A 72,089-nucleotide genomic window follows, 5' to 3' on the forward strand; every position below is an offset into this window, starting at 1 on the left:
CCCCTATTGTGCATTATTTGACTTAGACCGTACCAGTTTGTATCATTTTTTTTCATAGCACAGTTGTTTTTTAATACCATTTTTTATAACATCATCCCTTTTTTTAGTTATATATGTTATTTTGCCTATATTTGTCCTTTTATTCTCGACTGTGGTCATGGAAAATAAGGGAAGGACAAAACATTACAAAAGTGTTTTCAGGTAAGGTAAAATAGTTTATAACTGAAAAAGAGTGCATGTACATCACTGTGAACATTAGATCTTCAAGCATGAATGAAATTACAGGTAACTATGTTACTTTATATTGTATTACCTGAGCGAAGCTCGGTATCTGTAATGACCCTAGTATGTCCAGGGTTGAGTACCCACAATGTCTTCCTCTTAAACGTTGAGTTTGGTAAATAGTTGCTATTGTAATCTTTCAAAAAAAACAGTTTTTGGGGGGGGGGGGGGGGGGGGGGGGGGGGGGGTTGGGGGGGGGGGGGGGGGGGGGGGGGGGGGGGGGGGGCAGTGCACACCCCTAGTGGTCATTTTTATATTAGCCACATTACATGAATTCCACCTTGCTCCTAAGGCTTGTTCGGAGATACTGGTGACTTTACAAAGCACTCAGGAGTGCTGGAACAATAATACAGGATAATTAAGAACACATATAATGGAATAACAAAATGGTTAAAATTGTAATATTTTGCAATAGTTATGTATTCCTTTAACTGCACTTGTAAGCTGAAAACAAGTCACTATTTTAGAAAATGGTTTCTAATAGTGTATTTTTACATTGATCATGCCTTAGTAGTATGAATATATTACTGCATTTATGTATCTACCTTTATCATTACTTGGTTTGATGTAAAACTACCTGAACTCTAAATGGGGTTAGCTGCTTAGCTCCAATACCTTCATAAATTTGTCTAAGTTATTTGAAAACCAAAAGCTGCTTAGCTGTTCAAATCTTTAAGTGTGATAAGCTGCTTTACACTTACAATTCATATTTTATACTTTATTTTTAAATTGTGTGGGCTTTCAGCCTGAATGCTGTCTAAAAGAGTCACACGGGCTGCTGTGCAATATGGTACATCAGTTCCAGAAACTTTCAACAGTTTCCTAGGAATTTTACCATTTCTTAACCCACACAATATATTTAAAGAGCAAAGTGATTCATGTTTAATTTTTAAGCAGTTATACCCAGATCTTGACCCAATCATTTGAAACATCGATATCCTGAAAAACAAATTCTTGTGATAATGAATTTTATTTTGTATTATTTCTTACCGACATCCTCAAAATATAAGTTCTGTGTGACATGCCTGCTAAATGAAAAATCAATGTCAAATATTTGTAAAAATTCCAGTGTGTCATATCCTGTGCAGATGTCATCTGATCCATAGAGCATTCAGTGCATTTCTATGCTTGATAGTAGTTTCTGAATATTATTTTTCTTAAGGAGGAAGTGTTAACATCCAGGACTTATAACCAGAAGGTCATTAGTTCAAATCCTACCTCTGCCCTGAGCAAGTTACTTAATCTTTTTGTGCTCCATCCTGTGGATGGGATTGTTAAATCAATGTCCTGTTATAAGTGACTTTGCATATAATGCACAGTTCCCAGTCTATGCTTTGTGATGGTGGTCCACTATGAAAAGGTGCTATATAAAGATATTATTATTTGCTTGTTAAAATGGGTCAGTTTAAAGGGTAAATCCCTTGGGTTTTTCTTCGTTTTTCAGCTAACAATGAAGGCCTGCCAGTCAAAAAGTATACCATATTGGCCCTATAGGGGTGAGTTGTCACACTAGGCCCTGTAATATTGGCATTAGTTATCGGCCTGGCCAGATGAATTCCCGGCCAGCTGGAAGGGTGCGTTGGACTCACGTTGCTAATTTATTATTTTGGGATTCACTCTTGTGCCAGCACATGTGTGGGAGGGATTAGGACAGAAAGCATTCATTATGGTAGCGAACAACATTACAGTATTAGTAATAATACTGTAATGTTTTGCACTTCCATTAGCCAAATAGGTCACAAATGTGCAGCTTTAAAAGAAACATGCATGTATTTTCACTTTAAAACATGATATCTGGTATTACTTTCTATAGCTCAGTTTCTATGCCTTATTCTGAGGTTATCTGTTTGCACTTGCAATTCTTGGGTATTTTCACCTCAGCAGTGTCTTCTGGGTCAAAGCATGTTACTGGTTAAAAACATGTCAGTCAATAAGAGAAGCACCTGGTTGGTTAATGACAGGAAAGAATACACAAAAGGGATGGGGGTATTTTACCCTCCAGGTGAAATAACCATGCAAGTGCAACACTAACTGAAAGCATTGCTTGCAAACAAAGATTTATTTAATCAAGTGTAGTACTATATATCATGTTCTAAAATAAAAATGATAACGTCTGTTTCTTTGAAAATTGTATATTTGAGGTGTTATGGAATTATTTTGTTAGATGCAATCAGTTTAAGGGGGAGGAGATATGAGAGGATAAATTACTGAGCCAAGCAGGCGTTTGGGAGACATGTAATTCAGCAGTTGTCAAAGCCCAAACATACTAAATGACATTGTAAGGGCTGCAACAGAACAACATACACATAATTATTTTTTTTTGGCAATTCATTTAAAACCCACTGAAGTGTATGTGTTAATGGCACAGTTGGGTTAAAATTGATTTAAAAGAGATGATTAAATGGTGGTTTAATTTTCTAATTACTTTAAGAGGATTTCAGTACATTCGTCTTTTTTTAAAGAGAAACAGTTCAGTGAAATAATGGCAGTAGTTTGATACGTGTTGCAGCTTTTTTGTCAATAACCAATGTCCAGTTAGCTCATCTTAGTTTACACTTTGCTCCCACTGATAATAATTGGATTAATATAGTGCTTCTTTACACTCAGTTATTAATTTATTTTCTTTGGCTGTTGAATGCCAGGTTTTGGTAGGCCATTATCTGGAGCACCTGCATCCACTCGAACTTTAGGGTGAAGTAACCTACCACATTAGCAAGGAAATCCTTAAAAACCACAATCAATTATATATATATATATATATATATATATATATATATATATATATATATATATATATATATATATATATATATATGTTTGCTGTGCATGTTTATTCTTTTCAACAGAAGTATATTTAACCGTTCATCGTGTGTTTAATTTTGAAGTTTGTAAATGGCTTCTTACGCAGTACAGACTGTCAGCACATTGTAGTTTAGATTGACAGTATTCTCTTTACAAGAGAGCTGTGTTCTTCTGCTCAATAATACATTAATTATGAACCCTAGTGTTCGCTGGGTGGATATAACTAGCTGTTTTTAATTACCACGTTCTGAAGGAGTGCATGACGTTGGAACCTAAACCAATCAATCCTTCTCCCTATTCTAGGACTATTGAATCTTTTGAATACATTGCGCTACAAATCAAATGATTGTTCATTTTTCCTGAAAGGGGGCACCCCAAACTCATGAATATCTGTCTTTTTATATATTTAGACCTATTTAAAATGAAATATGACTACATAAATCAGACAAGTTGACATATTATATAGTTGACATGTTATTTGTAGAACTGTTTTCTCCAGTAACTTGAATGAGAGGATGATTCTGTTTCAATGATTATGTTAAAAAGAAAAGGCAGCTCATTATTTTTAATTCAAACTGAACGCAAAAAGTGAGTTCAGTTCAATTGCTTTACCTTAATAACTTGTTCCAAAAATGTTATAACCTGTTTTACAAATAATAGTTTCCTCGGTTTAAATTAATTTAACTTCACTCGCTGTTGCATTCGGCTTGAATTAAAAATAAGGAGTTGCTGGGTTTTTTTTTTTTTTTACCTCATCAGTGAAACAGAATCGCAGTATCAGTCAAGTCACAGGAGAAAAAACTAAAGTAAACTTGTTTCACAATCAATACTTTCACAAGAGTTTAACTGAAATTAAAATCATGTGATAAAAAATTAAAACGAAGAGCCCCAGATATTGGTCAATATATAATCGTCATTTATACATGCATTGTAATATAGGTCACTGCATTTGCCATAGAAGTAAAAAAAATATAACACTTATAGAGTCAGGGATGCACATCTAGAAAGCTGTCATGCATTTTGAATACAAATACACTTGTAAGTGCTTTTAAAGCTGTTATGGCTGGCAAAGTTATTCAGAATCTTCAACTGTGGAGGGCTGCAGTTATTAACATCATGCTTTCATAAATGAAATCCATCAGACATCAAGATATCTGCTCTTACCTTTAGAGGCACAGCAACAGGGCTGTTAAAGAGCTGTACTGTATCATTTTCATCTGCTAGAGTGCTTTTATGGAGGTGTAACAGGGCGAGGAGCACTGTATAGTATTGTTTATTAATTTTTAAAACAGGGTCTCCCAAATTATTTTGTATTTGTTTATTATGATTTATTTATGTATTTATATATGATGACGAAGCATCGCATTGTTTTGTTATTGTTTTTATTTGAGTGTGTTCTGGCAGAGGTGAGGTAGCAGCTTGTCCTCTGCCAGGAATAATTAAAAAAAAAAAAAACCTTGTGCAGAAGGTGGCCATCTTGCAAATTAATTAAGTGATTCATTTGTTGCTAAATCGGGAGATGGTCACCTGCATTTAAACCTGCAGCTCTCTGCACTCCGGGTGGGTGTTCGGAAGTGGAGAACGGGAGAGCGAAAGGATTTCTTTAATTTTTCTTTATAATATTACAGCATTCTACCAGAACTATTTTTATAGCAGTGAAATGGGTTTATTAACAAATAATGAACAACATGCATTAACATTCTAGCAATCCATTTGTTAAAAAAAAGTGCCCAGTAAAATACCCATATGTCAAGTGCAGTGTAAACTGATATAGTTAGTTTTCTAAGCATCCTGTTTCTTATAATTCAAGGCGTCTTAAATAAAAAAAAAATCTATAAAACTGAAATGGGCTCTTCAAATAAACATGTGTGATGTCATCACATCTGCAGGCTAAAAGCACAAAGGGAATATATTGATGTCTAGACTTTGCTTGGCCAGTCTCTAAACTCATCAAAACTGTATCATCAACTAAACACAGTTACATTGCAAACAAAATTAAAAAGACAGAAGGTTCAAGGAAGAAAAAGTTTGTAATTTGATTATTCTTAAAACTTTAAGGTCTCAGTTGGACTGGATTTAAAAAAAAAAAAAAACAGATGCAAGATTCCATGTAGATCTTCCTTCCACATTACTAGATTTTCATATACTGTGTGTACCTGTAAGTCTGATGGTTTTGGATTATACAATATCAAGATAAGAGAATAGTTACTGTGCTGTTAAAAACATCCAGAGCTGTCTTAAAGGTTAACAGCTGCTCAAAGGAAGTTAAAATAATCGCTTCTTTCACTCTGCCACACAAGCCCAAGTGAAATAATGCATTTAGTTGCAGTGTATTGTAGGCTCTTTAACTCTTTAAAGGAGAGTTGACATTAAGCTGTATAGATTTGCCCCAAAACTAATCGTATTCATTCATATTTTAACAAGTTTTCATTCCTCAGTGGGTAATGGATGACAGGCATATACTTTTTCACCAGAGGTAGCGCTGCAACAATAAGACATTGTGTCAGTATTGCCTTTGGCTACCCACTTTAATTGAGTTTAGTTCAGTGAATGAGGTGTCTATTTACACCATGTGATCAAGAGAATTGTAATACATTAAAACCTGTCTAATCCATTCCCTCTAAAAACCGGCATTTCCAACCACTCTGCGAAAGGAACAGATGTCTCGTATAACCTTCCTGCAATAAATATTTAAAACTGCTTGGTTTAACTTTTAGCTCAGAAAAACATTTGATAATTAAATAAATACTGTGTTATTTGGATGAAAACAGCATAACCCTAGTGCATAATGTTCTTATGCTCTTATGTTCAAATTTAGATGTTCTTAGCGTAATTGAAAACTAACACATGTTGAGAGGTATAGTACATACAATAGATATGTATAGACTGTTGTGTGATACGAGTATCAATGGGAATTCTGTAGTTGAGAGTTTCTTAACTGTGGCATACAAAAATACAGGAATTCTAACTTTGATTATGATAGACAGGAGATCCTCACAGGTTAAATCACTAATATTTATCTTATTATATTACTGAGACAAACCCTTGTTTAAAAACCCAGTGTCAAGTAGGTATTATTGACTCTTTCCCTGTAGATTTCAACATTAACTGAGCATTTATTCAGAGCGCACCACTGAGTGAAACCATGAGGACAAGGAAAGCTAAGAATCGTTGTGCAGAACTTCATTTCACGCCACAATGGCTGCAGAGTATCCTGGCATTATTGAAACTGGAATTAGCAGTTTGTTTTTAAATTGTCACCCTGATCTTTTAATGTTGAGAGCAGACAATCAAATAAAGCAAAAACATTTTTTTTTCCTCAGGAAATTTGTACTTTAAGAACAATAAATAAGAAATGAGATAACTAAATTAAATACATTTGAAAGGGTTCTCTAAAATTGCTTCGTGGAAAGGGATTGTGGGGCCATTTGTCTTGCATTTCAGTTAAAATAAAACACATTAACATGTATGCTTATTTCTAACTGTTCTTTTCATGAAACTACATGTACATTTACATTTATTGATTAGATTGCCATCCCACTTGATTCCCATCCAATCCTTATTTCTAGCATCCAATCAGAGTTGCCAGCAACTTTGTGGCTTCCAGTACTAGTACCAGTACCAGTACCAAACACTTTAGCAAATGGTGCAGAATATAGTACCAGTATCAAATACTTTAGCAAATAGGGCAGAATGCCATTATTACATAGTAATCATGACCCTATGTGCACTCTATAAGGAGTTATAAGCCAGTTTTACATTTGACCTTTAAGAAAGGTCAGAGGTTATGGGCTATGACTTTTTTTATAGCGCATACATGGGTTACTATATGTACTCCATTGTAACCATGACCCTATCTGCACTGTCTCAGGAGTTATAAGCCAGGTTTAAATTTGACCTTTAGGAGAGGTCAAAGTGTACGGGCAATCAAATTTTTTTATAGAGCATACATTTGTTACTATATGTGGTCCATAGTAACCATGGCCTTATCTGCACTCTATAAGGAGTTATTAGCCAGTTTTGTATGTTGACGATGTCATCCAACGTGGCCACCATGTTTTTTATTGTAGCAACTTCCCTTGAACAATGTTTAGAGACAATCATACTAGGATCATGTGTGTTCATTTTTGATGCAATCGGACTAGCAGTTTCAGATACAAAGGTTTTTCTAAGCCAGTTTTATATTTCGATGACGTCATCCAACGTGGCTGCTATTGTTTTTTATTATAGCAGTTTCCCTTGGCCAAATCTTAAAGACAACCATACTAGGATCATGTGTGCCAATTTTTGGTTCAATCGGACTAGCTTTCTGGGAGAAGAAGATCTTTGTAGTTTGTAATTATGATATCTGTACTGTGCGATTTTTATGTCATGCAGCATGGCTGCCATACCACACAACCTATCAGCTTCTTACGAACACCAGTTAATCTTGGACTATCCCTCAACAAGTATACTAACTTTCAGCACTGCAATAAGTGGTTTTCATTTAAGCAAAATGTTTTTTTTGTTTTTCAAGCCAATATAGCGGCCAAACCATGTGACCTAAGACATATGTTCAATTAACATTTACCAACTTCCCATAAGAATCTGTCATCCTACCAAATTTCATCAGTTTCGAGCAAGAACAAGAAGAAGAAGAAGAATTCCAGCAATAATAATTCTGGCTTGGAAGCCTAACAAGTGCTTTAGTGCTGGCATATTGTTAACTGTTTTTGTTATTCGGTCATATAACTATATTTATACAGTGCTAAACTTCAAATAACCTTTGAGATACAAAATTAACAAAAATGAATACATTCCAAAACATTTTGTGACAATTATTTGTTATACAGGTTATTATTTATATTATACTTATTTGTTTATTTATTTATTTATTGTATTTATATAGCGTTTTTATACAAAATTATCGCAAGCACTATACGGCAAATAGCCAAAAATAAAGAACAAACCACAATACATTTAGCATGTCACACATACAAATTCCATAATAAGAACATTTAAATAACAGTATACACATAATACAAAAGTAGCAATTTTAAAATTACATTAAAACCCACAGAGATTAGAAAAACATTTTATAAAAGTGCGTTTTCAGTCTTGACTTGAAAACTGTAAGGGTCCCAGCTTCCCTGACAATCGAAGACAGAGCACCCCATAATTTAGGAGCCCTACAAGAAAAGCCCTACCTCCTCCCGTACTGCTTTTACCGACCCTAGGAATAACCAGCAGCCCCGCATCCTGTGATCGCAGAGTGTGGTTTGGAATATATGGGGTCAGTAACTCCAGGTGCTAATCCATTCAGGGCCTTGCAATTTAAAAGCAAAATCAATTTTATACTGCACAGGAAGCCAGTGTAAAGAGGCCAAAACAGGGTTAATATGTTCACATTTTCTGGTTTTAGTCAGCACGTTGAGATAAAGGGCCTTATGGGCCTATTATTTCTGAACTATTATTTCTTAACAGTTACATATAGGTCATTCTCTAACCTTTTCAGGGGGGGAAGAAAGCCAGATACCATGACTCATTTTTTATGGTGTCCCTGGATCTTCACCGATCGATATGGCATCTGTGCTCTGCAAGATCTCAGCCCAGTTAATTCGGAGCCACTCAGGAGCTCACTAAATATTGATACAGCCTCTCCAGGACAAGCAGTGAGACACCCCCAGTGATACTAAATCATCATGTAGAATATAATATTTGTGAATTTTAATTGATACAGTGATTGCAGTGGCCACAGATATCATACTCTGTGGCCTATTATTTTAAATTAGTATGTGGATAAGGACTCATTAATTAAATCGCTTTCCAGAGACTGGCAAGAAATGTTCTCATCAAAAGCTACTGAGTCAGAGTCATCGCCAATGTTTAAGGTAACATGAGGGAATAACAGTCTTATCCATCAAGTTAGATGACATAGATGTACTTTCTAATAGAATTATAAGTAAATGCACTACAAATCAAATGAAAATAGCATTATACTGTATTGCAGACTCTAAGGGTCTACACTGATGCAGTCTAAATTCAGTAATTGCTATGAAGAACAGTATTTTCTGTTAATAAATGTCTCATGGTTACTTAATGTGTCTGACTGATGAATGTATAAGAATAAGTATTGGTGTACATTCCTCTGACGAAGGTTATCAACTAAAAAACAGCATGATTCTTTTTTTTTTTTTTTTACCTGCTGTGTTAAGAATATAATTATATAAATAGCCAAAACAGCATTCTAAATAACTCTATAAATTAATTTATGAACCAGATTGAACGATAACAACATTACACACAGCAATAAATGTTGTACTGTGTTAAATATTTTATAATGTATTGTGCAGTATGTATTGCTCATTTATAAAATTAAGCCTGCTTTATTCACATTAAGTTATTGGTGAATTTACACTGAAAAGCATTAGCAGTAATTCGTTTTGTTGACCAGTCAGTTTGTAACTGTGGTGTTTGTAACTTTGAGGTATACAATATACTGTCTTACCCAAATAAATATTTCCTAAATTAATAATAATTTCATTTAAAAGAAAATGAATTTCCTTTTTAACACTATAATTAGGTAGCATATGTTTTTTATCATGTCTTAATTCTTCAACTGCAGGCATTATGTTTTGTACCCACGTAGGATCTACTATAATATAGCAGTCAATGTTGAAGAAACGTACTGTTATGGTACAGGATTGGTTTCTTTAATTGATATGCCTTTGTTTACTTGATGTTTTTGTTTGCATCTTAACTTAATTGCTTTTATTATATATAGATTGCATTCATAATTGCATCACTACATATTGTAGCGATCTTGGTTAACGTAGGCAGGGACATCACACAGGGAGAGGCAATCCACACCCAGGCGGAGGGCAGGCACGAACCCGGGACCTCTCACACTAAAGCATAGCGCTGATATCGCTGTACAAAGGCGCCTGCTGCTGTCTTCCCCCGTGCCCGCTACACTATTGATTCTACACTTATTTAATATAGTACATGAATTGTATTGATAACTATTGATAAACAAAACTAATCATTTCTTATCACTATGTAAACAGAAATAAGTTTGAAATGCTGGTGCCTCAGGAGCCATCGCAAAAATAAAAGTCAAACAGTATTTTTATATCTATACATGAAGAATAGAGAAGTACATCTGAATTGATATTACATCTCTCGCTTGGTTTCCTCTCTTATAATTACCAGAGAAAATGTGAAACGGTGCATCAATGTGTCTCTCCATTGTGAGCAGTGTTCTATACTTGAACTGTACTTCAGCGAATGCAAACAATCTGCTGAACCATAAGTGAATGGCCCTTACTGGTTGTTAATTTAAAACCTGACATCACATTTAATAAAGCCAAGGAGATTCCTTTAATGATGAATGGGAATAGGGTTATAATAGGTATCACCAGGAACACCCCCTCAATGAGGCCGCAGAGATCTTTTTTTTTTTTCACAGGGAAAGAATTTAACAATTTAAAAGCCACACCTGTTAGTCTCTGTTGTAGTTTTCATAGAGTTGCACAACTCAGGTCCGAACTTGCTCATGCTATTTATTTATTCATTTATTTTGTGTATTTCTTTTTTGAGTTTGGGCAGCACAGCTTTATTTATAAAAATAGAGAGCAAAGCCAATATAGACAATTGCAAATCTGCATTTTCGTTAATATTATCTCATTCTTTCACACTACTAGATTACCAAGATCATGTTTTAATAATTGAAGCAGATTTACCAGGATTCTGTGGTAAATGTATTTAAATGTTTTAAACATTACTTTCATTTCATAGGTCACACTTAAGTTATCACTGACCAAAATTTAGAAATCTGACTTTATAACTGAACCAGCAAAGCTATTAAAAAGCGATTTGTTTTATCTACAGACAAGTAGTGGATGGCAAACCCCAAAATCAATTACCAATTACCCATAACTCAATTCTGCATGTAACCCCCGTCCTGTCTGAAAGTAATTCATCATTCAGAAATTCATTAATAAATAGCAATAGTCTTGGTTTTACAAGTGCAGAAACAATTACTACTGTGTAGCTCTTTTAACTGTTGTATTGTAATATCAATGGAGCAAAGTTAGAAATTCACAGCCCACTTGTTTAGAAGACATTTACACAGGATAGACCATGCTATGGAACATCTCATCTCCAGTTTGATCCATCTTGAACACAGCTGTACAGTTGGGAGGGACAAAGAGGTCAAGTAACTCATGTGTAATCCAGTCAGGAACTGGACTGGAAATCAAACTTCATCTTCTGGCTCTAAGGGCCAAATTCAATTAACTATTTTCTTAGGTAAAACACATTCTTGGAAAGTATATAATTAACAGAGTCCCTCTCTCTCTCTCTCTCTCTCTCCTCTCTCTCTCTCTCTCTCTATATATATATATATATATATATATATATATATATATAGATATATAATATAATAAAAGTTTTTTTTGACTAAGTTTTGATTCTGACATAACTAGTACATAATAAGAATCTTTCTTTTAAAAATAACCATTTATCAACAAATACCTATTCTTTCAAGGTTGTTAAGTATTACCTAATGTTCCATAAATTCATAATGGAACACATTTTATTAGGATAGGACTTCAAAATTCTCCTATCCTGAAGTGGTGTTTTATTGCGAACAGGGGGGGGGGGGGGGGGGGGGGGGGGGGGGGGGGGGGGGGGGATTTTAAAGCTTTGCTTAGCACTCCATTTATGTTTACCTTAGGCTCTTCCAAAAACCAAAGCAATGTGATAATCATAAAAAGCAGATTTACAGTGGCTTGCGAAAGTATTGACCCCCCTTGGCATTTTTGCTATTTTGTTGCCTTACAACCTGGAATTAAAATTGATTTTTTGGGGGGTTTGTATCATTTGATTTACATAACATGCCTACCACTTTGAAGATGCAAAATATTTTTTATTGTGAAACAAACACGAAATAAGACAAAAAAACAGAAAACTTGAGCGTGCATAAGTATTCACCCCCCCAAAGTCAATACTTTGTAGAGCCACCTTTTGCAGCAATTACAGCTGCAAGTCTCTTGGGGTACGTATCTATAAGCTTGGCACATCTAGCCACTGGGATTTTTGCCCATTCTTCAAGGCAAAACTGCTCCAGCTCCTTCAAGTTGGATGGGTTCCACTGGTGTACAACAATCTTTAAGTCATACCACAGATTCTCAATTGGATTGAGGTCTGGGCTTTGACTAGGCCATTCCAAGACATTTAAATGTTTCCCCTTAAACCACTCGAGTGTTGCTTTAGCAGTATGCTTAGGGTCACTGTCCTGCTGGAAGGTGAACCTCCGCCCCAGTCTCAAATCTCTGGAAGACTGAAACAGGTTTCCCTCAAGAATTGCCCTGTATTTAGCGCCATCCATCATTCCTTCAATTCTGACCGGTTTCCCAGTCCCTGCCGATGTTGTTCTCAGGGTGATGAGAAGTGTTGGGTTTGCGCCAGACATATCATTTTCCTTGATGGCCAAAAAGCTCAATTTTAGTCTCATCTGACCAGAGTACCTTTTTCCATATGTTTGGGGAGTCTCCCACATGCCTTTTGGCGAACACCAAACGTGTTTGCTTATTTTTTTCTTTAAGCAATGGCTTTTTTCTGGCCACTCTTCCGTAAAGCCCAGCTCTGTGGAGTGTACAGCTTAAAGTGGTCCTATGGACAGATACTCCAATCTCCGCTGTGGAGCTTTGCAGCTCCTTCAGGAGTATATTTGGTCTCTTTGTTGCCTCTCTGATTAATGCCCTCCTTGCCTGGTTCGTGAGTTTTGGTGGGCGGCCCTCTCTTGCCAGGTTTGTTGTGGTGTCATATTCTTTCCATTTTTTAATAATGGCTTTAATGGTGCTCCGTGGGATGTTCAAAGTTTCGGATATTTTTTTATAACCCAACCCTGATCTGTACTTCTCCACAACTTTGTCCCTGACCTGTTTGGAGAGCTTTTTGGTCTTCATGGTGTCGCTTGCTTGGTGATGCCCCTTGCTTAGTTGTGTTGCAGACTCTAGGGCCTTTCAGAACAGGTGTATATATACTGAGATCATGTGACAGATCATGTGACACTTAGATTGCACACAGGTGGACTTTATTTAACTAATTATGTGACTTCTGAAGGTGATTGGTTGCACCAGATCTTATTTAGAGGTTTAATAGCAAAGGGGGTGAATACATATGCACGCACCACTTTTCCGTTATTTATTTTTTAGAATTTTTTTAAACAAGTTATTTTTTTCATTTCACTGCACCAATTTGGACTATTTTGTGTCTGTCCATTACATGAAATCCAAATAAAAATCAATTTTAATTCCAGGTTGTAAGGCAACAAAATAGGAAAAATGCCAAGGGGGGTCAATACTTTCGCAAGCCACTGTATACATGCTTAAAACAAGCCCTCCCTCTTTGGTCTTTTCTGCCTCATTAGAAAGAGCCAATATATTAATCTTATTGCTTTACTGAAAGTGTCTTTACGAAGTTATTAGGGGGGTGCCAATACCTGACTGGAAAATAAATGTTTCTGACTTCCTGGCGATTGTAAAAGCACTGTGGTAAATGGCAGACTAGATGGATCTCCAGGATGATTGATTCAATAAACTACCCAGGCAGGGATCATGTTTAATCTGACCTACGATATCTTCGTACATCAAGCAAAAAGGAGTCATTATGTGTTCCCGCCTCTGTAACTCCCTCCTCCCTCCTCTGAAAGCACAGTATAACTTTTAATTAAGTTCATGTCAATAATCATTGATTGGTACTATAAAAAAGCATGGATTGAAAATAATCGTAACACAAATGTGGATGCAATGACTCATTGGCTTGAAGCGTATTCAAAAAGACAAACTCACATTTACATCTATATAGTTAGCAAAAAAGAATTATTCCATTTCCCTAAAGATCCAAAACAATTTAGCAAGAGCCATGCAGGTTTGTATGCTATTTTGATCAAAAAAATAATGTATTTAAAAATAACTAGATTTTGTGTTTGTTATGTGGCTATGTGTAAACACAGGATTTTCATATTCGGATATTAACTCATAATTTACATACTCGTTCAGATATTCGTTTGTTTTTCAATAAGTAATAAAAGCCATTATATTGCGCTGAACGCAGGCAGACAGCATAGCAGCGGAGGGGGGGGGGGGGGGGGGGGGGGGTGCATGGTCCCTGTGTGTGCTTTTATTCACAGCAAGACCTTACAACACATAACACGTTAAAAGAGAACAATATCCCAGGAGTAAAGCATAAGTTGGGACTTACTTTACCCCAGTGAATTAACTGCAAAACAAATTATGCCAGAAGTAGTAGTAAATATTCTAATCTTTACTAGAGGGGGGGGTGGGTGTGGGGGGGGGGGGCGGGGGGGTGGGGGGGGGGGGGGGGGGGCAGGAAAAACTAAATCTCTGAAGGGGGCACAGCAAAAAAAGTTTGGGAACCCCTGCTTTAGGGAGCCAGTTGGAATAAGAATGTGATACAGTTAAATGATGATGTAACGGCACAAGTGTTCTTCTTTCTATTAAGTTCAGTGTCGAAATTTGGTCAGTAGGGTTAAGTGTTATTGTTCGTGCTGTTAGATGTCATTCCATGAATGTAAGCTCTTTCCTCAGAGCATGCCATTGGCTTCACAATCAAAGAGCTGGTATTTCACACACCATTTCATGTGTAATGGTATGAAAACCTTGCATCAGGGAATTACCATTCATCTTGGCAAGTTATAGTTATCTGCCTGAACCCGAGCTGAAATTGCTTTTTTTGAAATGGTCTGATTCAACGAGTAATATAAATTAGTTCTTGTGGTGAACGAAGCACACTGTGCAGTACAGTGATTTTTGTTTTTCACTCATTGCCAACATGGATTTATGAACTGTACTGTTCATTTCTTAAATGTCAAACAGCTACAAACTAAGGCTACAAATCTGGAACAGAAAAAAAAAGTTTGCAACATATTATTTTTCAATCCCAATTGTTTGTGCTTCATTATTAATTGTATGTTATTATTGTTTTAATGTAATTCTCAGTGGTTAGCGCCTCACAGCACCAGGATCCTGGGTTTGAATCTGTTAATCACTTAGTCACTCTAAATTGCCATCGGGGTGTGCCCTATGATGGACTGGCATCCCATCCAGGGTGTCGTCCTGCCTTGCACCCGATGTATGCCAGGTTAGGCTTTGGCTCACTGCGACCATGTAAAGGATTAAGCGATTATTGATGATGGATGGATATACTTCTGTTGAAATAAATTGGTGGTGAGCATGTTGAACCCCCAGCATAAAACACTATGGGGCTGTAAGGATAGGTGTAATGCAAACAATTGAGGCTGCAAAATTGCGGACAGGCAATTATGTTGCATGAGGCGATGAAGAGCTGTCAGGACCTGCGGTGGTGAACAAAAAATGCAGGATTGCAACAGGAACAGGAGGAGGACTGTCATCCACATCATGGTCTTCTCCATCTTGCCCTTCTCCTCCAAAGGTTTTCCTGCCTGTCCAAGAGCCAAGCATCGTTGCATCAGTCCAATGACAAGTCTCTGAAGGTGTGTGGTTTTATACTGCTCTTAACTAATCGCTTCTACAATAGTTTGCACCTTGTCGAAGGGGGTGTAAAGTTTTTGGAGTATCAGCAATTGCCCAACTGCAAGGCAAAATCCTTACATCTCATAATGTTTGCACCTGCTTAGTATTCCAGATCCCGCCCCAATTCCATATTCCTTTTTTCATTTGAATACTAATGATGGTAAAGTGCTCATTTGATAGCGGGTGCAGAGCGCCAGGTGAAAAACATTCTTTACATACACTGCATTTTTAGTGACCGCTAGTCCCACTTTACACCAGCTAAACACGTCCTTTTTGGCAGCAATATGGATGTTTTGTAGCCGCAAATCACTTTGCACATATCCTTGCATGTGTGCTTAGATTTGCTGTAGATTGATTCAATAAACCCACAGTCTCACTAGCATATAATTTGTAAGCAATCTTCTGTTCTCATTGTGACCCAATGGGTAGATTTTGTGGACAATGATCAAACTGCCCTCAGACAGCTTTTTGTATAGGCGTGGCTGTGACATACAGGTTAGTCATGACAAAATGCTTCATATAGTGAAAGTTCCATACTAGGATATAAAGTATCAGTGAAATAAAAAGTAACCTCAGCCTTTAACTACAACTGCATTCACATGTTAAAGTAATATAATAGTAATTTATTTCAGATTTGATTGCTTACTCAAATGCTAGTTATATGATGATACATAAGGATATCCTATACTGTAGGGAGAGTTATTCAGTTGGAGGGAATTGTTGTATTACTAGTCTAGGGTTGTAATATAGAAGTATCTCATAAAAATGATTTATTATTAGTGTGCACTTATTACTGGAGATTGATCAACACATAAAGGGTTGTTTAAGTATTAACTGAACCACCTAGAGGGAAAGGTGCACCATTGATTAAACTTATACGTTTTTAGTTTCTTTGCAAAACACTTCCCAACAAAAAAATATCCTCCCTCTTTTCTCTTTCTTTAAAAAAAAAAAAAAAGAAATGTCTCCACGTTGACCTTAATTGTGTTGTGAGCTTTCTGAAAGCCAGAGCATTTCCACCCACACACAGACTGGAGTTCCCTCTTGAATGAGCTAGCCGGGGTTTCCATGGAGATTCATTGGCAGGTCTGCTACCCTGAGGTTAGAGGGATGCTTTAAAACCCTAAAGGCACTGGGGGATTTCACCCAAAAATGACATGTAACCTAATCAAGGTAGGCCCTGTCTTTCTCAGTATTGTTTACACCTTTAATAGAGGGGTTGTGGTACAACAAATGCCATTTTAAATGAATTGTCGATGTCTAATGTAACTGTCTGTTTTGTCTTTTTTTTCTGTATACTAGTCTGGTTTAAATAGCATACAGCTATCACTGCGAGACTGTAAGTGTATTTTGTTTGGCAATAATGATTTACAATACATGGCCAAATCTTGTATGTGACAAGAAACATTTTAATATTTTGTCATAATAGAATGCAATCAAATAAATAAATAAATAAATATGTGAATGAAATTCTCAGATGGAGATGCAGTATATGTCTAAATAAACATTGACGCAGTAGTTTATTTTATGTGTTCAGGTAATCAGAGTCAGCTTTGGGTTGTGTATCAGCTGGCTTCTTCTGATTATATAACAGGCTCTTTCTACCATGCTAATTAATTAATTAAAAGGTCAGAATACTGAGGCATTGGCAGAAACTATCTGACTAATCTTTTATAGAAAAAAAGATAATGTTTCTGTTATCCTTTTTTTTATTAGAACACAGGTGATCAGAAAGAAATGCAGGGAAAACACTGGCAATAAAGTTGTGTGAGTGAATATATTGTGATATGGGAGTCTATGGGATTTTAGTAAAAGGAATGGACTAGGTATACAGTGCCACAAGTATGTCCATAACATTGTCCGCCACAAAAACATTGATGACCACGACCTACATCAACACGTTGCACCAATGGCGGACCCAAAGACCCATAGAATGATGCAGGCCTGACGCAGCAAAGAGTACACAAGAAACACACTCAGCATGACTAGAAGCCACCGAGCATTTATAAACATACATTTAACCCAAGCAAGAACTTGTATTTTTTCTTCTTAATATACATTTTATAACAGATATACAATTTTAAACACAAAAAAAACTGATCCTATAAATCACTAGCCTAGTTAGCAATCGAAAAACTTATTTTTTAAATATATATATTTCATGAATTGTTAATGTAGTAGCCAAGAGGGATGAAATTAAACAAGTATCCAAGTTATTTAATGATTCCTAAATATATATATATACACACACACACACACACATACACACACACACACTCAAATACTACTGAGTATTAATGCACGTATAGTCCAGCATTAAGTCCTTAAAAGCTCAGTCGCACTCTGCTGTAAACAGAAAGTATTGATTTTACAGTTAAAGCAGCACTGCAGGATGCTGTGCAATCCTCGTGCCTAAATACAAATATACATTTTAAACACTTGTGCTCGTAACCCATATTTATATCCTGTGTATTTTATACATAAACACCAATATTAACACACTACATACAACATAAAACACTAATAGACATAAAGGGGCGGGACACACCGCCACACTTAATATAGATTTTTAACTAATACTGTCACTACCACATAATTTGGAGAATATGTTACATTGCATAATACATTTAAAAAATAAAATCCTGTTTTGTGATAAACAATCATAACAATCATAACCAAGTTGAAACACACAAAATATTGTGGTAAATTGGTTATTGTTTTCACTTGCCTGGGTTGGACTGTTATAAATGTATAACAATGGAGTACTATAACAATGGAAAACAATGGAGCTATGATGCTAAATAGCTGGGCAATTTGGTTGCTAGAATTTGTATAAGCTTGAGAGTAGTCCAATCCTGCTCAAATAAATAAGTGGTGGGTCATAGACTTGACTAAGAAAAAAATATGTGACATTTATTATTTCTTTTCACTTCTTTTTATGCTTTTTGACATGGGTGGGTCAAACTAAAGCAAATGCATTATCAATACAGACTTAGGGAACTCCATATTTTGAAATGTTTTAATTAAAAAGACAAGCAATGTTGCACTGATTCAAAGAAAATTAAATTGGTTTCATTTGTCAAAAACAGGTTGTTTTAAATCATTGTGTTCACAGACAGGTGATACTGCACATCTTTAAAGCACCCATATGTAACTATATTGTTTCATTCTCTAGATGAAAAAGATCTTCATTAAGATCTCCATTCAAATGATATTCAATCTCACTCGTTACTTTGTATTATAAACCTAATTGGTCTGACAGGTGATTTGATTGGTTAAAAGCTATTTTACCTGACAGTGAACATCTACTCACAGCTGTGTTTTTAATATACTCACATCATTTGAATGTGACATACTACAAGAATTCCTGTCTAAGTAATTATTTTTAAAAGTGTTCTGATTAAATGGTAATACTATGTTGACTATATATATAATATATATATGGGGAGACCATATCAAGGCTGATCCTCAGAGCCAGCATTGCATGATAATATAAATATAAGTTTATATAAAATAATGTTAATTAGAATTAATATAGATTTAAAGATATAAGTAAAAGTGATGTCACATATAGAACACCATTACATCATGTAAGAATAAATCATGGATTAGAATATAAACAATAACAAGTAGCTGTCATGCCGTCAAACACCTATAAATACCTTGAATGTTTTGATTCAAGCACAGGCTCCCTTGAGAAATATATGTACAACATATCGAAACGTTGGGCAGCTGGCTCTTTGAGCTAATAGATACATATATATATATATATATATATATATATATATATATATATATATATATATATATATATATATACACACACACACACAGTGCCTATAGAAAGTCTACACCCCCTTTCAAAATGTTCACCTTTTGTTGCCTTATAGCCTGGAATTAAAATGCATTAAAATAGTTTTTTTTTTTTTTTTTTTTTTTTCATTTATCTACACATCCTACCCCACAACTTCCAAGTGAAAAAAAACTCTAGAAATTTAATAAAAAAAAAAAAAAAAAAAATGAAATAGCTTGGTTTGATAAGTATCAAAGCAAATACTCAACCATGAACACCAAGGCACTTTCAAAAGAACTCTGTGACAAAGTTGTTGAAAGGCCAAGATCAGGGGATGGGTATAAAAAAAAAATGTCAAAGGCCTTGAATATCCCTTGGAGTACGGTCAAGACAAGTATTAAGAAGTGGAAGGTGTATGGCACCACCAAGCCCCTGCCTAGATCAGGCCGTCCCTCCAAACTGGATGACCGAACAAGAAGGAGACTGATCAGAGAGGCTAGCAAAAGGCCAATGGCAACTTTACAACAGCTACAGGCTATTATGGCCAAGACTGGTCAAAGTGTGCATGTGACAACAATATCTCAAGCACTCCACAAAACTGGCCTGTATGGTAGGGTGGCAAGAAGAAACTCAAGAAAGCCCACCTTGAGTCTCGTTTGAAGTATGCAAAAAAACACTCAACACAGTACATCACCCAAAGAACACCATCCCTACTGTGAAGCATTTTGGTGGCAGCATCATGTTATGGGGATGTTTCTCATCGGCAGGGACTGGCGCACTTGTCAGGATAGAAGGGAAAATGAATGGAGCAAAGTACAGAGAAGTCCTTGACGAAAACCTGCTGCCTTCTGTAAGAAAGCTGAAACTGGAATGGAAGTTCACCTTTCAGCATGACAATGACCCAAAGCACACAGCCAAAGCTACACTGGAGTGGCTAAGGAACAAAAACATAAATGTCATCGAGTGACCCAGTCAGAGCCCCGACCTAAATCCAATAACAAATCTCTGGCATGACTTGAAAATTGCTGTCCATCAACGCTCCTCAAGGAACTTGACAGAGCTTGAACAGTTTTGTAAAGAAGGATGGTCAAATATTGCCAAATCTAGGTGTGCAAAGTTGGTAGAGACCTATCCCAACACAGCTGTAATTGCTGCCAAAGGTACTTCCACCAAGTATTAACTGAGGGGGTTGGAGACTTATCCAATTATGATCTTTCAGTTTTGTATTTTTAATACATTTTTTTTTTGCTCAATAAAACCTTTTTCCCCTGAACAGTGTGGAGTATGGTGTGTAGATAAGTAGAAAAAAAATCCTCATTTAAATGTATGAAACTCTGAGGCACTGACACAACAAAATGTGAAAAAAGTTCAATGGGGTGTAAACTTTCTATAGGCACTGTGTGTGTGTGTGTATATATCTATATACCGTATTACTTCAATTTGGCGCGGCAGCTTTTATTTTAAATTGATCAAAATGACTGTGGCCTTTATACAAGGGCGACCTTTATTAATTACACTACGATTTTCAAATGCTGCAGTATTTTATTACATGATTTATGACATTTAGAAGTATTACTGTCCTTATTTTCTGTAATACGGTAGCCTACCTGTATATAGCAACGTGTGTGGCTAACCTACTTTTAATACTGTACATTTATCGGTGACAGTTACCGAGAGCCTATTAGGTGGGAGTTGGAAGGTCAGGGGAGTACTGTACCAGCGAATCAGGAGTGTGTATTGGTTGTTAAGGGGCGGGACAATGATAGTGTGGCAGTTCAGTCCAAGAGTGTGATGTAGATGTTTTTCTGCAACAAAAATTACCTCAAAATATCAGTTTGATTTCTGTAAAAACTACAATATATCCTTGTGATGAGTCAAAGGGGTTTCGGTCTGCAATTCAGCCTCCCAACAGTAGAAGGCATCAAACCAACTCGGAATTTCCCTTACCAAGGTCTTGTGACCATGACAAAAGTCATCTTTTTGAGGGGCGGCACCTTGGTGAGGGGCGGAAGTACGAGTATGTAAATTCCAGCCACTGGAGTCAAGTGAAATTAAGGATACCTGTCAGTTTGGGATTGGTGATCCACTGACTACCGGGGTGGGGTTTGCATACTAAAGGGAACGTGCTACTGTGTTCGGGGTTGGTCCTAAGGAATAGAGGCGGGGAAAAAAAGGCTGGAGGGAAGTACTTGGGAGGTTGGACTGTGTCACGAACGGAGGCCTTACTAACTTGGTTCTTTTCTGTTTTTATTCCTTTTTGTTTTATTTCTGGATTGAAGCAGAACGCGAAGAGGACTAAGAGGCTTCCGTTCCTTTATTTTTGATTACTCCCGCACTCCCTCCCTCACATCCTTCTTTATTATTTTTCTTTTTTTTCTCGTGTAATATTAAATAAAATTTTAATTGTTACACATAAATCACTGTCTGGAAAATCCATTTGTACTCACACGCCTCACAATCCTACTTGGTTATTTTTTTTTCTCACTGTAACTTGCTTGTTTGTAATTTCTCTGCAAGAGAAACCAAAACTAAATCTTCTCATAGACAGTAAGCATATTGTTTTTACAGGATTAAGTATGGAAATTATAATTGAACTAAAAACAAAACAACAAAACCACCTATAAGAACTTCAGAAGGACTGCTGTTCTGTACGTAGTTTATCTTGCATTTTCTTTCAGAATTGTACTATCATAAAATAAATAAGCAATTATTTTCAATGAAGGTGGTCGTGTGCAGCAGCAGAGGGAAGCGGCACTCAAGCCGCACAGCAGAGCGGCAGGCAGAAGATAAAATAATTTCAGTTTTTGCTGTGCCGCACCGTGACTTAAACTACCAGCAACCAATCACAGGAAAGTAGGTGGCTCCTTTGCGAGGAATTAAAAAAAGAAGTACAATGGAGGAAGCTTGTGGTTCTGATTTCTGATTTTCCAGAGTTGTATAATACAACATTAAGCAGGTTTGAAATCTTCCTTCATCAAACAGGAGCTCCTGTATCAGCCGATGATATTCGCCATACCTTTTTCTTTTCTTGGCGAGAGAAATGGACCGACAGCGATCATGCATTTTTTTTCTTTTTTTGTTTGCTGTTCATTGTTCCAGGTAATGTGTTGTTAGAGGTATAGTACCACTGATTGTTGCTAAACCTTTCTCCCAGAAAAAAACAGTAAGACTTTGCTTGGTTTATCTGTATACATTTTTAAGATATGTTCCTTCAAATGCGATGGTTTCATTGCTTCGTTTGAGAATACTTGCTAGCATAACAAACACAATGGCAGGTGTTGATTTGTTGGTGATGGAATAAAACCATATTTCAAATATTCAATGGAATATTGCCAACACTTCTTTACTTGTGCCATTGCGTGGATAACAATAAGAATTAACTGTGAAATTTATACGTGTACTGTAACATGGCAGCAGGCATAACAGGCTGCTTCATTCTGATTGGACATGGCTGTGTAGCACACATTTCTGACTTGATGTTTATGTGATGTTATAGTGCACGAGTCACTGGCACATTGTATGTAAGTAGTTAATCAACATTTAGAAATAGAAGTTTCCTTAGAATTTGAAATAAGAAGAAAGCACAACTCTCCTTTGTCTAGTTAAAAAGCCCCTCCTCCTGCCCTCTTGGATGTAAATGGCCCTTGATATTGCCCCCATTGGAAAACACTGCTTTAGTCCATGCCTATAACTGCACAAGCAATGAGGCTACCGGATTCTTGCCATAGAAGTTAACGTTTGGAAGACAGCCCGGGTTATCAGTTGACATTGCGTTTGATCTACAGCCAAAGGGAATGGAACCCAAGGGACACAGTATGTCAAAAATCTGAGAGCACACTTAGAAGAAAGCTACCGTATTGGCACAGAGAATGCTTTGAAATCAGCTGAAAAAAAGATTTGATTAACTAGTCAGAGAATCTTCTCAGCAAGTAGGATCTAGGGTCCTGGTCCATAAAGTCTGTCTACATGGAAAACACAAAATTGCAGATTGATGGGGAACTGCCATTCATGTGTTGTGAAACATATCGGTTAATGTGGTTCGACCAGAGAATAGAGATGGTTCCTTCAGAACTCTTCACAGATATCTTTTGCTTCCTTGTGGATTCTTGCATGCACAAGAAGAGAAGGAAACCCCCTCTGAAAAAAACACAGGTCAGACCTCCTATGACACAGCAAAATCGTTTCCAAAAAGATGACAATGATGAACCAATACACTCAGATCCTGAGGATGACTGACAGCTATGTTTGCAAAAAGATCCCTGAATGAAGAGAGCTATAAAGATCACACAAGTTGATCTTCTGTATCTTTCCAGATAAAGAAGATTTACCTTAAATGAATCAAAATGATGATCAACAGCGAGAAGAATCAGATGGAACAAGAAACATAATCATAGAACTTAATACAGAGATTAAGAGAGGAATGATCCACTTAGCTTCGACGCCGATGATGAAAATCTTGTACATCGATCCATGAGATCGCATAGAAGACTAGACCGGTTTGAGTATCGAGAACTATGAAATCCCCTTACTTCAGTTATTCAGTCCTTATTTCATGGAATAAGCACAACGATTGTAAACTCACTTAATGGGCCAGAACATTACACATCTATAAGGAGCCTGACCCCTGATATCTCCCACGTTGTTAAGCTAATTGCCATATGAAAGGGTAAAGGGACACAGATTTAAGAAGGGAGGATGTAACTCAGTTTCAATTTAAATGCATAGAACATCATGTAGTTAGATCAAGTAATGAAGGAGCCTTTAATTGACACTCTGAGTGGAGATGAGAGGAGCCATTTTAAAAAGTGTTAGTATTAGAATGAGACTTGAATTCAGATTGTCCTGACAAATTTTTCAGCTCTGGAAAAGCTGCATACAAAGATTTCCCCCAGAAGAAACATCTTTTCTAATGATCTTTTCAAGAGCTCTGGCCAGGTTTTATTTTGGACTTGGAAATTTCCTGTAAACAAAAGACTTTCTCCATGTTGGTAGAAACATCAATCCACACTGCATTACACAGCGCCCTCACAGGTGGGAGGGAGATGTATCACCAAGAATCATTTTGTCTCTGTCACAGCAACATATTAATGAAACATTTCTATTTGACTGAACAATATCTCAGTTGTAGTATTGTCAAACATATATTTAAACAAACGGTGGATTCAGGTCATGGTGATTTACTTCTAAACACCCACTGAGATTATGGCTATTCAAGGAAATCAATTTAAGAATAAGACATTATCTGGGATTATATTTTATCCACTGGTCAGGGCAATGCCAAACTATGGATTTACCTGGCGTGGATGCTTGGAAACATATTGCAATGTATCATGAAATGAAATGCATTTATTTTTTTGAGCTTGATGCTGTGGCAAAAAGGAATTCCTTAACAACTAAAAGAAAATCTGCTATCAAATGTTCCTTTGCACAATCTTTCAGCAATAAAGTGGCAGTGGGTCCATCCATACTAGGTTTAATCCCTGCAGTTTTATTTATTGTATGCACTCCAAATACACAATCATACTCGTTAAAATGTACTGATGTTAACTGCAGTTATATGCACTTAACACACCTCCATTCATTTACAACATGTACTAATAACATGTTAGCTATTTTCCAGATCATATAACGTTGTTGTAAATACTTGTATTAAATAATGTAACAACAGTTGATCTTCAGAACTGCGTGGTCCTCTGACACTGTAAGTTCAGAGGTGGCTGCCCGGTGGACTTGCAAAACGAAAACAAAGTGGATGGCTGATGGCAATCATTTTGGAGGACCAATGTACTCGTCCTCATCTCTCCCAAGTTAGTTTGGGGGTTGCAGTGGTGAGCCAGTTTCAATAATAATTGGACGTCACAAAAAAATTGGGAGAAAAGTAAAATAAAATGGATCAGGATTTCTACCGAAACTTTGTGAGCTGAGTTTGAGCCAGAAGTGAACAACATTTAAATGCGGCGCTATTAATCTAATCACTCAATCACTCAGCCATGAGCTCTTATAGAACTTTACCATATTATTTTTGTAAGGTATTTATGGACTTTTACCATGCTTTTACTGGGGTTATACTATGCGTTTATAAGTTTATCCTGGTTTGCCATGTTTTTGAAAATGTTTTATTATATAGTACCTTTCTATGCTTTACAATGCTTACCCATGCTTTACATGCTTTCACTGTGCATCATTACACTTTGCGATGCTTTTGCTATGGGGAACTTTGAAAGGGGGGTTTCTTGGCCTTGATCTCATTTCTGCTTTTGCTGTGCCAAGTGAAAAAAGCACCCGGGGTCACACACTTTCTTATTCTCACAATTGTTATATACAGTAATTATATCATTATACTGTATACTGTTTGTTTCTCCCTAATTGCTGGATTTTGGTAGCAAGCTATAGTCATAGCTTTCAAAAACCATTAAGTACCATTTTCCATTGGCAGCTATGCAAATAAAGCTTTTGATTGATCACTTTTTGCAACAGTAAAAAGCTATTCATTTTCATCTGGGTACTTTGTACTGTATGGTGTTCACAGACATTTCCAAAGAAGAAATAGGAAATGCAAAACCCTAATGACAGAACACACACTTATTACCTATGATGTTTACATTGTTCAGGTTGCACAGAAACAGGGGCACTTACTCATTAAACAAGCTTGAGTTTTTCAGTTGTGATGAGTATGCATACATACATTTGATGTTATACAATACATGATCATGCATGTGACTTTTAGAAATCAGTTCCCTGTAAGCCAATGCTAATTTAATAATTGATTTTCCAGTGTGCTTTGTTGAGGAGGTACAGCTCAATAACTGAGAGGAGTGTGACCTGCATTGGTGGCACTGGATTAATGGCTTCATTGTAAACTGTTCAATATTGCTTGAAAGTGAAAAAGTAAACATGAGTTCTACCAAACTGAATAGCATTTTTTTTTTTTTTTTTTTCAAAGGCATCATTCTGATGCACAGACATACATATTTGCACTGACAATTACTTTTTTTAATTGCATATCAAGTTAATTAAATCTCTGCAGTCTTAAAAACTTGCAAACTAAAACTATAACTTTCACAATGCAAAGTATAAAACGAACTTGCAAATTTGAAATGCATATCAATAGTTCCAGTGCATAATGATTATGTACAACACGCACTGCACTAATAAAAAGCAGAACCATTGTCAATTAGTCATGTGGTAATCATTTTCAGCTATTCAGCTATTTATCCCAAAAAGAAAACAGTCAAGAAATAACTATGGACCAATTGTGTTACATTATCCTATTAAAGACATTACTCCTATCTCACAAGTCAGGAAAGGGAACATTAAAACTCTTGCACTTGTGTGGATGTTATTCACAGCTGATGCATTGACATACTATAGCAGTGAGTTTACTTTCTGATAGAAGCCTGCTAGATCCAGAAGCTGGTCATACTAACTTGTTTTCTAATACTGTAGTTGTTTTTTAATGTTATGTAACACCAGCATGCATTATTTCCTCCGTCAGTCCCTTTGCGTCACAGCTTCATGTGTTTTATATGGACTGTGCTAATTGAGCTGTACTGTACTTTAGGTTTTAGTCATAACTTGAGGTTAATATATACATATTTACAGATTTAATTAATTAAACTGCAACAGCATTTGGAGACCTCCACAACCTTTTAGTAAAAAAAAAACGCTTTTCTTCCTCAACAATCTCAATAAAGCCTGAGTTTATTTAATTAACTTGATATGTCATTACAGAGACATTTTCTGTAAAAATACATACATATAAAAAACATTGAGAACAATACTTCCAGAGATATGCTAATATTTATACAGCACATGAACTCAATTTTCAGTCCTCTTTATTTATTATACAGTAGAATTAATTAGTTTATTGTATTGCTTTAAAGGCAAAAGACAACAGACTAGATTTTAAAGCTATTTACTCCAAATTGCAGTTAGTGTATTTTCTGTAAAGAAAAAATCACCTATTACAATTCTAAAATGACTAAAAGACTAGTTTAAAGGCCCAGCGTTATATGTCTGAGCTATTAATGTCCAGTTTGGTAAGTTTTTTAATGTGTGTGACAGTGTTGGCTGTATGGGTGAGGTCAGACCAGAAACAGATACCAAAAACACAATTGCTGGCGGGTGAAACAGACACAATGGCTCTCAGTGCTTTATTTAACAAAATAAACAGTTTGCAAAATTCAAAACATTGCAAAATAAAGGGCACATTGGCCAAACAAGCAAACAAAATAGACGTGGACAAACTTAACAAGTATTGTGTGAGTCCTCTCGCACAAGTACATTTGTTATATTTATTTATCTTTTCAAACTTTCCTAACTTCACCTATTCTTCACTCACAGACACACAATCCCGAATGAGTGAAAACGTGCCCCTTTTATGCAGATGTACCAAGACTCGATTGCTAATCAGTCATTCAATTGGAATCTCGATCCAGGTCCAACATTACAATTTTCCCTTTCCAGTCCGATGTTGGACCCTGACCCTGTCCGACATCATCAAGAAGACGTAAAGCACAGGTCTCTTGTTGTTTTTCTCTTGAAAAAGTGAAGAAAACCTTTCAATGGCCAAATGAGACCGATGGGAGCCAAATGAAGCTGAAAAAAAGGGACATGTGAGCAATAAAGCTAGCAGCTGTACCACAGAGATAACACGGATACAAACAAAGGAGATGGCTGCTTCTGCATCCAGCACTCAAAGAATATCACGGACATTTGCAGAGCTTTTTTGAGATGTTATAGTAATAAAATAATGACTTGGATCGCACTATTGAGGAGTTTGGTAATAAAACGAGTGATCAGGAGAGGATTTATCAGTATGCACGTCTATAAAGAGGTATGTGAAAAACACAGCGAACAAGGGGTGGGGCTTGGCTGTAGATACAGTACTGATGGAGAGTACTGATGTCTTTTTGCCATGCACTGCCTTTTAAACCTGTTTTACTCTGAAAAATATATATTTTAAACAGCACATATAAAATAAACAGCACTTGTGAAAATAAATTGGACCTGATGCAACTGACAAGTGCTGAATAAATTGACTGCAAAGGGTTAAAACAGCCAAAAGAGCTATCAGAACAGTCTAAAGTCATTCACAATAAAGCAAACAAGAAAATCCAAGTAAACCAAACATCTCTCTCTCGTGGTGTATGCTGGAAGTGTGGGGTGGTTGTGAATGAGTGTGGTGGAGCGTGAGAGACGCTGTGAGTTTTGTTTACTCTTTTTTTCTATACTGTTTAACTAACATTTTTTTAACCCTTAGCAGTCCATTTATTCAGCGCCTGTCAGGCACGCCAGATCTAATTTATTTTCACACCCGCTGATTATTTTACACGCGCTGTTTACATTTTTTTTTTATTCTGAGTAAAACAGGTTCAAAAGGCATTGAATCGCAAACACTCAGTACTGTATCTACAGCCAAGCCCCACCCATTGTTCACTGTATTTTTCACATACCAAACTACTCAACAGTGCGATCCAAGTCCTTATTTTATTACTATAACATCTCAAAAAGGTTTGCAAATGTCCGTGCTATTCTTTGAGCGCTGGATGCAGAAGCAGCCATCTCCTTTGTTATGTCTGTGTTACCTCTGTAACGCATGGGGCTATGAGATACGCCCTTTATCGGTTTCATTTCGCTCCTATCGGTCTCATTCAGCCATTGAAAGGTTTTCTCTGCTTTTTCCAGAGAAAAAACAACTAGAGTCCTGTGCTTTACGTCTTTTGATGATGTCGGACAGGGTCCGACATTGGACTGGAAAGGGAGAATTGTAATGTCTGACCTGGTCCAAAGTAGGACCGCAAAGGGTTAAGAATCACTTGTGTGTTTTTTGAACAGTTTCGGGTCACTATGGCCCAACGTGGGGGGAAATCCCCCTGTTCTCTTTTGAATCTTGTCCCATGGAAACAGGATCAAAATAGTTAGTGTAGAATATGTGTCGGTAGAGGATTGTGTGTTGGTAGTGAGTAAATTAGTAGGTTTTAATAATGTGAAGTCCACGGCTCGAATGAGTAAAGCTGTGGTTATATTTCTCAGTGAAGAGGCGATGGTGTGGAAAGTGGTGCAGGAGGGGATTGTGATTAAAGAGTTTGTCTCTGTGCTGAGATCAGACATGTATTGTCTTTTCATCGGCAGGTATCCATGATTCTGAATGAAATCCACTCGGAAATTAATAGTGTTTTCAAGTTTACTGTTGATGGAAGCACTCACAATGATTTTGTCACAACTGAAAATATGAAATGCTTTGAGTGTGGTAAACAAGGGCATATTGGAAGAAACTGCCATAAAAAGGCAGGTGATAAAGAAAAGCTGTTAGCAGGGATGAAGGACCCACTCCTTGTGAACCTACCATCGGCAGGAATACTGCTGACGGGGATGCGTAGGAGACAGGAAACAGCAATGCAAGTGCAGAAAGTAAGGCTAAAACATAAGATAAATCAGTAGTGACAATTGGCAAGTCGTCAGAAAATATTGAAGCAGCAGGTAAGCCTGCTGGAAAAACATGTAAGTCGGCAGAAACTAAAACTGCAGTTGATACAGCAGGGGAAGTTGAGGCACTGGGTAAGCCCACTGAGGTAGCAGGCGAGCCTGCAAAAGTAACAGAGACGCCTGCGGAGGAGAATGAGAGGAGTGAGGCAAGTGAGGAACAAAAAGAACAGAGGGATCATACAGATATTTTTAATAATGAAAGTATGATCATTGATGAAAACAATACTTTAAATGATTAAGATGGTTTTAAATTGCCATAAATAAAAGAATAAAAAAAAGCAAGAAAGTTGCATGCACTGCTAAGATTTATCACGCGGAGTCAGTGGTGCAGGACAAAACAGATAGCGGGGTTAAGGAGAATGCAGCTCATCAGCATCACTTTGCTGTGCCGATAAGATGAGTAAAGCTCTGAGTACGAGAATGATGAGTAGAGGTCTATTATAGACTCATCATAGCGCTCTGAGCCCTCTGTCAGACAGCCTGCAGAGGAGGGATATGATCCAGAGAGCACCAAAATCTTTTTGAAAAATACAAAGGGCAAGAGAGGAGTGAATGTTCAGGATTCCCTGATCTGAATCTGTTTATAAGTACTGCTAAATCCATTTTATATAACTCTGAGATCTGTGAACTTGATAATCCTGAGCGATACAGATTAAAAAAAGAACAACTAAACCTTGCAGACAGATGAGAGTAAATACATAAGTGGAATGGCTGAACAAAAAATGTATTTTTTTGTTATTTCTGTCCTATTTTATTGAGTTTCTCATTTTATCTTGATGGATAATTTTGTAACAGACATCTTTAATATAAACGTGTTGAAACATTAACACAGAAAAATAGATGTTTATTTTATTCAGGAAACTCACAGTGATTTAAAGAATGAATCAGACTGGCACAGGGAATGTAAGGACACTACTCTTTTTAGTCATGGACACATTTAAATGCTGGAGTTACGATTTTATTTTCTCATTTAAAGAGGTGGAAGCAGGGAGGATGTTAAAAGTTGGTGTTTCTTTTAATAAACATGTTTTTATTTGTATTAATGTCTATGCCCCCACTGAGGGGAGGGAGAGGGTGCATTTTTTTGAGATTTTAGATAGACTTTAACAGAATATTCACATGATGTGTTTTTATTCATGGAGGGGGGGATTTTAACTGCACTTTAAATTAGTCTGTGGATAGGAATCACACAGCCACACCCGTAGTCTGTCAGAAAACTTGCTGCTATTGTCAATCATTATGATCTAGCTGATGTGTGGAGAGACCCAATGTAAGGCAGCATACGTGGCTTAGAGCTAGTGCCACTATTTTTTATGTGCCAGGTTAGACTGTTTTCTATATCATCATTTTAACTGTTTGAAGAACTGTGTTTTTGTGCCAAGTGGGTTATGTGATCATGAGATTGTTGTAGTCACTGTTGTATTGCCTTCTTTAAGGTCACATAGTCCATATTGGCATTTTAATTCCAGACGTTTTCAGGACACTCATTTTAAGAAATGTTTAGTTTTTTGGGAGAAGTGGAGGGCTCGCTGACAGATTTTTCCCTCCTAGAGGGAATGGTGGGATTTTGGGAAAATCCAGATAAAACAGCTTTACCAACAATACACTAAAGATGTTACTGTAAGTCTTAGTGAGGTGAGAAAACAGCTGGAGGCTGACATTATAGAGCTGGTTACAGCTCTGGAGTCCCAGTATAAAGCCCAGTTAATTGAACATTTAAAATTTAAGAGGTTGCAGGAATTGTTGGACACCAAGGTGCAGGGTGTACCGGTGCGCTCACGTTTCCAGCATACAATGACATTGACATACAGTATTTCTTTAATTTGGAGAAAAAAACAGCTGAGAGCAAGCAGATCCCCTGTCTGAGGACAGACTCAGGGGAGGAACTGTAGCAACCAGTGGCTATTTGGCACTGTGCTTTGTATTTTTATTCTAAACTGTATACTGCAGAGAAAATCTCACAGGATAGTGAGACAGAGTTATTCTTTCAGGAGCTCCAGAAAGTCCCTGAGGAGGACAAGGGGACCCTAGATTAGCCTCTTACACTACAAGAACTGTCTACCACCCTGGAGGGGCTTCATAGTAGCAAGAGTCCAGGTATCGATGGCTTGTCCGTGGAGTTTTTTTAAAGCGTTTTGGCCCAAGTTGGGTGAAGACCTCATACAAGTACTGGAGAAGAGTGTAAGGGAGGGTGAGCTGCCCCTAAATTGTAGTTGTGCTGTCCTCACACTGCTACCCAAGAAAAGGGACCTCTGTTATATTAAGAACTGGAGGCCAGTCAGCCTCTTGTGCACTGATTATAAAATCTTTGCTAAAGCAGTTGCTAACAGGCTAAGAACTGTGATCGGGGGGTACTGCAGTGGAGGGGTGAAGTGTCTGGAGGTGTTCCTGTGGACAGACAGGGAAGAGCTCCAAATTAATTGGGAAGGGATGAGGGGCAGGTTGCAAAAGTGGTACTGGTTGCTTCCCTTGCTTTCATATAGGCAAGGGGTGTCGTACCTGTCCCAGGAGGAAGGGGGACAGGGGCTCATTGATCTGGTCAGCAGACTTACCACTTTACGGTTGCAGGCTCTGCAGAAGCTGTTGTTCTCCACAGAGCCACTGAGCTGGAGACCACTGGCTTTCAGTTTTCTGAGGAGAGTGGGGGGGAGGGGTGGGTGGGTTATGATTGGCTCCTTTTTTGTTAGACACTGAAGGGATGGACTTTTCACAGCTTCCACAGTTTTATAGGAGTGTGCTGCATGCCTGGAAGTTGTTCAGAGTGGAACAGGATGTGGAAGTGAATAGTGTGAACTGGTGTCTGGAGGAGCCACTGGTTAATAATCCAGCTTTGAAGCTGGAAGTTTTGAAATCACCCAGTTTCATAACTATGATGGTGCGGGCAGGAATGGTCAAACTGGGACTTTTGGCTGGTTGGCTGGAACAGCCCCGAGGCTGTGGCAGCATGATTAGGGCTGCATTCAATACGTGTAGTGGGAAAGTTCCTAAGTCAGTTATACTCAGCATTGCCGCCTCAAGTAGTGTGCAGGCTGGATAGCCAGGTTTTAATGTGCCAGAGTATCCTTTCCTCTTGCTGATTGTAAGTCCTGCACTGAAGCAAACACACATTGAAGAAGGAAAGCTGCTGCATCCTGTCAGACTCGTTAGTTTCTCTTTCTCAATGTGTGAGTGGACAGAGCTATACAGGGTGTGTGTGAGGATAAGGCATGCTGCCGTCCTGCAGGGAATCTCTGACACTCTTTGGAGGGAGAATTTGAGTTTAGGGCAGGAGGTGCGGCTGGAATAGAGAACGCTATATAAGCCCCCTTTACCAAAAAGATCTGGAGATTTGCAGTGGAGGATACTTCATACCATTATTGCTGTCAATTCTTTTCTCCCGGAGAAACAGATATCTGTCCTTTCTCTGGAGAGAGGGAGACTGTTTTCCATGTGTACATGGCTTGTTCCAGACGGCAGCTCCTGTTTGCATGTTAGCTGTTCTCTTTCAGAGACTCGATCTGAGTTTTAATTAGGCAGTTTCTATAATGGGAGTGCCATATCAGCAAAATAACAGATTTAAATATCAGATTGCAAATTTTATTTTGGGACAAGCCAAACCGTCCATTTTAAAGAGTAGGAAAAGGAAGGTGGCTTGCAATGACAGAGCAAACATGCTCAGTATATTTAAGGTTTTGCTGTCCACTAGAATTAAACTGCAATATAGCTTTAATAGTATGATGAATAATACTGAAAAGTTTGAATGTGTCTGGTGTGTAGATGATGCTCTTTGCATGTTAAAAGACAATGAGTTGGCATTGCTGCTTTAAGGTTGCACTTTGCACTTTCTATTGTTGTTCTTTGCTTTTAAAAGTTATTTGGTTTGTCTTATTGGGTTGTTTTTTTTACTGCTAAATTTTGTGTGTAGGAAGAAAATTGTGTAATGGATTTAACTAACAGTTTTAATAAAAAAAAAAAACATTTAAAAGTCAAAGTCTCTCTCTCAGCTCCAAACTTCTTCTACTCCCCTCTTCTAGTGGTGCTGATCATTTCCCTTAATCATATGCAGATGTGCTGACACACACATAATGACCTGCATGGGATTCTGGATTCCCGGCTATGTAGTTATTATTTTGGCACCATTTTGTGATGTGTAGTTCTCAGTGAAACCTCCATTTCATGAAAGGGCAAGAGCTTAGCACAACCTCTGCCCTAACATACCTCCCATTGAGGACCATGCCCCAAAGTTTACCACAATATATAAATCTCTATGGAAACAACTAAAACAGACACTTTCAGAATTCTGATGGAACAAGTTGTTCACTCAAAATACTGAGTTTCACTTCCTCTTCTCTAATCAAAATGGAGTATAAATGCTGGCAAAAAAATATTACTAGCTATAAAATGTACTTTACTACAGATAACAGTTTTGTTTTGAGCTGGCAGATTCAGTTTTGAGCTGGCAAATGTCTGATGGACTCTATTTATATAACTACACACAATGTCTTAACCATCTGACTGTCCTTTCTTCTCCTTTACTACCACGCACTCACTCTCTTTACAGGTACAAAAATGTAACATTGACATGGTAGAAAGAAAACTTGAAATGAAATTAATACCACAAAACAAACAAATTGTGCTGTTAAATGCTTAAATGACAGACTTTCTAAAAAAAGCTACTGACTGTAAAAGTATGTACAGTATGCAGTTTGAATGCATGAGATAGATTATTTCAGTTTTCAGTTTTAGCATGTCACAAGACATTCTAGAAGGGGAATGCAAGTTAAAACTGCAAACTGTCTATTTTAATAAATGGCACACATTTTAGAAAAATATGGATGCACTTTAGTACCAGGGTTATGTACGATACTACTTGCTGACATTTCGGTAAAGACCATTTCCTATTGTAATTAAAAAAAGCACATGGAGCTTTCAAACAGGTACTTTAATCCCTCCAGAGAAACACTAATGATGAAGTAGAGATATTTACAAACGTAGACGATACAACTGATGATGATCATGATGATGATGTATTTGCTTTTGTTGTAAATAAAATTAAGGATTTAGCATTAGCAACATAAAAAAACAAAAACATAATCCTACGCAAATTAAATTACATGTTGCTGGGGCATAATATGTTGTTTAATGGGGATATTTGCCATATTTTCTTCAATTTAGATATTTCTTAAAGGTCATATGTGATTTTCATACGCCATGTGTGAGTTATGCGTGTGCTAATAACTATATACACTACTGTGCAATGTTGCTTCAATTTGCTTCAAGCAAGGTTTTCCATCAAACAGGCCAACTAGCTTTAAAATCACAAATAAAGGTGTCATTTGTCAGTTAAACCATTTAGTGTTGTTCTTATTTTATTGTCAAAAAAACATAAGCCTCTGAATAGGTGCATGCTAAATAAAATACAGGTTCACGATGGCACGTGAGGAGATGCCAGTATAATTAAAGCACTTCATAAGCCTCTTTTCTCAATATAAAGGTGACATCAAGAAGTACATTTTAATGGCCATGTAACACTCTTCTTGGCATAGATTTGCTGATTTATTATTCTGGGATAAGCAGTATACTTTTCTGTAGAGTTTATGATAACATAACACTGAGCTTCAACCTAGAAATTCAATTTTATTAAAAAAAGAAAAAGACAATAGAAAAGAAAATAGACAACAATTTTTATACTAGGTCTCCTTTTGATTTAGTTGTATGCCATCGTTTATTAATTCACAGTTTATTGTTATTTCCTATTGCAGAATAGAAAATAAAATAAATATAGTATATATATATATATATATATATATATATATATATATATATATATATATATATATATGTGTGTGTATATATATATATATATATATATATACACATATATACATATATATATATATATATATATATATATATATATATATATAACACATATATATATATAAGTTTTTTTTTTTTTTTTTTTTTTTTTTTTTTTTTTTTTTTTTTTAGATGCTATGGCCTTAGAACTATTGATTCTATGGCTCTTGAACTAAAGATGTAATTATTTCATTACCCAGAAACAAAAATACATTAAAAAAACAATGAAAACAGATTTAAAACAGTAAATATTTGCAATTGCACATTCTACTTCTGACTGAACTTTGAAATAATATTTTACCAAAAAAAAAAAAAAAAAAAAAACAATAAAAAACATATTGTCATATTGTCACATGATCTGAATGGAGCCGTTGAGTTCCGGTGTCACAGGAAATAAGTTGGGAAATCAGTTAGCGTTTGCCTTTTTGAGCCTGTCTACTCACGCGCGAATCTTAGAACTTAAAGGCAAGGTTCAGCCGTCGAGTTTTTCTGTCTGTGAACTTTAATTCAGAAGACAGTTATTGCAATCTTTCCAATGTGTCTAGTTAATTGTTTTATTCTTTAAAATGTTGTCAGGGTCTTTATTAAAAGCTACATTTTATGTGGTAAAAATCGAAAAGACATCATTGTAATATTAATAACATGTTTTTCATATTATTATTTAATAATAGGTTAACTTTAGGATATATAGTTGTGACGGAAAGATGAGTTCTGGTGATGAATCTTCCTCCCGACCTGTGAGGGCGCTAAAGAACGGGAGGAGAAGTATCTGGAAGGGCTGGCCTGACAGTTCGTTTCCGGGTCAGGGAAGTGGGTCAGCCTGGACGGAAGCGCGACTCTGTTGTAAGACCGTATTGATTTGAAAGGTAAACGAGAGGCAGCTGCAACCGTTTATCTCGATATCATGCGGGATTACATATAGGGGCCAGGGTAACGCTGATCTTCTCCTTCGTTTGGGTTAAATGATTGGAGAGAGAGAAGGACTGAGAGAGGAGCTCTCAGAGTGGATTGTGTTAGTGTTTGGTATTGTTGTGTCTGTCCGTGTAACTGTCTGTTTTTGTATTCAGCACTAGACAGTTAACGCACATCTCCGGAGCTGTCGAAAGGAGAGCACTATCCGGAGCACCACTGCACTGAGCACCTGCACGTTTTCGATCACCCAGGACTGGTGACCGTACCGTTGTTTTTGTTCAGGACTGTGCCCTTGTTTTCATTATCCCCGTGCTCTGATGCATTGTTAAATTATGAGCATCAACAATTTACTCAAAGCCTCCAAAGCTTATAATAGTTTTCTACTATTATAACAACCTTGGCTTGCATAAAGAAGGAAAACCAATGAGTGAAATAGCTTGCATCACTTGATTTTCAAGGTCTGGTATCTGAAGCATAATCAACAAGTACAGAGAAACATCATCTGTAATTGACAAACCCAGGACTGGAAGACCCAAAAAGCTGTCTAACAAGGATGAGCAATACTTAAGGAATAGAAATAGAACAAGCGTTGAATTGACAACAGAACTGGCAGAAGGCACAGGTGTCATTGTCCATCCATCAACAGTCCAAAGCAACTTTGACCATTGTTCCATAGTTGCTACAATTTTTGTGTTCTTGTGCATATTTTAGCCTTTTATAGTCGTTCCCCTTTCTTAACAGAGGCATACTTACTGCAACACATCCTTTAAGCGCTGATTCCAAGAGTGACCTTCGTACTGTTGATTTGATGGACAACAACACCTGTGCCTTCTGCCAGTTTGTTGTCAATTCAACGCTTGTCTTCTTTCTATTCCTTAAGGATATTATCTGCCTGGTGTAATATTAATAAACATTTGCACACACAACGGTATCCAGAAAACTGCTGCCTTCTTTATTGGAGTGTGTAACAGAACTAGTACGACAGGCTCTCGGGTGTACGTCATGCAAGTAACTAACCCTCCGGGTCTTAAAAGAGACAATATCTTACTATTACTGCATTTACAGCAATATACTACACCAGTGTTTACTACTATATAACTACTATATTAGTAGCAATTATTCTTTACACAGCTCCAGAGCAAGATTTCATTCCAATCTAGATAATTTGAGGATGTCATTTTCTATCTAAGCTCTTATGATGGAAACAGACTTGCAACCTCTACAGTTTATCAGAAGGAGCCATCAGAGACCTCTGACTGGGCTGTCCTATCCAACAAGAGTCACTTTGGGTTACACATTCTCCACTGATTATTTTGCCTATCCTTACTATAAAGCAGGCTTTGACATTTCCCAACAAGATGCATTACATCTGTGAACACATTGAGTTGAGCATTATAGTTGCTGCCTACAAAAGGTCTACCTTCAGAAGAGATTTAATGACTCAAACTGATGTTTTAATTATAAGCCACTGTGGCAGTGTGGCAGGGTGGAAGCCCTGCCAGTGCATGGGTGTGGGGGGAATATTGGGTGGCAGGGAGGGGGTTAAATTCCTGTGTGATCACGTGTGTTAGAGGTAGTGATGAGGAAGGTACTATGCGATGTGGTTTGTTGTTTTGTGTTTGGTGTTGTATTATGTGAAATAAATTGCACATGAGTGCACATACAGTAAAGTTCTGGGCTCCTTGTGAATACTACCTGTTCACAGCCACCTTTAAAAAAAAAAAACATTGATGTAGTTTTTAAATATTTGTCTATTGTGAAAAATAAAATATTGTTGTGGATTCTCTATGTTTACCCATACACTGTCTCTGACAATTACGGCAAAGCATACAGTTAATATGGCTCACATATGGCAAAAGCAGTTTACGTGGATTTGAGGTATTAAAGATGATATTCCCATGATCACACATAGTGAAACAAAGAAGAATGTTTTTATTTTTTGGAGTGTATACTGTGGAAATAAAAAGCTTGCCTAGTAAAAACTGTTTTCTGACCTTAATAAATCCTGAACTCAAAGATAACGTTTGACACTTGCTCAAGGTGAAGTCCATTCCACTTAAAGGAAAGCTTTGATGGAGATGGTGTTCTCAACCCCAGGGAGAAGTTAAGTTCATTACCAGCGATAAACTCAGTTTTATTACTGAAAGGTAAAGCCACCTTCTGCTATTAGTTTCATGGGCCAAGGTTCAGTGAATATTCATTTTTATGGTAAGGCACTCACTCCAATTCACAGTTTACATCTTAATTTACATTTTAAACTTCAGTTTGCATCTTCCAAAGCAATATTTTGCAAGGCAAATGGAAACGATAATTGTCTCAATCCCAGAAGTATGTTAGACAGAAGACTCCTTGCATTTAATTGAATTTCTAACCGAAATCTGGGTAGAAAAGTACAAACACATTTATATATGGTATATACTGCAAGGGCACATCAAAAATAATGTGCATACTGTATACAGCATTAAAACATATTATCCTTATATATTCATTGGAGAAGGGCATACAATCTGCATGATTGTATCTATCATGCAGAGAAAGGCTTGTACAGTGGTTTTAATTTGGTGTAATATGAAGCCTGTCTGTTTGGAGAGATGTCATGCTAATTTCTTGATAAACCCGCTTATCTAATCATGGTGAACTTTTCTGAGGACATTCTTTAGTTAAAGTTACTGAGTGTCGTTTAATCTTGGGGTATATTATGTCTCTCTATCTGTTTATCTTTTATATATATAAGAGGACTCATATTACAACAATTTATATTATGAGTTAATTAACCTTTTGACTGCCATGCAAATAGTGTTCCCCCCATTTGACCATATGTACTCAATTCTAAGTAAAATGACAACACTAGTCTTCAAAAGCACTAAAGGGGTAAAAAAAAAAAAAAAAAAAGGTTGTAAGTCTATTTATTAATAATAAAAAAAGACATTTGTAGTATATTGAATAAATACCTAATATGGTAAACAGAGCACCAAGAGTAAGCCAGTATACGGCAAAGCCACAGAGGAGAAACCGGGAAGTTACTGTTAACGTGTGTATCTATAGAGAAATAAAGGAGATTCTTTTTTCTTTCAAACAATTGTCTGTTCTAGTTCTTCATATAGCAATCAGCTTACTGACACTACACTGCTGGAGATATCATTTATTTGTGAACTCATATTCAGTGAGTTGAATATACAACAACATTAACAGTCAAGAATAGTTTAACGAATATCAAAATGTATTTTAGTCTTAAAAACTTACTTTGAATGACCACATGCATGTCTTACCATTGCAAGACTGCAGAATAGCATGATAACTGACCGCACAGCAAATGATCAATGGGCTAGTCCTTTTAACAGGCCGCCATAACAGCAGTAAACAGATCACTTTCTGCCTTGGAAATTATGATTGATAGCAATTCCACATTTGTATATTTCCATTAGTTCTTACAGATTAACTCAAGAGGGGATAAAACCTACACAGTTTGATATTTTAAAAGCAAATTATACTATACATATTTGTTTTTTTATTGTTAACTTTATTCACATGAAAAGGATTTACAGCTGTTGATATACCTCATATGAAAGGATAATGGAGAGATTATCTGAATCCAGATTAGTTGCATATTTATACATGGAAGAAACATCTGCAACAATTACCTGGAAAAAAGCTCACATTTGTTTAGTACCGTTACACTACTGTACTCAATAAGTGAGTTATATTGTATGGACCTTTTGTAAATATGCTTATGGTAATTGTGAACAGGCTGTCTGTAGGCTGATCTCAGGCCAGAAAGGATTACACAGACAGGCGTCATAACTGGCACCGTCCACTTGACTCTACGTGGCCGTGGCTCGAGTCACACAGACAACTTAAAACAAATAAAGATTTTGTTTTTGTCGTCCGCCGGACTCCGGTTTTATTTTACTGTTTGTTTTGCCCTGATTGTGATTGGATTGTCTGTTTGTCATCTGAAACTGTTTGTTTGTACCTTGTGTCTTGTTTTGTTCATAGTACGACTATCATTGTGTTTTGGGCTCACCCGAGTAAAAACGTGCATATATATATATATATATATATATATATATATATATATATATATATATATATATATATATATATATATATATATATACAGTTGTGCCGGGATTCAATTACTAATTAATTATTCACTTGAATCCCAGCACGTGAACTAATTTGTGCAATCCCTTGCATACATACTATTACATACTTTATCTGCAGGTGGAGTGATGTGCAATCCCCGTGCCTAAATACAACTATATATTTTAAATCACTTGTGCTACACAGACTCATTTATATCCTGTGCACCAATACCTATACATCAGCATTAACACACCACACTCAACATATAACACAAAATACACACACATGGGAAGGGGCACACTGCTGCAGTACTAATGGGCACTTTCCTGGTTAAATATATAATAATGAATTAATTGTTTATTAATTTTATCAATATCCATGGCAGATGTTAATAAATGGTCATGTAGTCAATGGATCCCTCTGATGAAATGACCATTAGAATAATAAAGAATTAAAATGTACTGCCAAGCAATAAAACTTGTCTGGAGGCAATGGTAGGCCATGTTGTAGACCGGGGACGGGGAACGGGGAACGGGGGATGGGGGACTAGGCCAAATATCATATTTTATCAGTAAAATATGACAGTGCTACTACCCTGCAAGTAAATTCTTAAGCACATATTAGACAGACAAAAGCTTTAGTTTTACTGAGAATCCTCTTGAAAATTCATTTATACAAGTCACAAAAAAAAAGATGTACATTTAAAACCAAGTCTATGGACTTAGTATATTGGCAAGAAAAAGTCATTTTATTTCACTTATATAATTATTATTTTTTCAGTCTTTTCATAATACAAATAGCAATAATAATAATATTAACGTAATATTATTAATAATATTAATAATCATATTGTTATACAATTATCACAGTTCTTAAAACGTGTACGTATTTATATATATATATATATATATATATATATATAGTATGTGCTCTGAGCACACTCATAATCCCAGGGGAGACGGTTAAGGAAGACAGAGATGTTCACAACTCCTGTAAGTGGTTTTGTTCATGCACTGGGTATGCTATATGTCCAGACAACTTTTTAATATTCAAGAAAATGACACAGACTCATTTAATTTGAAGTTTTAATGAATCAGAGCTGTAGTGGTTCTCTTTTCAGTTTATTAAAGGTTTTTCACTTGATACCTGCAAGATACATGTACACGTTTGGCAGAAACACCGTCTTTGCATTTTAGCTTACACAAATGAGTCCAGTGGATGACCACTTTCACAACCCACACATTCAATTCTCTTACATCCCGTGGGTCCACATTCAAGTGTGAAAATGACATCCTTTCAGGACTGTTACATTCAAACAAAATTCGACAGTGTCTGACTAAGTGACTACAGGCCGGGCAAGATTTAAATCTGGTCAGGGGTAATTCACCTCGGTCCTTATCACATCTGCACATCCACACTTTAGAAAAACATTGCGTTCAACTGCTCTGTTCAAAGTTAGCTCTGTACTGTGAGCAATGGTCCTGGCTCTATAGCTGTTTTCTTGATACATTTAATTTTGTTCACAGAGGGTAATTTTAGGAGGCACCCCCTCCATCCAAAATACACAAGTGGGCCATAAATCACTATTTTTCATATAATTTGGATTCCAACCTTGTTTGTTCTTGCACATCATCAGTGGGCAGAGTCATTGAAACTGAATCTGGGTCCATAAACAAACCGCACACCCTTGTAACTAAGGCCTTCCATGCAAAAGGATCTAATTACTTATAGCACAGAAGGGACGTGCCAGAACCATCTGTGACAATAGAGATGTTTTTTGAAGATTATTGCAATGGGTTTCTAGTTCATGTTTAATTAAAGGAGTCCCTGATCAGGACATAACAGACCCTTGAGCTTCTTGCGGTGATGATTTACTGCTTTGCTATACCAGCTTGCATACACAGCACATACAACAATAATTGATTGGCTCTGCTCTATCAAGAGGCATTGCATTTTCATTTTATAATGAGTCTTAATGGGAAATTTGTATCTTTCTCCTTCAGAGACACATGTTGAAAGTTTGAATCAAAGCATCTAGGATAATTGATTTTTTTAATGCATTTTTAATTTACTTTCATTGCAAAAAATATATAAAGTGAGTCAGCCGATTCAGATGTCCTCACCCCGTTTCTTTTCAAAGCAAGGTCTGATTTAATAGCTATCAATATCTACCAATATTTGTATTGCGTTTTTCAGGCTACTATGTGCTATAGACCAGGGTTGTTCAACAGATGGCAATTGGGCCATATGTGATTCACTGAGCTCCACAATATGGCTGTAAGAAGTGGGGTATAGCATTCAAGGCTCTTAATAGATTTGACAAGGCAATCTGATGTTAAAATAATTTTCAAATTTAAAAACAAAAGGCTTCAAAAATGCATCTGATCTGTTTACTGTTTTACAAGAAACAACTACAAAATACTGTACACAACAGTAATTGTGCATAATCCCACAAGCAAGATAAAAAACACTAGTCTAACATGGCTTAATGCATTCAATAGCATGTAACAGATAGAATAGAGTGTACAAAATAATTACTATGAACCATGATAAGCTCAAACGTTCAAGAATGAAATGACAAAGGGAAACCAAATTCCATGAATGATACATAGGTGAGAGAATTATTTAAATGTGTACGTCCCATTTATTTACCTTTAATTACAAAACATTGTAAAAATGACCTTCATGGTACTCAGAGTGGAATAAAACAAGACTAGGACAATATCCAACACAGTGACTTATTTCTTTGTTTTAATTGAATTGTGTCTTTGAGGCAACCAACTTAAAATAACAACAAAAAAAACATATAAGCAACAAAGACTCCACAACAGTGTTTTCCTGATCGCTGCTAGTCATTGCAAAGGCTTGTTTGTGTTGCAAGTCAGCTTCATTAAATCAAGCAGAAATAACTACATGATATGTAGCATGGGCTCAGAACTGTGTAACATGTTTACAGAAAACCATGAAGGCTGTTTACTTTTAATTTCTTTATTATAGATAAATGGGAAAAAAGGGGGTGTAAACTTTCTATAGGCATTATATATATTTATTATAGAAATGTTTTTATACTAACTTTTGTACTTGATAACATTCATTTAAAAATCCAATTGATACCTATGATTAATACTTTTTGTGACTACTTTGAGATCTTTAATATGTTTCAATATTAACTGAATTGAGTTATTAATAACAATTTGATTAATCTTGCTACATAATTGATTTATTAAAATGCTTAAATCTTGAATTTCGGCATTGCAAATCTATTTGTAATGGGATGCAAATTCTGATCTCTCCTGTATAATGAACGGTAATTTATGCTGTTCATAAACTTGCGGTGATATTACCGTAGTTGTTCACAAAAAGATTGAGCTGTTTAGTACATCTCATACAGAAATTCTACAAAGGACGGATGCTATGAATTTGCAGTATTTACGAACACATAAGTAATATTAGTACTAGCCTATTTGTGCGCCATCATCAAGCGCCAGCCAACCGAAGAGCCTCTCTACCAAAGAGCCAGGAGTCTAGCTGTGAGAGTTCAGCGAGGAGAGACCTGCAAGGTTTTCTCTGTTGGAGAAAATCCAAACCTAGCAGCGCTCTGGAAAACTCCAACTATTGGACAGGTCTGTAATCTCCCCCACCGCTCCTGCCCCCACTACTACTGTACCTGTCTGTCTCCCCTGTCCTGCTATGACTGTCTCTCACATCACTGTTATTCTGTTGTCTCACTCCAGTCCTCTCTCTGCCGCTGCTTCCCTAACCCCTCTAACCTCATCCCTCTACCTCTCCTCTCCCACACTCCCTCTGGTGCCCTCTAGAACTGTCACTCTTCTGCTAACAAAGCTGATTTGATCTCTGCCTTTGCCTCCCACCTCTCTCTGGATTACCTTGCTCTCACTGAAACTGGGCTCAATCCTGATAACACTGTTACTCCTACATCCCTGTCCTGTCCCATACTTCGCGTCTCACTGGACAGGGAGGTGGGACTGGTCTTCTCCTCTCTCCCTCCTTACTCTTTTCTGTCCCCTCTGACCTCTCCTCACTCTGGTTTAACACCTTTGAATCTCACACTGTCCAATTAACCTCTCCCTGTGAACTCTTGCTAATTGTACTGTACCCTCCCCCTGGACCTCTCACTCACTTTCTTGATGAACTCGACTATCATTTCTCCTAACTCCCCTCTCTGTCTACCCCAACTGTCCTATTAGGTGATTTCAGTATCCATCTCTCCAACCCCACCCACTCTGCCAGATTCCTTCCTCTCCTTAACTCCTTCATCTTCTCTCTTTCTCCATCCCCTCCTACCCACAAAGCTGACCAACAACTGGACTTCACCTTCTCCAGAGCCTGCTGCCCCTCCACCCTCTCTGTCACCCCTATGGTCCTCTCTGATCACTATTTAAGCTCTTTTTCTCTGTCTCTCCCTTCTCTCGCTACTCCACCTACCCCCACTGTCACCTCCCGCCGTAACCTCTGCTCTCTCCCCCTGTTCTAAAATCTCTGACATCGGCAAACTCTTTAACAACTCTCCCTCCTCGGCAGTGCTCTGCTCTGGTTCTCCTGGGTCCTCTCCTGTTCTCTCACTACACCTGCTCCCTGGGCCTCCTCATTGCATCCTACGGTTTCTCATACCATTTGTATGCTGATGATACTCAGATCTTCCTCTCCTTCCCCCCCTGACCCCACAATCCCCTACCATATCACTCGCTTCACCTCTATAAACCTGACCTCCTTTTCTTCCCCTCCTCATCTTCCCGCTCCTCTGATCTCTCAGGAGTAACCCTGGACCCAGGCCTCTCCCAGCACATCACTCTAGCACGCACTTGCTGATTCTTCCTGAGCAACATACAACCCTTACTCACCAATTACTCCACACAACTCCTCGTCCAGGCTCTGGTACTCTCCCGTCTAGATTACTGCAACTCCCTCCTGGGCGGCCTCCCTGCATCCTCCACCTGTCCGCCCCAGCTCATCCAGAACTCCATTGCCCCTCTGGTGTTCTCTCTGCCTCGTTTCTCCCATGCTACTCCACTGCTCCGCTCACTCCACTGGCTCCCGATCACCACTCACATCTAGTTCAAAACTCTTGTACTTGCCTACCGATGCCTTGACCAGACTGCACCCAGCTACCTCCAGACACTCACCTCTCCCTACACCCAACCTCTATGCTCCCCAGCTTCCACAGCCTGTTTCTTCTCCACCCTCACCCCGCAGTGGTGGAACGACCTTCCTACGGATGTCAAGACTGTCCAGTCCTTGACTACCTTCCGACGCCTCCTCAAGACACACCTCTTCAAACAGCACCTGTAAAATTCAACTCTCCACTTCTGCACAATATAGCACTCTGCCAACTTGTACTTATCTGCTCCCTATTTTATTGTATTTTATCCTGCACTTAACCCAATCTGTAGTATTTTGTATTTCACCTGCACTCATGTCTAATCCTGATATAACTATCAACACTTATCTGCTCTTGAACTGCCCAATATCAAATTGCACTGTTTTGTATTTGCTCTTATTAGGACTGAAGTCATTGTAGTTTGTATTTTGCTCTTAATTATACTGTAACTCTTGATATGTATTGTTCATTGTGACAGGGTCTTGCTCGTGTCACGTGTGTGGGTAGCTGCTGTTCAAGCAATACAGAGAGACAGGGTGGAGTTGAAACAGCGGCACAGGCATGCAGGATTTATTAACAATAAAAAGAAAGTAAATAAAGGTGGTCAAGTGATGTTACCAGCCATGGTAGCACATATAGGACACACAGCAAGCGGTACAAAAGGCAAAACAAAACACAGTACAAATAAAAGGTGCCCTAAACACGAGGTCCCGCTGGAAAACATTTCTCTCTATACTGTAGGCTGTTGTTGCCTGAAACTAAGCTCCGTTCCTATCCCGCTCTGGTATACACACAACCTCCAGCGGTTGCAATTTCTTCTTGTGTGAATGCTGGAACCCTGACTCTGGTTAACCCATGCAGTAGTCAGCAGTCTCCAGTTCTCTCCAGCGGGATTCCAGACCTCCATAGCTCCGAGTCTCATGGCCTTGCAGCAGCCCCGAGGTGAACAAACAGGACATCTTTATACCTGACGCCGTGCTGGAACACACCTACCTGCTGATTATCCACAGTTGGCAATCACACACAGCAGACAGGCTCTCCCAGGAGTGACAGGTACTGCATTATTCAATTAAAACAATTACACACATTTACACAATACTATTTAAAATGTATACACAACCCACTCTTCATATGCATGGCTCCTGCCCTGCTACATTCGTATTCAACTATAACCTGGGTAAGGGCTTATGCTAAGAAATAATAATAATAATGATAATCACTAGAGTTGCCAGCAACTATAAGGCTTCCAAGGCACTAGCGAAGCATTAGAATATGTGTTCCACAGTAAACATGGCCCTTTCTGCATGGCCCTTTCTAATGAGTAACAAGCCATTTGACCGTTAGGAAAGTTCAGAGGTCACAGGCTAATATTACTTTATAGAGCAAACATGGGTTGCTAGATTTCGGTTAGATTTTTGGTTATCAAGAGATGAGGATCAACATGTCACTACAAACACAAAAGATTTATTTGTATCTCAATTAAAAAAGAGTAATAGACACTCATAAGGTATTTTAATTAAATGCCTTCCTTTGCATTGCAAGAAAAACACATTTAGAGAATATTTCCCTACTGTTCAGAAAACACCAACAGAAAATGTGATTCAAATTCTAGAAAAACAAGAACATGTTGCTTAAAACAAATCATCCGTTCATGTTGTCCATGTAGTGTGGTGTCGTGTTGTGTGGGGTGGCTTTGGGGGATTAAAAAGTATCTATCTGTACTGTAGTGTAGGCAGAGAGCACCATCTTTTGTGATTGCAAAGTGTGGCAGTGCTCTTGATGTTAAATATTTTTAATATTGGGCCTCATTTACTAAAGGCCACTAAATTAAGAGTTTGCTCACATGTAAAGTAGTGAGCCTAACGTGCGCAATAAATCTAAATTTACTGTCCCATTTAGATAGCATTAATTTATGTGCACACTATTGGCTCATTTACATGCCATAGCGTGTACTAAATTTAGTGCAAGCAATAATTTAATGTGCATGATAATGTCCAAGACTACACGTGACCACCTTCATATAAAAAGTACCAGCAGTTCAGGCATATCTTTTGGTCAGTAGTTTATTGTGGAGATGGCTTACAGTGACCGAAAACGAGCGATCAACAGACAGAGCACTCAGCAGGGGACACGCAGAGGCAAGATAAAGTGAAACTGCACTGCTTACAGTGGCTTGCGAAAGTATTGACCCCCTGTCACAGAGACGGCCGAAGTGGGCGGCGTCAGAACCAGGAAAGGTAATGCAATACACAAAACACAGGACGGATGAAATGAAGTGATGAAGACGCCTGTTGGCGCCGGTTTAATACCAAATAAAAGGTTTACACAAACACGAAAAACACAGGACACGGCACTCTACGCCAAAATAAATAGACAAACGAAAACAGACTAAACTTAACAAAACGGTGCACGCACAGACACTGACAAACACGGTGAGCGGATACTTTCTCCTCTTATCATTACTACTACTACTGCTTATTTCCTCCGTCTCCAATCCCGTTCTCCGCTCACCGAACACCCAACCCCAGTATGTGCCAACGTGCATCTATATATACACACTATTGTGCTGGGATTCAATTACCAATTAATTATTCACTTGAATCCCAGCACGTGAATTAATAAAGTGCAATTCCCCGTGCTCACATATTACTACAGTTTACTTGCACGTGAAGTGCTGTGCAATCCTTGTGCCTAAATACACATATACATTTTTAAACACTCGTGTTACACAGACCCGTTTATATCCCGTGTACCAATGTCTATACACCAACATTTAAACACACCACACGCAACACATAACAGATAATATACACAGGGGCGGGCACTTTGTTACACCCCCCCTTGGTATTTTTCCTATTTTGTTGCCTTACAACCTGGAATTAAAATGAATTTTTATTTGGATTTCATGTAATGGACATACACAAAATAGTCCAAATTGGTGAATTGAAATGAAAAAAATAACTTGTTTCAAAAAATTCAAAAAAATAGATAATGGAAAAGTGGTGCGTGCATATGTATTCACCCCCTTTGCTATTAAGCCTCTAAATAAGATCTGGTGCAACCAATTACCTTCATAAGTCACATAATTAGTTAAATAAAGTCCATCTGTGTGCAATCTAAGTGTCACATGATCTGGCACATGATCTCAGTATATATACACCTGTTCTGAAAGGCAACAGAGTCTGAAACATCACTAAGCAAGGGGCACCACCAAGCAAGCGGGACCATGAAGACCAAGGAGCTCTCCAAACAGGTCAGGGACAAAGTTGTGGAGAAGTACAGATCAGGGTTGGGTTATAAAAAAATATCCAAAACTTTGAACATCCCACGGAGCACCATTAAAACCATTATTAAAAAAAGGAAAGAATATGGCACCACAACAAACCTGGCAAGAGAGGGCCGCCCACCAAAACTCACGGACCAGGAAAGGAGGGCATTAATCAGAGAGGCAACAAAGAGACCAAAGATAACCCTAAAGGAGCTGCAAAGCTCCACAGTGGAGATTGGAGTATCTGTCCATAGGACCACTTTAAGCCATACACTCCACAGAGCTGGGCTTTACGGAAGAGTGGCCAGAAAAAAGTCATTGCTTAAAGAAAAAAATAAGCAAACACGTTTGGTGTTCACCAAAAGGCATGTGGGAGACTCCCCAAACATATGGAAGAAGGTACTCTGGTCAGATGAGACTAAAATTGAGCTTTTTGCCCATCAAGGAAAACTATATGTCTGGCGCAAACCCAACACCTCTCATCACCCCGAGAACACCATCCCCACAGTGAAGCATGGTGGTGGCAGCATCATGCTGTGGGGATGTTTTTCATCGGCAGGGACTGGGAAACTGGTCAGAATTGAAGGAATGATGGATGGCGCTAAATACAGGGAAATTCTTGAGGGAAACCTGTTTTAGTCTTCCAGAGATTTGAGACTGGGGCGGAGGTTCACCTTCCAGCAGGACAATGACCCTAAGCATACTGCTAAAGCAAAACTCGAGTGGTTTACGGGGAAACATTTAAATGTCTTGGAATGGCCTAGTCAAAGCCCAGACCTCAATCCAATTGAAAATCTGTGGTATGAGTAGGAACCCATCCAACTTGAAGGAGCTAGAGCAGTTTTGCCTTGAAGAATGGGCAAAAATCCCAGTGGCTAGATGTGCCAAGTTTATAGATACATACCCCAAGAGACTTGCAGCTGTAATAACTTCAAAAGGTGGCTCTACAAAGTATTGACTTTGGGGGGGTGAATACTTATGCACGCTCAAGTTTTCTGTTTTTTTGTCTTATTTCGTGTTTGTTTCACAATAAAAAATATTTTGCATCTTCAACCTGGTAGGCATGTTGTGTAAATCAAATGATACAAACCACCAAAAAATCCATTTTAATTCCAGGTTGTAAGGCAACAAAATAGGAAAAATGTCAAGGGGGGGGTCAATACTTTCGCAAGCCACTGTACCTTTTAATTTTAACATGTACTCATTTTTGTCTGATGTTAAAAAACAAGAAAAAAAGCCTTTTTCCAATCACATTTAATGCATATACAATAAAAGTCATGCTGAGCAATGGCATATTTTTCTTTTTGATCTGCTTACTCGTGAAATATTGACTGATGAGACGTAGCTTCAATTCTCTTCTTTGTTGGCATTGTCACCCAGGGATTTTTTTTTTTTTTTTTGTAAATTGCAGGTTATTAAATAGGTTGCAGTTAAAGCTGAATGATATAGTTTAAAATAAAATAGAATAATGATCTAAAGCAGGGCTGTCAAACATAAGGCAATTTTTGGCAGCCCGCCCTTCACTTTCTAAAATTGCATTAATGTACTGTATCGATTTGGAATTCTTAAAAATAACTGGCCTCTTTAATATAAGATGCTTATTCAACATGTGCAATCTGCATTGCATAAGTGACATTCCCATTAAGCCAATCATAGCTCACAGAGGTAGTAAAAGAGCAAATATGACCTGCTTCCTCATGCACCCGTGTACCAGCACAGCACACATAATTTTGATTAGGATAGTGAAGCAAAAGCTTGTTTAAACTATGTATTTTCCTTTGTGTAAAATTTTAAACCAATAGCCATAAAGTTGCTGGAGATGTCACAGAAGCGAAAGGTGGAGGCGGAACACAGAATATTCCAAAATCGTCAGCCAGGTGGTTATGTTTTCACTGAATAATTTTGAGGGCAAGGTAATATGCCTGATTTGCAGTTGTGAAAGACTATAACATACAACATCACTATAACATGCTGCACAAAGCAATGTATTTTCAGTTTACTGGAAATGAAAGAAGCTATGGAGTTTCAACAAAAGTTTTTTTCTAAAAATGAGAAGAAAAAATTTAAGTGCTGTGGATGCCAGTTCCATGTTAGCACAGAGACTACATGTCCTGCCAAACCTTTTTCAGGTCGTGAATTTTTTAAAAGGCGCATGCTTTAAACAGCTGATGTAGTATGCCCTGAAAAAAAGTCTTCTAATGTCAGTGTGCTGGGTTATGGGAGGAAATGACATGACCCGGAAGTGATGGAGACAGGAAGCAAGTAGTTGGGGGTTGGATTTTTATTTACAGCACACCCAAATGTACAAAGTCCAGAGCAATTGGTTTTCACAGAATTGCAGCGAACAAAGAAAACTGCCTCTGTTACCAGTTAAGGTAAGCAGAGGCTTGTAATGAAAACAAATAATCCACACAGAACAGAAAACACTGCCATGGGGTAACTCAATAATTCACACAGCACAGCAGGTGGCTTGGGCTCTCTCTCCCAAGCAGGATAAGTAGTTACTGGAGATGCCAAGGATCACAGGGGGAAGTCCAGGCTCGGAGGCAGCTGGCCTGGGAATCCTCATTCTGGGTATATAAGCACAACAAACAAACAAACAAACTCACAGAGCTCACGCAGCATGGCCATCTCAGTCCAGGATAGCGAGACCGAATGGCAGAACCCCGCAGCCTAAATAGTGCCGAGCCACACCCCTGCAATCAGTGATTGCAATAATGGGGCTTGACCATTAGGTCTTGCCCCAAGTTAAGATGGCCGCTCCACTGAGGCTTCTGCAAGTAATATTAACATTAATGTTATTGAAGAGACAGGTCATTTTAACATTAATGTAATTGAAGAGCTTTTAAGTTTAAGCATGAACAACACCACCACAGGAAAGGGTTTTTTCACTTCAAGAAGCCAGGGAAAGTGCAGAATTACCTTGGAAGAAACTAACTAGGATTACAACAGATGGGCACCATGTATGGGCAAAAGAGTGGACTGGCTAGCAGAGTGCTGGGAAAGAAATGCAGAAGTGCCAGAATTGAACATGTATTTGAGCATTGTTATCAAGTGTGTGAGAAAAGAAGTGCCATGTCTCTGGACAAAAGTCATAAAAAGGTATTTCATAGTAGTACAGTTTTTGTTTACTAAATCGCGTTTTCACAGCTTGTCAATATTTTTTTTTTCCAGTGCTGTTAAAAACTTTATATTTTTGAAGTTAAATAAGTTAAATATTTTGACCTGGCATTATACACTAAACAATGACTTTTTTTTTTCTTTCTTTTTAGTGTTTCCATTGAAATTAAAATAACAATACTCCTCTACTCCTCTATTTCTTCTATTACATTGTGATATTGAGTTGTTTTTTTTTTTTGGGGGGGGGGGTTGTGTTAATGACAATCACATATTAATTCTGATTACCGTAGTGTGAAGAATTAAATTTAGTGTACGCCATAATCTGCCAAGTATCGCACTCGACCATGAATAAAATTGCAATAGTAAGTAAGTAATAAGTACGGAAATCATTATGGCTTGAAGGGATCAATTCAACTTTTATGTATGAAAACGCAATTTAGGAAAATATAAATAATGCACTAAAAAAGTTAAGCAATATTTATTTTATTTCATTGAACCCATCATCGCTAATGAATCAAAATTAAAATGTATCCAAATGTGTTGTTTATATGATGATAATGTCCGCTGTTTTGTTAATAAACAAAGACAGGGAGAAGAACCACTATTTAGGTAGCTCTCCAAAAAATGCAGATTTATTTACTGTAGTCACATTAGATTTTCATTATTATAGATGACAGGCAGCTGCAAATGTCTAAATAATCAATTTACTGTACTAAAAACACAAAGCTTTTTTACCTAACTAATGTTAATGTATGGAGTAACTGAGCAAGTAAAGTGGATTTGAGTTCTAAAGATCAGACATTAAGTAGGGTCTGTAGTTTATTTTTTGTCTGTGGGAGTTTCCTATTACATTAAAAGGCATGGAACAATGGAATTAATCCTTAATGGGTAGTGATGTCTTGAATAAAACCTCTTCTCTGGTTTTCATGATTCGCTAATATGGATTTTATGTGTACATATCTTGATACACACTATGTTGTTTTTTTGGGTTTTTTTATCCTCAAGGAACTCCTGTTACTGGATCTTTTATCTTCCTTTCTGCAATTGATCAAGAAAAATAAAAAGAGCTTGGGAGGGCTGCCCCAGTTATTTGTCAGGTCCATATTTCAGCAAGATTCATGTGCATTGGCAACCAAGCAGAGAACTATATTTCTGTTCCAAAATGTAAATACATTTTTTAGAGTCCTCAAAATGTGAACTTGTATGCACTGCTTGTGTCCACTTATGGTTGCATGTTATAGTTGCTTCAATAATTGAGCAATCATGCCAAATGAATTGTGAAAATATGAAACTAGAAATCTGTTTAAAGCAGTCTAAGGTGATTTAGTTGCACTTCCCATAACTGTATCAGAACTTAAAATTGCAATAGCCAGTGACTTTTTAAATGTATTATTATTGCATATCCTGTATCCTATATATACTAAATCTTAATATGTAGAACCTTGGTGTATTTTGTGTGGCTGGAGCTGGGGCTCTTCCCTTGTACAAGGTTGTCCTGGAAGAAAACTTACTTCCTTCTGCTCAGACAATGTTCTCCAACTCTGAGGATTGCTTTTTCCAGCAGGACAATGCTCCATGCCACACAGCCAGGTCAATCAAGGTGTGGATGGAGGACCACCAGATCAAGACCCTGTCATGGCCAGCCCAATCTCCAAACCTGAACCCCATTGAAAACCTCTGGAATGTGATCAAGAGGAAGATGGATGGTCACAAGCTATCAAACAAAGCCGAGCTGCTTGAATTTTTGCGCCAGGAGTGGGGGAGAGCATGCCAAGACGCATGAAAGCTGTACTTGAAAATCAGGGTTATTCCACCAAATATTGATTTCTGAACTCTTCCTAAGTTAAAACATTAGTATTGTGTTGTTTAAAAATGAATCTGAACTTATTTTCTTTGCATTATTCGAGGTCTGACAACACTGCATCTTTGTTGTTATTTTGACCAGTTGTCACTTTCTGCAAATAAATGCTCTAAATGACAATATTTTTATTTGGAATTTGGGAGAAATGTTGTCAGTAGTTTATAGAATAAAACAAAAATGTTCATTTTACCCAAACACATACCTATAAATAGTTAAACCAGAGAAACTGATAATTTTGCAGTGGTCTCTTAATTTTTTCCAGATATATATATATATATATATATATATATATATATATATATATATATATATATATATATATATATATTGCTGTTATATATACATAATAGCATTCTTATGAAATTATAACCCTACAGTAGGACAGACCCCACTCCCATATATAGTACTAACCTAAAGCAGTAAAGATGATGCTTAATTAGATGATAAGAGCCAAACATTGTTTGTCTGAATGAACCATCAGACATTTTGATGCTGTAAAACGTTCAGAATACTTGGGCAAGGGGGTGGTGTTTACTAAGAAATGTTTAATAAAAATGATGTCTCTAAAATGACTTTTCTTTTCCAAACGTGTTTCATTATTTTACAAACATGCAGATTAAATCTAAAATTGTATTGCGATAGTAAAAGTTTCCTATTTTCATATAGTCTTCTCTGCGTATATGGTGTTCTTAATGTTGCATGTTTTGCCTTTACTGCAATTGTGAAATATAAATATACTGCAGATGGTTTGGGTGTGTCTAGATTGGCAGAATGACCAATTTAAGTACATACATCCATCAGTTGGTTTTTAGTTCTGATATTGCAACTGGATGTACAGGAACGACAGAGAAGGTTTATCCATAGCACTGAATAGAGATGTGCTGATATTCATACTCAGAATTGCCTTTGAGAAGTATTTATCAGCAGTTATTAAATAAATCCATTCATCAAATGAGTTGATTTCAAAATAAGAAAAGGTCCTTCCCTCATCTTTACAATTAAGTACCAACCAATGGCAATTAACTTCTGCACTGAGTAATCAGAATGCTGCAGAATGTTACAGGTGTGGTTGTGTGGTATCAAAACATCATGAAATATAGCAGTCTGCAATCATTCAAAATTGCTCTCATTATCAAATGATTGACTTTCATAAAATCTATGAAAATAACCTATGAATATTCATAGACAAGTTGCAATTGTTGAGTTGTTTTCAGGGAAGCTTCTTGTAAATTATGCATCTTATTTTTCTTGATTTTTTAAATGTTTACTATGTGTGTATTCATTTGTAGCATATAATGGTACATGTAATTGAAGACAATGGCTGCTGCAGCCAAGTTAATTGCAATCCAGTTTAGTTTCCAATCAGAACAGAAAGGTCCTCCATTAAAAAGTAAGGTAGCTGAAGGGGATACAGAGCACCCTGAAGGGTCCTGGATCTGTGGTGATTTTTAAGAGAAACATTATATTTCTATAACCAAAGCTCCTGAGATAAAAGTGGAGCCGCACACTATATTGTATTTTAAAAGCATCTTTTATTCAAATGAATAAACATAAGGATACCAGGAATAACTGATTATAAAAACAATTAATACATGTTTGTAAGGAAGCATTTTTTTATTTATATGACTGAATTGTTTTCTTCTTCATCACAAACATTGAAAAAGAAAAAAGATTTTATTAGAAATGGCTTTATCTGACCTTTCTTAGTTTGTGAGTTTGATTGATTACTCCTGCCATGTGTTAGTGCTTAAACAAAGTAAGACTTATGTGATTGAATGTTTTGGAGTTGCTGTTGATGTACTGGGACATACATGCAGACTGAGTGGAGTATCAGTGTAGTTGGCTATATAATAGGAATATTAACAGTTTAGAATGTATATGTTTTCAAAAAATTAGCTATAGTACAGAATAGGATGTGTGCAGTGTAAAGTTATGTTTTCACTATGTATGATTTACTTATTAAGTCTTTTCCATATACACACAAATGTTGTTCACATGGAGTCTCATCCACATTAATGTTGTAGTGAATCATAAAAAGGTAACTCTAATGGTAACTTACAAAATTAATGCTTACAAAAACCGGTACAGTTCAAATGCTTAAACATGTGTAAACCAAAGTTTAAAAGATAATGAAATGAAACGTAAACCAATATCACTACTATATAAAGAGATGTATCTGATTGGCTCTACTCTGACTTTGACAAAAGAGAAAACAGAGGGTAGGCCTATTTTAAATGGCTTTCTTGACGGGTTTCATGCAATAAGAATCAATTTTGTACCGACCTTTGTAACTGCACAACGGTTTATCCAGAGTGAATCAGAGACTCTACTCATATTGTGAGAAGGTTGGAACAAAGGATTGCTTGACCTTGACCTGGAAGTTAAAGGTTTCCCACAGTCCTTGGATGTCACTTAGTTTATCTGTGAGACAATGACCTCCATGACCTACTTAGATTGGGAGATGCTGAGTGTAAAGATTAGACAGACATAAACCATAATTTGCGTATACTGTGCCTCATTTTGCCTGGCTGAAGATTAAAAAAACAAGAAAGGATAATGCTGGTACTACTAATCCACGTGCACCAGACTTCACAAAGAACAAATAATGCTGTTGATTGTGTTTATTTTTAATGCCAGTGCTTTTATGTTCCTGGCAAGATAAGGATTCTCAAGACGCTCTTAGAATCACTACAAAGAGTAACACTGGTGTCGATCAATGTGGTACTGAATGTAGTCTAGATGAGACTCATAGCAGGAGCTCTGGTGTTTTTATGAAGGTTTTTTTTTTTTTGTTTGTTTCAAGGTTTAAAAGCTTTTTTGAAGGCAATAATGTACTTGTTTGAACTGATCTAAGAAATGAAACAGGTACTTGAAGTGGCTTGAGATAGATGCTGAAAAAAAGACACTGAAAACAAGTATTATATACACGATATATATATATATATATAAAAATGTGTAGTACTCTCAGTGATGTAGAAAAATTACCATCATGTTCCAAACTTGCATAATTGTTAATGAGGTTCATACACTTAAGTCCATTAATTTTCTATTCAAATGCATCAATGCATTTTTTAAATCAAGCTAATTATGTTTAAATTGAAGTTAAACTACATAACCAGAGCATCAAATCATGTCCTGTAATAAAGTGATGAAATTACTAATCCATCATTTAAAAAAAAAACCTAATTTACATACCAAGCACCCTGAAAAGTACTCATTAAGATAAGCATCTTTTTTATATAGGTTAATTGAAGCATTTATTTAAGACCAAGAAAAGTAACATGCTGATTGCACTGTAATTGTTTACATAGTTCATTGCATTTTGTCTTATTGTTTTGACAGACTTCTTGGTGGGATTTAAAAAGAACTTTATATGAAACTCATGTGCATTAACAATTAACAAACCACTACTAACCAACCATGCATTAACAAACCACGCATTAACATTGATCAATATTTAAATAATGTTTTGTAAGCATGTGGGTGGTGGATATAAAAAAAAAAAAAAAGATGTAAATATGCACACAGTGCAAATAATTGCGGATGCAAAATTCAAATTGCATTGCAGCCAGGCAATTATTTTGCACTGAACCCTATGTAAGCTTAAGAGCGATGCAAATTACTCAACACACACAAATAATGATCCGCAATTATGATAATGAGGGTCTCAATGAGCGCATTGGTCGAAAATACAAACCAAAAGGAAATGTCACAGAAAGGGCAACAAAGCCCTCTTGGAGCACGGAAAAAAATATATATATATATATATATATATATATATATATATATATATATATGTGTGTGTGTGTGTGTGTGTGTGTGTGTGTGTGTGTGTGTGTGTGGTTTTTTTTGAGAAGGATGTCACATGTGACCCTAAAACCCTTCCTCCATTGTACAAGGTACGATCACCTTTTTGAGTGAAAGGTGTATTCGGCAGAGAAACATGGCTCTGATAGAACCAGCTCAATTTCTTTGAAGTTTTTCCACCGATGATGTGAACGAGAATGTAAAGATGTGAGCCCGGCTAACAAGGTTTAAAGTTTTTTGCAGGTATCAGGCTTTTAAAGACTGTCACCCACACCTGTGATGTGCAGAAATGGATAAAGGATACTGTAGTGATTTTGACTGATCTAATCTATCTATTTAATGTTAGAGAAAAAGCTTGTCTGTGGGCCAATGTTAGGAGTGCATATTAGTTCTTGGAAACTGGCCAGACTTGAGACATGAGCCTCCCTTATCTAAAAGGTACTCAGAGCTGCACAAGAAAGGGAACTTGAATCTTGCTGGAACCAAGCTGATCTGCTTGACATGAGCTGGATGTTATAAACAAATTGTTAAAGCACATTGTTCAGGATAATGTTATAATATACTTTGTATTCACCTAGGGGGAGTATTATAGTACTGTATATTCCTTTTGAATATTCCAGTATAACAGTAAAAATTATTAGTGAATCTCTGTGAGTCTGAATAAAGACAGAGCTAGCTGAATTGAGGTCGTACTAACTGGTAACTGCTGTGGAATGTACTAGCTTTCCTTATGTGAGAGCTGCCTGTACAAAAGCCTGTAACCTTGGGAGGAAAGGCAGAAAGGAGAATATCATTTAATTAACTTGAAAATGTGTTCACAGTGAAATTTCTTATCAGAAAAAGTAACTTTAATTTAGAAGCAATTTTTAAGCCAAAGCACAGAGCCTCTTAGGTATTGCAATCTAGTAAAAAAGAATAACAAACTTTGGTAAATTGAAACCTAATATTTGAATTAAGACTATAAGGGTTTAACTTATTTAAGGTTTCACTGTAATATAGAACAGAAGTATTGTTACAGTAAAACTTAAGTCTAAAAATGAGAGACTCTAATATAATCCATGTTTTAATGTAATAACCTGGGTACATGCATGGAGCTGTGAGTTAGGCAGCGTTAGACACTCGGAGATAAGGGAAAATGAGTCAAATGAGCATATAATGTGGGATTTGCTGGTCAGACGCTGTTTTCAATTCAAAATTTTTGCTCTGTATAATCCTCTATATTCACAAACGAAAGGCACTGTATGATATAAGGAAACAGAGTTAATGCTCTAAATGTCCATTATCTCATTATATTATCTATAAAATTAATGAGAGCTTGGTAGTGAGAATTAGGATGTAGGCATCTTCTTATCAGTAGAGATATTGTCATGAGTAGTCTCTTGAATCTAGCGGGAAAATATATATATATATATATATATATATATATATATATATATATATATATATATATATATATATATATACTATATATATATTACGTAAAGAAGTAAGCAGGTGTTCCACAAAACTTACAACACACAAAAAAAAAAATATAAAGTAAATCTTATTAGTAATCTTTTTGTTTTTTAGTAATAATGTACTGGACTATCAAACGTGATTACAGTACTGGTATAACACAGTAATGCACAATGTGTTTGGAGAGTGAGATTACAGACCTGTTGTTCTTGCTGGAATTAATAGTTAAAACTATTACATTGACTTCTTGGAAAGAGGGATGTAAGAGCATAAAGAAAAATGTACTGATGTCAAAGTACCTGGGGTCGGATCTGAGCCTTAAGAGAGACTTACAGTATTGCATTAAGCCTGTTAGTCTTGCACCATAGGATGAAAAGATTTTCCTTGAGAGATTTCAGTGGTAAACATCCTAATGGGGTTGAGATTCAAAGATGGATATCTCTGTTATTAAACCTTGCCAGGGTCTGTGCAAACATTAAATGTTGGTTGCAGTCACTTTGTGACTTTTGATTGATTTTATGTTTTGCTATTGTGTTGGTACTCCCTTACACAGGGTGGCTTTATAAAGAGGGCTAAGTTCAGACATCTAAGCTGGACATGCTCATGGTAACTGCTTGGCATTATCTGTGTCTATATTCTGAAGCAAATGCAAATTTTCCAAAAGGAATCAAACCATTTGTATGGTTTTGTATTGTATTTGTGTTGTATTGTATTAACAACAAACAAATCAAAAGTTCCTACAAGTATAAATGCAACACATCTGTGTGCTACTGAAAAAGTTTTATTTCTTTTTAAAAAAATGTACTTGCCTTTGCATTTGATTCAAAATAGGGCCAATAAGCCTAAGTAATTGCAAAGTATCATAGGTAAGATTTAGTATTGGGATGAGCAATGCATTCACCAAGAGACAGTGAAGGAGAAAAGCTTCAAAGGGAAACCAGTCTCATTTTAACAGTTCTCTATCAAAATTAACAGTCAGTGGTTTCTTAGGAATATTTGTGATTTATCAAAATATCCTCAGCCTGGCATGATGGTACTGGTGAAAAAATTATATATAGAGAGTTACCATTATTGGTACTCTATCGTCAGGCCTTTGTTGTTTGTAAAATCTGCGTGCTTGTGCAGCATGTCGACACCCACTGATCTGTGTCTCATTCAGTATTATTCAGTGATGACCCACGTAGGTAATATCGCCCTGTTACATTATACAGGTCAGATTGGGGCACCAGGGCCTGCTACTGCTAGAGATTAAGAAGGATGGAATTTATCAATAAATTCCCCTGCGACACACTCTCTATCTGACCTTGCACATTGTGTTGAGTGAAACAGTCTGATAAAGATAAGCTTCTCGAGTTGTTACTCTTCAAATACTGTACCCAAATAACCTAGTAAATGGAACAGTTATGTGTTCTAGGGCATGCACATCCAACAATTACAGATGCCATTGCAGTCTTGATAAATATGTATCTCCAGTTTCTCTGGCAAAATATAAGCTCTGCAACTGTTTCCAACACATATTAAAAAAAATAAAAAATAAAGCAATATTAAAACCTTGTTTTTCTTTGTTTTCTACATATGTGTTGTGATGGAGTTTGTAACCTTGAATGTGGTTTGGGGGGCAGGAGCAAGGGCTCCTCCCCCCATTCAGTCTTGCCAGTTATGCACTTGCTCTCTGTCTTGCATTTTTTGTTTTCCATCATCCTTCCCTCCTCCTCCACTATTGGTTGCTTCCCAACCTTGGAAGCCGATCTGTTATGAGAGTGACCCTCCGCAAGCCAAGGGGAAAACCATGTACTCTCAAAGCAATCTCTAAGTCACAAAGCACTTCTCTCTTACTATCAATTCCCGAGGTTCTCCTCCATGCAGACTTGCTCCTGTCCTGTGAATTATTATTATTATTTAACAGGAAATTGTGCAAAAAAAAACAAGGATAAATAAATTAACAAATTTATATACAAAGATAACATCATGACCTGAAAGACTGCACTGTAGTCCCGAATATATGCTACTGTAAACCTACCTTATTTTAATTAGCCACCAGGCAGACATAAAATGATATGTTTAATTCTGCAGCTTCTCTGTCAAATCAGTGTCTAATGATACAGTTTCTATTAAGAGGCAATAAATCCCCTTAGGTCTGTACCTACTGAATCCCCTTAAGTTTGTACATTTGCCCTGTCTCACATGGTAGAAGCTGTTTTCTTTTGAGTAGCGCTATAGGTGGGCAAAAGACCCAGAAGAGCGAGAATGAGATTTTATACTTAATGCAGTTCTTGAAATGTGCCACTCATAGCTAGTCAGTACAGCCACTTCTCAGTTGCAAAGATTTATCAGAAATATCTTTATTAGGTTCATGTATAAATAAGTTGTTCTTTGTGTGCTAGTGGAATGTTTTTTGGGGTTACATTGAATGATAACATTCTCAAGGAGTCAATAGGAAATCACAGTATGGGGATGCAGTTTGTGTAGATCCTTTTAGAAAGCTGATGTGCCTTACATTTTTTCCATGAAATAGACTGGCGAGGTGAGTCCAGGTGAAAGCTATGATCCCTTATTGATGTAACCTGTTAAATCCACTTCAATCAGTGTAGATGAAGGGGAGACAGGTTAAAAAAGTATTTTTAAGCCTTGACACAATTGAGACATGGATTGTGTATGTGTGCCATTCAGAGGGTAAATGGGCAAGACAAAAGATTTAAGTGCCTTGAACAGGGTATGGTAGTAGGTGCAAGGGGCGCCGATTTCAGTGTGTCAAGAACTGCAACGCTGCTGGTTTTTTACGCTCAACAGTTTCCTGTGTGTATCAAGGATGGTCCACCACCCAAAGGACATCCAGCCAACCATAGGCCAGTGGTCGAAAACGGCTCATTGATGAAAGAGGCCAAAGGAGGCTGACACGAATTGTGCTGCGCAACAGATGGGCTACTGTTAGTCAACTGACAGTCCAGTACAACATTGGTGCCGAAAGACCCATAAAAGAATACACAACTCATTGTACCTTAACACGAATGGGGTATGGCAGCCGACAACCTAATAGAGTTCCACTTCTTTCAGCAAAACACAAGAAACTGCAGTGGGCTAACGAAAACACTGCACACTGGAGGATTGGAAAAACATTGCCTGATCTGATTAATCCTGGTTCCTGCTGTTTCACGCTGATGGGAGGACTAGGGTATGGAGAGAACTACATGAGTACATGCATCCATCATGCCGCGTGTCAACATTGTAGGCTGGTGGTGGTGGTGTGATGGTGTGGGGTGTGTTTTCATGGCACACATTGGGCCCCGTGATAAAAGTGGGGCAATGTTTGAATGCCACAGGATATCTGAACATCATTACCAATCAGGTGCATCCCTTCATGGCAGCAGTGTATCCATCTGCTAATGGATTTTTTCAGCAGGATAATGCCCGATACCACAAGTCTAGGATTGTCAAGGAATGGTTCCACGAACCTGACAGTGAATTCAGCTTACTGCAGTATCCTGCCCAGTCACCAGATCTCAATCCAATTGAGCATCTGTGGGATGAGATGGAACGAGCTATTCAGAGTAGAGATCCAATACCAGCCAACTTGACACAACTGTGGGAAGCATTGGAGTCAACATGGGCCAGCATCCCCGTGGAATGCTTTCGACACCTTGTAGAGTCCATGCCCTGACGAACTGAGGCTGTTCTGAGAGCAAAAGGGGATGCAACTCAATATTAGGAAGATGTTCCTAATGTTTTGTACACTCAGTGTATATACAGTGCCTATAGAAAGCCTACACCACCTTTCAAAATTTCCATATTTTTCTGCTTATAGCCTGGAATTAAAATGAATTAAAATAGTTTTTTTTTTTTTCATTTATCTACACATCCTACCCCACAACTTAGAAATTTGTAGAAAATTAATTAAAAATAAAAACTGAAATAGCTTGGTTGGATAAGTGTCCACCTCCCCTTGTAATATCAATCTTAAATTAGCTCAGGAGTAACCAATCACCTTCAAAATCACACATCAAGTTAAGTGGCCTCCACCTGTGTTAAATTGTAGTGATTCACATGATTTCAGATTAAATTCAGCAGTTCCTGTAGGTTCCCTCTTCTGGGTAGTGCATTTCAAAATAAAGACTCAACCATGAGCTCCAAGGCGCTTTCAAAAGAACTCCGGGACAAAGTTGTTGAAAGGCACAGCTCAGGGGATGGGTATAAAAAAATCTAAGGCCTTGAATATCCCTTGGCGCACGGTCAAGATGATTATTAAGAAGTGGAAGGTGTATGGCACCACCAAGACCCTGCCTAGATCAGATCATCCCTCCAAACTGGATGACCAAGCAAGAAGGAGATTGATCAGAGAGGCTACCAAGAGGCAAATAGCAACTTTACAACAGCTACAGGCTATTATGGCCAAGACTGGTCAAAGTGTGCATGTGACAACAATATCCCAAGCACTCCACAAATCTGGCCTGTATGGTAGGGTGACAAGAAGGATGCCATTACTCAAGAAAGCCCACCTTGAATCGCGTTTAACATATGCAAAAAAACACTCTAGAGATTCTGTATACATGTGGCAAAAAGTTTTGTGGTCTACGAAACTAATATAGAACTTTTTGGCCTAAATACAAAACATTATGTTTGGCACAAACCCAACACAACACATCACCCAAAGAACTCCTGTGAAGCATGGTGGTGGCAGCATTATGTTATGGGAATGTTTCTCATAGGCAGGAACTGGGGCACTTGTCAGGATAGAAGGGAAAATGAATGGAGCAAAGTACAGAGAAGTCCTTGAGGAACACCTGTTGCCCTCTGCAAGAAAGCTGAAACTGGGATGGAAGTTCACTTTTCAGCATGACAACCACCCAAAGCACACAGCCAAAGCTACACTGGAGTGGCTAAGGAACAAAAAGGTAAAGGTCCTTGAGTGGCCAAGTCAGAGCCTCGACCTAAATCCAATCAAAAATTTGTGGCATGACTTGAAGATTGCTGTCCATCAGCACTTCCCAAGGAACTTGACAGATCTTGAACAGTTTTGTAAAGAAGAATGGTCAAATATTGCCAAATCTAGGTGTGCAAAGTTGGTAGAGATCTATCTCAACAGACACACAGCTGTATTTGCTGCCAAAGGTGCTTCCACCAAGTATTAAATCAGGGGGGTGGAGACTTATCCAATTATGATCTTTCAGTTTTGTATTTTTAATATATAATTTTTTTCTCAATACAACTTTTTTTCCCCTTAACAGTGTGGAGTATGGTGTGTAGATAAATGGGAAAAAATCCACATTTAAATGCATGAAACTCTGAGGCACTGACACAACAAAATGTGAAAAAAGTTCAAGGGGGTGTAAACTTTCTATATATATATATATATATATATATATATATATATATATATATATATATATATATATATATATACACACACACTGTGTAGTATTATGTTGTCTGTAATCACATACAGTACACAGCATTAAAATGAATGTGGAATTATTTTGATTCATATTTGTATCCTTTAGCAGCACTTGATTCAAACTAGATACAGTAGGTACAGAAACCACCACAGGAGAGCACAACTCCAGTGTCACAAGTGGGTCAAAAGCAGTCATGTTCAATGCATTGTGACAAGCAACATATGTGTTACAGAGTCCTGATCACAGAAACCTTCAGCATTGGACAAGACACACTAGACACATCTGTTTCAAAACAATATCTATTAAGGTCATTCTGTAGGTATCATTAATACATTGGTTGGTACCATTTGCAAGTGACATTCTTAGTTGGCATGATTGGCTAAACACATTACTAGCGTGCAGCTAAACCATAACAAATTGTTCATAAATAACCATGTACACCACTGACATCTGTTGGACATTTTTAATATCTAACAGCTTCCTGAATAAAATGTAAAATACCTTTGATATTTATGTTTAATTATCTGCAAATAGATCATTCAGAAAGAAGGTCTTATTCTGTGTTTTGGGGGGTGGTCTTTGGGGGTCAAGGAGGACCTGGGAGAGTTGGAAAGATCAGCATGATATTGTGATCATGTCAAGGTGGAAGTAAGATTTACAGTCAGCAGACCTGCACCAAAATTCAAGTGCGGATTCTGGGCACACCCACATGATCACTCATTCAACAAAGAAGAGCCCTAAACACTATCAAGACAGAACTCACACTTCCTAGTTTGTTATTGCACATAACACACTGCACCATTATATCAGAAAAGCCTTGGTGCTATGTCATTGTGTTACTTTTCACTGGAGCCAGCTACTGCGGTACATTAATTAAAGTTCTTCCTCCTACTTCTTCCAGGATGCTCTCAGAGGGCAAGCTTCAAGCAGAGCTGATTAAAACTTTGTCCATAAATGTTAGCGTAAACATCACTAAGCTTCAGTATTCTTTTCAGATATTTTCACTAAGACTTAGTGTATACACCATGAAACAGCCTAAACAAGCAGGAAAGAACTTACTCATTAAAGAATTTTCACAAGACAGGTTAAATGGGTGTAGCTTGTGGCTCTATGATTGCACCTCAGTCCTGACCTGAACTCCTCCTACTAAGCCACCTACAATTACCTATGAATTCTGCTGAGTCACTGCACCCACCTTTTAAATATATTTTACAGAAAATTAGGAAGAAAAATACTGAAGTCATTGCCTTACCAGCATATAAAGAATGGTGCACCTATATGACTACTGAGACAGATACACAGCTTTGTCGTTATTCTGGATGCCAGGTTTCTCATTTGGAGACTTAATGCTTCTTGTTCATTTGTCTGTACTTGTCAGGTTTCATTTAAACACCAAGGGCATTGCTTTGATTATTATAGGTTGTTGTAGAAAGACTGAATGCCAAGGCATCACACAAAGCCTAATATTTCCAGCAGGCACAAATAAGCAGTGATGCAGAACACTATGTAGTGTTAGAAATATCAAGCATAATCAGGACACAGCTGTGACTGGGTCAAGACAAAATTATTCTGAAACAAGAGTTTCTGGGTCTGCCATTTGAAATTTCAACTGAAGTAGGGCAGAAAAAACTTGTGCTGGAGATACAGGTATGTTGAAAAATTGTAGCAATGTTGCCCTCCCCCTGTGTATTTCTGTGTTGTATGTTGCTTGTGGTGTGTTAATGTTGGTGCATAGCCATTGCTACATGGGATATAATATGGGTTATGCGCACAAGTGTTTAAAATGTATTTATGTATTTAGGCACGAGGATTGCACAGCACTTTACATGCAGATAAAATGTAGTAATATGTGAGCATGGGGAATTGCACTATTAATTCACGTGCAGTTGTACCGAGACTCCAATTGAATAATTGATTAACAATCGAGTCTCGGTACAGCTGCATAAAAGCAGCATGTTTTCACTCACTCGGGGTTGTGTGTTCGGTGAGTGGAGAATGGGTGTGGAGAGGAGAGAATTAATAAGAAGAAGAAATACCATCTAAGAAATAATTACAGAAATACCATCTCACCGTGTTTGTCTGTGTAGTCCATTTTGTTTGTATATTTATTTTGGCTAAAGTGCCGTGTCCTGTATTTTGTTTGTCTTGCAACCTTTAATTTTCTTCTCTGTTTAATTATTAAATGCTGAGCGAAAACAGTCGCTCAGCTTCACCAAACTCCACCTCTCTGTTGTTTATTTGTTGGTTCCTGGTTCTGGTCTGGCGTCACCCACTACAGCCGTCTTTGTGACAGGGATAAACTGAAAGAACAATATTTTCTGGTTGCATATAATTTGTTTTTGCTCAAAAGAAATAATCTGACCGTTTCATGTTGATTTCAGCCCCATAGTAAATAAATCTAATTATTTGCACTGCCATTGCTGTTATTTATTTTAAGTATAAGTTACATGTATTGGTGAATTAAAACTGCTTGTTCTTGCATGTACATTTCTAGTAAGATATTTAACTGTACTCGATGGTATAGCTAACCCTTGCTAGTGGAGGCATCACTCTATATGTTATTTTCTCTACGCACCCTGACATTTAAATGTTTTTCATTTAATTCAGCATTAACCCATACTGTTCTGTTATTGAGAGCAACTTTGGTACCTACTGCAGTATTTACATTTATAGTTGTGTATAGTCATTTAACGCTATTACCTCTACTGCTAAACCTAAAAGGACCCAGGTCCCATATCTCTCATCAAGTGCTGTGAGGAGAAGTGGGCTCACATAAGAAATACTGGGCTTGCTGCATTTAGTTATTTGATTACATTTCAATAGTTGAGAAACATGAGGAATTAGGTAAGGAATTTTATTCCAGATGGGCAAAAGCTTAACACTGAACAAAGTGTTTAGTTACTTAGATATCCTTTAGTCACATATTAGTTTAGCATTCTGATGACGTTTGAGAATTTACTATAGTGGGATTAGCCATTGCTGTGTCATTCCCTAGGGTTAGATTTTAATTATAGCACCTCTATCCGTATAGGGGCTTTTAAGAATTACCAAACAACAAAAACTATACTAACTGCACTAGTGCTCTAACTGTACATGCACAGGTACATTGTTGCTACTCAATTATAGTAACTGTTTCATGTTATCAAAAGATTGTCACCCTAGCTGTGAAAATCAGGAAGCTTGGAGGATTGACATAATAAAGATCTGATTTGCATAATTATAATGTTACAAAAATGTAAATCTCATTCTCCAGTGTATTTTCAACACATGAATTGGAAGCATCCATTGCATATCAAATTCCTGGGGATTTCACATTTGACAGCAAAAGTCATGTTGTTTTTATCTTGCTCTTCTAAATTTGCCATAGTATGAAAGGGGCATATTCTACTAGCTGTGTTTTGCAAAAACAAGCTGTCCTGCTGCCAGTGTGTGTCTATTTTCACTACCGAAGAATACATAAGGATATTTCCTTTCTTTTTCCATTACTGTATTTCTGTATGTAGGTGTTTATTGAAGAGCTTTTTGTAGGATACCACTCCTATATATATATATATATATATATATATATATATATATATATATATATATATATATATATATATAACATTGATTGTACAACTACACAATGGCTATGTTTACAACGAAAATATAGGTAGCATGACATGATAGTATCGATATTATTCCTGAAAGAAATTAACTTTTCCCTGTCCTTTTTTATTTTAACACAGGTTTACAACAAACTTACCATTTGATTGTAACCAAGGAAGGGTTATGCTAATATTTCAGATATCACGCATCCCAAGAATATACCATTTATTAAACATGCACTGCACTAAATAGGATGTTTACAAAGATTTTAGATTGTTTTAATTTTACTTGCTAGCTTGCTGCTGATATTTCAAAGGTTCAGGTGTGTATATCTCAACTATGTAAAGAAATAAAGAGATTTTTGTTGAAGAATACAAATGAGCACGAGTCAAATATTTAATGCTTTTGAAGCAAAATGACGAGAGTGCGACCATGAATGTCCCTAAATATATACAGTGCCTTGCAAAAGTATTCAGACCCCTGACCAATTCTCTCATATTACCGAATTACAAATAGTACATTGAAATTTCGTTCTGTTTGATATTTAATTTTTAAACACTGAAACTCAGAATCAATTATTGTAAGGTGACATTGGTTTTATGTTGGGAAATATTTTTAAGAAACATAAAAAGCTGAAATATCTTGATTGCACAAGTATTCAACCCCTGTGCTGTGGAAGCTCCCAGTTTGCACCAATGAAAGAAATTGCCCTAACGAGGATACAATTACCTTACCATTGGCCTCCATCTGTGAACCATTAAAGTTGCTGTCGTATTTTCTGGATAAAAACCCTACTGTTGAAGAATCATTGGTAAGGCTGTGAATCTGAAGGAAAATGAAGAGCAAAGAGCATTCTACAGAAGTTAGAGATAAAGTAATACAAATGCATAGATTAGGGAAATGGTACAAAATAATATCCAAGTGTTTGGATATCCCAGTGAGCACAGTTGGATCAATAATCAGGAAGTGGAAGCTGCATCATACCACCCAGGAACTGCCAAGAAAAGGCCGTCCCTCAAAACTCAGCGATCAAACAAGAAGGAGACTTGTGAGAGAAGCCACAGAGAGGCCAACAATCACTTTGAAGGAGCTACAGAGTTCAGTGGCTGGGAGTGGAGTAATAGTGCACCAGTCAACCATATCAAGAGCTCTGCATAACATTGGCCTGTATGGGAGGGTGGCAAGAAAGAAGCAGTTACTCAAAAAGTACCATCTGAAAGCACGTCTGGAGTTTGCCAGAAAGCATGAGAGTGACCCAGCTGTGATGTGGGAAAAGGTTTTGTGGTCAGGTGAGACCAAGATAGGGCTTTTTGGCCAAAACTCAAAGTGATATGTGTAGCGCAAACCTAACACTGCCCATGCCTCAAGACACACCATCCCTACAGTGAAGTATGGTGGTGGCAGCATCATGCTGTGGGGATGCTTCTCATCAGCATGGACTGGGCATCTTGTTACAATTGAAAGAAGTATGGATGGAGCAAAATACAGGAAAATACTGCAAGAGAATCTGCTTCAGTCCGCTAAAAAACTGAAGCTTGGGAGGAAATTCACCTTTCAGCAGGACAATGATCCCAAGCACAAGGCCAAAGCAACATTGGAGTGGCTCAAGAACAAAAAGGTGAATGTCCTACAGTGGCCCAGTCAAAGTCCTGATCTCAATCCCATTGAGAATCTGTGGCTCTATTTGAAAATTGCGGTCCACAAGCATCGTCCAACCAACCTGAACAACCTGGAGCAAATCTGCCAAGAAGAATGGGCCAAAATCACTCCAACACTGTGTGCAAAGCTGGTACATACTTACCCTAAAAGACTTAAAGCTGTTATTGCAGCGAAAGGTGGCTCTACCAAATATTAATGTGTGGGGGTTGAATACTTATGCAAGCAAGATATTTCAGTTTTTTATTTTTCTTAAAAATATTTCCCAACATAAAACCAATGTCACCTTACAATAATTGATTCAGAGTTTCAGTGTTTAAAAATAAAATATCGAACAGAACGAAATTTCAATGTACCATTTGTAATTCAGTAATATGAGAGAATTGGTCAGGGGTCTGAATACTTTTGCAAGGCATTGTGTATGTATGTGTGTGTGTGTGTGTGTATATATATATAATGGTTGTATGTGTGTGAAAATATATATAATGTACAGTATAAACAGATTGACCCGTGTGACATCATTCAGAGATGTCTGCAGTGAGATACAAGGCTTCCTTGAGTTATTTATTTTGATGTTGTGCTATTAGTGTTTAACACAAGATGCGTAATGGTATTACAGAAGATAAGGAAGTGCATTTCTGATTCATTATGATTCTTCAATTTGTCCAATGAATTCCACATATTTTTTACCAATGGAATGATGTTAATTGCACAAAACTGTTACCTTGCCTACTCCCTCCAGGCGTTCCGCCCTTGAAATAGGCATCTTTCAAAATCTAGAAAACTACAGTACAATGACGGTATGATGACATCAAAATTCTAGAAGGATGTTCCATTCTGGGTGCCAGAAGTCGTTGTAAACATTGAAACTAGGTCCTTGGTAATAAACAATTGCTACAGTCTTTGTATGCTGTAGTTTTACATTGACAGTTTTTGTTTTTGTTTTGTATAACATATGATGTGCCCCATGGAGCCACTTTAGGAGCTCATCTGCAGACTGGTAAGCAGATTTGAGTAACAGCACAAATATGGAACCCAAAGATGAGGGAAGAAACTTTTGAGATTTTTCAGAGAGGAGCTAATGTATAGTCGACCATGGCTAGCAAGTGAGTGAAAACTGCTTCTGGGGAGTTTCGGGACTTCAGACGTCAACTGACTACATGGGTTCATTTGAGAGATTTGTAGATCTTGATACTGGTTAACTTCTGAAGAATGGTTAAGGCATAGAAAACACAATTGTCAAAACATTTATCTACGAGACTCAACCTTTGCAAGCCTAGTAATGTTGCAGAGAGGTTTATGAAATATTGTTCAAGTTGTACGTAACTTAAAATGTAAAAAAAAAAAAAAAAAAAAAAATGTATATTTTTGTGTTCTCTTAGAAAAAAGACAAGGCAAAAAAGACAAGGCCTTTTAATACATTCACTATCATTTTCCATACAGTTGATAGCTGCCATTGTGCAGAGGCTGGAAAAATCTGAGCGTAGGAGCAGATGTTTAATTGTATACACCAAAAATAGCAGTACCAAGGCCAGCTAGTGATTCATCAAGTTACAGCATTGTAAAGGATTCCCTACTTGACTTCATACAATATTTGGTCTGTTCCTTGGTATTGAAAAGATGGATATATCATTGAGTTGAGTTATTACAGCACTTAAAAGAAACTGTAGGCAGAGAAAATTAACATTTACTGGTTCAAACAATCACAAGATTCCCCATTTTAAGTAATTTCTGCCTTTATTGTATCTGGAAGTAATAGCAACACTGACAACTTTTGTGTGGATATCCAGAAAAGACTGCCTGTCAGGCTCTGTCATGGAAGTGCTTGGTACTATACTAAATATACCAAGACAAATTATATTTTAATTTGGTGAACTTATTTTGTCTTTCAGTAAGAAGTGACATAGTATAATATGGACTGCTGACCTTGAAAAACACCTCCAAGAAAGTTTGCACTTTGATTTTATTTGCTTTTAAGATTGGGCTTTTTGATTTATATAACAGCTGGAATTCTGATTATACATTCTCACTCAGCTGTCATTACTTGTGATCAAGACACCAGAA

Source organism: Polyodon spathula, chromosome 2, assembly GCF_017654505.1.
Source record: "Polyodon spathula isolate WHYD16114869_AA chromosome 2, ASM1765450v1, whole genome shotgun sequence".
Taxonomy (NCBI): domain Eukaryota; kingdom Metazoa; phylum Chordata; class Actinopteri; order Acipenseriformes; family Polyodontidae; genus Polyodon; species Polyodon spathula.